General features: G+C 45.5%; 4 protein-coding genes across 6 annotated transcripts; all 4 read left to right on the forward strand.

The window, feature by feature from the left end:
• Positions 1-11444: 11444 nt before the first annotated feature.
• LOC116331962 lies at positions 11445-16455 on the forward strand. Of its 3 annotated transcripts, none has more exons than XM_039609032.1 (9): positions 11445-11581; positions 12430-12738; positions 12831-13005; positions 13099-13155; positions 13251-13396; positions 13523-13603; positions 13704-13888; positions 15521-15739; positions 15830-16455. In XM_039609032.1, exons 2-9 carry the CDS (start codon positions 12440-12442, stop codon positions 16165-16167), a joined length of 1500 nt encoding a protein of 499 aa, XP_039464966.1. In that variant the 5' UTR covers positions 11445-11581; positions 12430-12439; the 3' UTR covers positions 16168-16455. The 3 variants fall into 3 exon arrangements, with proteins under 3 accessions (XP_039464966.1, XP_039464965.1, XP_039464967.1); XM_039609031.1 differs by lacking the exon at positions 11445-11581 and adding an exon at positions 12099-12319; XM_039609033.1 differs by lacking the exons at positions 11445-11581; positions 15521-15739 and having other exon boundaries at positions 12408-12738.
• A 1485-nt stretch (positions 16456-17940) lies between these two features.
• On the forward strand, positions 17941-22923 carry LOC116331958 (CST complex subunit CTC1-like). Its single transcript, XM_039603548.1, has 13 exons — positions 17941-18221; positions 18452-18536; positions 18916-19076; positions 19606-19835; positions 19912-20041; positions 20124-20426; positions 20507-20629; positions 20716-20945; positions 21198-21342; positions 21416-21618; positions 21692-21861; positions 21942-22032; positions 22917-22923. The coding sequence occupies exons 1-13, from the start codon at positions 18171-18173 to the stop codon at positions 22921-22923; spliced, it is 1929 nt and encodes a 642-aa protein (XP_039459482.1). The 5' UTR covers positions 17941-18170.
• A 137-nt stretch (positions 22924-23060) lies between these two features.
• On the forward strand, positions 23061-31016 carry LOC120438649 (CST complex subunit CTC1-like). Its single transcript, XM_039609100.1, has 12 exons — positions 23061-23392; positions 23480-23569; positions 24897-25034; positions 26480-26526; positions 26681-26766; positions 26938-27073; positions 27308-27376; positions 27455-27617; positions 27821-27876; positions 27983-28139; positions 29764-29884; positions 29956-31016. Exons 1-12 carry the CDS (start codon positions 23198-23200, stop codon positions 30045-30047), a joined length of 1350 nt encoding a protein of 449 aa, XP_039465034.1. The 5' UTR covers positions 23061-23197; the 3' UTR covers positions 30048-31016.
• A 9650-nt stretch (positions 31017-40666) lies between these two features.
• On the forward strand, positions 40667-42571 carry LOC120438628. The gene is made up of 2 exons (XM_039609052.1): positions 40667-42116; positions 42194-42571. Exon 1 carries the CDS (start codon positions 40689-40691, stop codon positions 41946-41948), a length of 1260 nt encoding a protein of 419 aa, XP_039464986.1. The 5' UTR covers positions 40667-40688; the 3' UTR covers positions 41949-42116; positions 42194-42571.
• Positions 42572-70779: the final 28208 nt, after the last annotated feature.

Raw genomic sequence — 70779 nt, forward strand, 5'->3', positions numbered from 1 at the left:
TCTCCAGTTGCTCTTCCTGGTTGCATTCAGGAAAGTCATATCTGAGCTGCTGTTTCCACAGGTCATCCAGTTTGGCCACGGATATTCGATTTGATTTGATAGTTACTATTTTGCTCCTTGCAGCTCTGCGATTGCCATCCCGCAGCGGTCCATTCACTGTCCAGCCAAGGCTTGTTTTTACTGCATAGGGTCCGTCGTCTATGCTGTGAATGACTTCCTCTGGCTCCATAGCCCTTGGTACATTAGTTCCGATTAGCAGACCTATTTCTGCATTGATGTAGGGTATTCGCACCCGCTTTAGATGAGGCCATTTGTCCACGTCTGCCTGCAGTGGAATGTTCCTTTTATCAGCTGGGATTGCCTTCTGAGAAAACACTTCCTGCAGCTCAATGAAGTTGCATTTTTCTAGGCTGCTAACCTCTAGGCCTGTAACAAGATGGCTGCTGACCGTTTTCTGTTGCCCCATGGTTGTCAACAGTATGTCCATTTTCTTTCCACTGAGATTGAGCTCATTCATTAGCTTTTTGGTACAAAACGTTGCAGTGCTGCCTGGGTCTAAGAAAGCATATGTGATAGCCGCCTTGTCGCCTTTCTTTGCCTTAACTTGGACTGGAACAATAGCAAGGATGCTATCTGCGTCCCCGGCCCCAGTACCAGAACATAGTGTATTAGCTGTCTCTACAAACCCACTGCTCACAGACTGCTTCTCATCATGTTCTGGTGACTCCTCCTTTGGTGCAGGCTTATCCTTGCTCCTGATGTGCAACACAGTTGGATGAGTCAATGAACAGAGCTCACAGTTCAATTTCTCCTCACAAGACCTACTCATATGGCCCTGCTTTAAGCAGCTGAAGCAAAGTCCCTTCTCTCGAAGAAATTCTAGTTTCTCTTTGTGTAGAGATTTCCTCAGTCTCTTGCATTGTGCCATGGTATGTTCACTGTGGCAAAACAAACATGGCTTGTTGAATGCGGAGGTAGGATTAGTGAGTCCCTTTTTTCCTCCCTTTGCCTCTGCATCGATGCTGCCCGAGTGGTTCACAGGTGTGGCTGTTGTTGTAAAAATGGTCTTGCCACTCTTCCTCACTAAAGTGACATTTGGTGGAGACTTGGTTGGTGCCTTATTGCTGTCTTTTATATCTCCAAACACTGGGTGTAATGCTACCTTAGCCTGCGTGTTAATAAACTTGACCAGGTCCATAAACTTAGGCCGCCGAGCTTCTGTCTCCTCTATTTCAAAGGCAACACTCCTCCACCTTCCCCTGAGTTTGTACGGTAACTTATTCACAATGGCACGCATGTTGGCAACGTTATCCAACTCCTCCATGTACTCCATGTCTGACATTGCATTGCCACAACTGGTGAGGAATAGTGCCAATGCGCTGAGGGCTTCACCATCCTCTGTCTTTATTGGAGGCCAGCCTAGAGCCTTATTTATGTATGCCACCGAAATCCTGTATTCGTTGCCAAAGTGCTCTTTCAGAAGCCTTTTTGCTTCACAGTAGCCTTTTTCTGGATCCATATGCAGACAACTGCGTATTAGCTCCCTGGGCTGTCCGGAAGTGTATTGCTCCAAGAAGTAAAGACGATCCTTTCTGCTTTCTGTTTTACACTCTACTCCATGCTCAAAGGCTCTGATAAACAGTCTATATTCCAATGGATCCCCACTGAAGATGGAAATGTTCTGAGGAGGTAGAGTAGAAAGTCTTTGTTGCGTTGCAAGGACTTCTGCAATGTCGTTTTGTCGTTGCATAACAGCTAACAACGTCTGTGAAGCTTCTACACCCGCTGAGTGAGAAGAACTGTTGCCTGAAGAACAGTGGCTGTTCTTTCTGATAGCTGGCTGATTTACCTGTACAGAGTTAGCTGATTGAGGCTGGATGATGGGCATCCTGTTTTGCTCACCACCACAATCCTCAGTAGTCGCTCTGGGATGATCAGTCTGTACCACAGCTGGCTGCATCTGGATGGAAGATACTTTGTCATCTCTATGTGACACATCTGAGCCCTCAAACCTCTGCAAAATCTTAAGCTTAGCATCAGCTGCTGCTAAAGCAGTTCGCAATTCAAGCTCTTCCTTCTCAGCCTTAAGTTTAGCTTCTTGCTCCTCCAAAGCTCGCCGTTCCTTTAAAGCTGCTGCCTGTGCCAAGAGTGCAGCCTTCTCCAATTCCGCCTTCAAGCGAGCTGAAGATGCTGAAGATTGACCAGTGCTGCCTTTGGACATTCTAGACTTCCTAGATGCTGCTACTGATATGCTGTCAGTGGGCTGAACACTCTCATCAACCATTTTTGCTTCCTTTGTACGTTGATGGACTTCCTTTATCCAAGCATCCACGTTGTCAGCAAAGCTTCTCATTGCATCTGCTTTGGGCTCAAACCAATGCTGCTGATCATTATCCATGTCTTCTCCTGACACAGCTTGCTGAAATAGCCCCTTTACAGTTGTATTCAGTTCACAAAACTCTCCAAAGATGTGATTAAATTCTGTAGCCAACTTGGTTTTAACTATTTCCACATTGCCATCATCCTCCATTAACTGCAGCATCTCATTCTTTTTCTCTGTTAGCTGACCCAACTTAGCTTTTCTTGAGCCTATTTTCCTTTGTAATGCATCCTCCATTGCCTTAGCTGTAGGCTTCACCTGTCGCTTTTCCACTGTTGCTGAATCTTTATCATCTTCCATGATTCTCCGATTAGCTTGTTCCACTTAGCTGGGAGCTCAATACAGCTAACTGCACCAATAGGCTCCGGAAACACACAAAGGGTAGCTGTTCACATGTAGTTAGCTAGTCGTTAGCGGGTCGTTCGCTGCTAATTAGCATAACACTGTTGCCAATATTTCACGTTTCACTCCCCAATCTCCTCCTTATCCACGACTAACTGCACTTACTTTCTGTGCTGAAGGGCTGACTGGTGAATCCTCTCCTCGTATTTCATGTCCCTGTGTTGCAGTTAAATTTCCAATCCAAAGACTGCGGCCGCGAGGAGTCAGTTTTCTTACGAATATTACCGCGGAAGCACTAGCTGGTAGTCGGGCCGTACGCGTGTCCTTGTGCAGTTGAACATAATCCACAAAGTCCGCTTGTAGTTGAAAAACAAACAGGCAAACATTTATTTCCACAGTCTTGAAACACAGTAATCCGTTTGAATGTTCAGTTACACTGCAAACACGGTAAGAAAACTGTTTGACTCCACAGCTAGTTAGAGCCCCGTTACTCCACACTCTCCGTCGTGAATGCTCCCCCCGTGCCCAGTTATCATGTATTAAAGGAACAGTACGTAAAAATTAAATAAGGAAAGAAAATACAATTTAACTGTAAATATTACGCTAAACAAAATTATAAAGTAAAACTGAAATTACTCATTATCTTACACTTATCCTTATCCAAAATAATTCAAATTATTAACAAATATACACTCTGTGCAATCTGAGTAAAGTAAGAGATGATTAAACCTTTATCTTATACAGAGGAGATAGAAGCCACTGACATCAAGACAAGAAAGCTCCTTACCATGCATGGAGGGTTTCACCCCAAGTCTAGCACCCTGAGGTTGTACGCTAAGCGGAAGGAAGGGGGCCGGGGACTGATGAGTGTCAGCACCACAGTCCAGGATGAGACAAGAAACATCCACGAATACATCACGAAGATGGCCCCAACTGACAGTGTGCTCAGTGAATACCTCAGGCAGCAGAAACCCAAGAAAGAGGAGGAAGGCGAGGAACCATCATGGAAGGACAGGCCCCTGCACGGTATGTACCACCGGCAGATAGAGGAGGTGGCTGATATACAGAAATCCTACCAGTGGCTGGACAAAGCTGGACTGAAAGACAGCACAGAGGCACTAATCATGGCAGCACAAGAACAAGCTCTGAGTACAAGATCCATAGAGGCTGGGGTCTATCACACCAGGCAAGACCCCAGGTGCAGGCTGTGTAAAGATGCCCTGAGACAATCCAGCACATAACAGCAGGGTGCAAGATGCTAGCAGGCAAGGCATACATGGGCGCCATAACCAAGTGGCCGGCATAGTGTACAGGAACATCTGTGCCGAGTATAACCTGGAAGTCCCGAGGTCAAAATGGGAGATGCCCCCAAGGGTGATGGAGAATGACCGAGCTAAGATCCTGTGGGACTTCCAGATGCAGACGGACAAAATGGTGGTGGCTAACCAACCCGGACATAGTGGTGGTAGACAAACAGAAGAAGACGGCTGTAGTGATCGATGTAGCGGTTCGAATGACAGCAATATCAGGAAGAAGGAACACGAGAAGCTGGAGAAATACCAAGGGCTCAGAGAAGAGCTCGAGAGGATGTGGAGGGTGAAGGTGACGGTGGTCCCCGTGGTAATCGGAGCACTAGGTGCGGTGACTCCCAAGCTAGGCGAGTAGCTCCAGCAGATCCCGGGAACAACATCGGAGATCTCTGTCCAGAAGAGCGCAGTCCTGGGAACAGCTAAGATACTGCTTGAGGACCCTCAAGCTCCCAGGCCTCTGGTAGAGGACCCGAGCTTGAAGGATAAACCGCCCGCAGGGGCGTGCTGGGTGTTTTTTATATATATATATATATATATATATATATATATATATATATAGATAGATAGATAGATAGATAGATAGATAGATAGATACAGTGAAATAATATATGTATATATTATTTCACTGGACGCTAAATCAGGCCTTGGACAGAATAGACTGGTCAGATTTATTTAATGTTCTCCCAAAGTATGTATTTGGAAATCATTTCCTCAGATGGGTTCAACTTTTGTAACAATACTTTTTAAACGTGTCACATTGGAGCGTTCCACTCATCAGGGGTGCCCGTTATCTCCAGTGTTATTTATTCTGACTATGGAGCCTCTGGTGATGACAATTAGAACTAGAGAGCGAAAATGTCAGAAGAAATCTTAAGTGTGCCTATGCTGCTGCCAGTGAGTGTAGTTTGCCATTCATACGACTTCAGGGAGTAAAACACACTAGAGCAGCTCTTCTCCACCATGAACTATGGTGTGTGGGTGCATGTGGAAGACACTTTTAAAGAGTTCGTACAGATTTTAAATGCACATCATTGGTCAATTAAACTTCAATATGAGAGTAGCCACTTAAAAATCTATTTTTTAGATCCCACAGTATTTTTTGAAGTGATAGAGGCCATAACAGAAAGCTGGCCAGAGGGTGATTTCTTGCACAGAACAAGTTACCATCTGCCTCACACGTTCTGCAGCATAGATTTTGCATTTTCAAGCTCTCGGGAAAAAATCAGTTTGTGTGACATTTCAATGAGAGCAAAATTAGAGGGGAAGGTCAAATTGCCCTCTGAGAAACTGGTGTGTTACTCACTGCATAGATGCATGGCAACTAATCCACGTAAAGGAACGGTGTGACCAACTGCAGGCAAGCTCTCTTTGGATCAGTGGCGGTCCTAGCCTGTTCAGCGCCCTGGGCGAACACTCCCCCACCCCCCACACACACCCCCCACACACACCCACACACACCCACACACACCCCCCACACACGCACACACACAAAACATATTAAGGATTGTACATTAACATAAAATTGTTGTCCACACACACATATGAAGAGAGGGAGTATGCAAACAGCTACCAAACAGTCATCATGATTCTTCATACAATGAGAACAGGACAAATCAACAATTGACAATGACTAATTAATATTAAAATCTTTAACATAATGTATTGTTTGGAGTTTAGTCTGTTAGCTATCTTTACCATTTCTTGTTGGAGCAACTGTAACCCACATAATTTCCTTAGGGATTAATAAAGTATTCTGATTCTGGTTGTTTCAGGACACATGACCTGCCATTATCCAATGACACATCTGCTTACCTGTATCTTTTGCTCATTTCTCCTCCTCTTCTTTTCTATTTTTTCTAAACTGAGCACCTGACGGCTTTGAACTTTTCTTGTCCATCTTCCGTTGGTTTTTTTTTTTTTTTTTTTTTTTTTTGTCTGTCCCATTTGGTTCTTAAGCCGTCAGAATTGTTGTCTGAAGACCAACAAGGATACCAAATGGATTTATTTTGCCAAATGGATCATCATGGCATTGCCGTATTGGTCCATTTGATCAAACTTTGTTGTTATTATTTATTTTATTTTCAGTTGTTACAGATGGGACAGACATGACTGGGGGATAGGAAAGGGAGAAAGAAAGAGAGGAAGGAAAAGAAAAACAGAAGGGAAAAGGGACAGTGAGAAAGGGCACTTACAAAGACAAAGAGAAAGAAAAAAAAAAATCTCCTGGATCACCTGTTGAGAGAAAAGAAGAGAAGACAGCAAAAAAAAACCAAACAAAAACAAAGCAACATACTAAACACAACACCATCACGTTAATCTAGCTAAGTGTAAACAGCAGTAAATACTAAATATTGAAAGTTGTTGTGCAGCACATGGGACAGACAGCGCACAATGTGCTTTGAAGTAGCAGCTAAGAAAGGTGTAGTTTATGTCTACGAACAGTGAATACCCGTGTGCACACCTGTGTGGATCAACGCTCTTGTATACAAAAGGTTTTCCCATGTAACGGTCTGCTAGAGGGTGTGGAGGCCCATAGCCCCGTCCCCAGGGCATGAAGCAGGCATGGAGGAGATCCAGGCTCCAGACATCCAGAGGACCCAGAGTGCGAGAGCCCAAGGAGTACCACCGGAGGGGCATCCGTGCCACCTTCCTGGGAAGGGCTGAGGAGATCCCCAGGCGAGGGGGTCACCCAGTAGCCACGGAGCAGAAGCCAGAGGGGCTGCACCAGGCGTGCCCGCCCGGCTCTGCCAGCAGCCAGCTGTGCCAGAGTGAACCGAGTTGCAGGCCCGAGGCCGGAGGCCGAGGCCCCTTTGCCCCGGAAGAGGCCTGACCGGCGACAGGCATCGGGCGCGCCAAGTAGCCACGGGAGTGAGCGGTGCATACCTGGCGCCCAGCCCGGACACCAAGAACCACCAATGCACCAACCCCTGAGGGCATCAGCCACCAGCAGGGAGTGTGGTGAGGGGAGGTGAGGCCTCCACACTTGGAGGGCCTGGGAGTACCCAGGAGGTGGAGTCTAAGACCCGACCTGACATATAGACACCGACAAACAGGCACACACAGACATAAACATGCTTTCCCACCCTCATGCACACATATACAAACACTCAGCACTCACCCAACGTAGGGATAGACATACATAGACATGTACACACAATCATACTCCCCAAACATACTCTATGCCCTGGGTCCAGGTACCCTTGCCCCCAGAGGGGGAAGCGGCACCAGACCCAAGAGATGTGACCCTTTCCCCGGGGTGGAGGCAAGCAGACCGCCCCAGGCTCCGCAGCAGCAGGGAGGCCAATCGGACAGCCAACACCTCCTCCCAGCCCCCCGCCCCGATGGCTAGTAGAGAACGGGGGTGTGTGAAGACCCCATCTTCCGTTGGTTTTAATTTTGCACTCCAGTATGAACACCCATCCCCGCCGCCCCACCCTCTCCTCTCTGTGCTGCAAGCAGCAGGCGCAGCTCGCAAACGGAGGGCGCCCTCACTCCCACCATATGGGCGATTCCCACTATGCACTGGCTGCCGTAGGGGCAGCATGAGTATGAGCATTTTTTTATTTTTTTTTGCCGCACCCCATCACTATGCCGCCCCAGGCAACCGCCCGTGTCGCCCGTATCAAAAACCGCTACTGCTTTGGATTCAAAGAATCTCATGTGTGCCATTCAGAGTGGGGAGTGTGGACTTGTGCCTTGTTTCTCTCCTGTTCCCACCTGTGTTTTTCCCTGTGAAGAACTGGTAACCAGTGTGAAATATCAGGGATACTCGATCAGACCAGAGAGAGCAAACAAACCCAGCCCTCTCAGCTTATGGTTTAATCTTTGTTGGGGGAGAAAACTTTTTAAGCCCTAATTTTGACAGGGAGTAGAGACTCCTTTTCTGGATCTTCAGAGAGGATGAAGGAGGAAGAGGAGGAAGGAGAGATAGGTCTGTGTTTTATTGTAAGATAGAGACCTGGGAATATTCTGGGAATGGCAGCCTACTTAGGTGGGGAATACTTTCAATGCAAACCCAGGATGACAGCATGAGGTGAGGCAGAGGAGGAGCAGCTCGTGAAAGGCAGATGTGCAATGCTTTTGTGCTGTGTGAGCGACCATCGTTGAACATCTATAATCCAGTTTTATCCCTTTCTGTTAGGTGTGACTGCACTTAAAGAGGCCTGGAGGCCTTTTCAGAGGCGTCTCTCTTCATGCATGAGAGACAAAGGTGCCAACCTGCCTGCTGGCTTTGTTATCTTCACACCTCGGCTTGTATGATTAGGTAGAGGATGATTAGGGGTCCATGACCCTCTTGGGGACACTCCCATATGGCTTAAATGTGGGACTCTCCATCAGTAGCTCCTTACACTACGCTGAGCTGGATGACTGAGAACCTTCACAGACATACTTCCAGGTGGATGTAACCCTACGGAGAAACTACAGCGAGAGTAAAACGGCTAACTTTGGTGTTTTTACAAGTATCAGGCAGTGTTGGGACTAACGCGTTATTAAGTAACGCGTTACAGTAACTACGTTATTATTGTGGTAACGAGCACGGTAACTAGTTATTATGCCAAAACCAGGAACGCGTTACTCGTTACTGGGATTTAGATAGGCTCGTTACTCGTTACTTCGTGTGGTGGATATCGCGGAGCTTCCACAGATTCAATAACATTAGCAAGTGGTGGAGGCCAGCAGGTGGATGAAGGAAAAGGGAGGCAAGAGGAGAGACCCGAAGCTGCCGCCGGTCCGCGTGTCAGGTGAACTGAACTTCAGGTAAGAAGTTATGACCTGCAGTCTATCTGAGTCAGATATAAACCAAGTTTAGGTGGAGTTTATTTTCGGTATGCTGACATTTTCGTACTGCGTGCTAGCTAGCATGACGGAGTTTCTATACAGCTGGGTGGGTGCTATGTTACTGATGTTGAACTTTATTTTGTTCATACGGTTAATTATTAGAGTTGCCAACCGTCCAGTAAAAAACAGAATCGTCTGGTATTCAGAGAAAATATTACGCGTTTCGTACTGAGGTGAAAAGGAACACAGTTTGTCCCGGACTTCAGCTACAATGAAAAAGACACAAAGCTGAAGCTGCACAGCTGCCTCTTCTTCTCTCATTCTCTCCCGTTTCTACTTCAATCACGAAACTGATCAATGATCAGCTGATCGGCTTTTCTCTCTTGTTTGTTTATCGCCCACTTTGCGCCAGAAAGAGGAAACCAGCGGATGTCGCGTTAAACAACAGCAGCACGTTTAAGCTTGATCAGCTGTTGTTAGAATTTATTTAATATTAATTTCTAGTATCAGCTGATGTTTGCTGGAGCCACAGCTGTAAAGCTGCTGGTCATGATATCAGTTTGGTTATCTGGTGAGAGGAAACATGAAGATGAAACCAGGAGATGTCCTTACTGAATCATCAGAGCTGAACAGGTGATGGAGAAACAGGTTTACCTTTTAGGTGACATGAATGAGTTGAAGGAAGTTATGAACTGTTTCTGAGAGACAAATAACACCAGGATCCTTTTCTATGTAGCTGACAGCTGGTAACTGTGCAGGGGCGGGTCTAGCAAAGTGTTGCCAGGGGGCAGGTAGGGCATTAACAGGGAAAGGGGGGCACAAGGAAATAGTTTTCTTTATTATTCTCATTTAAAATGTCTCGCTTTAAAAAAAAATAATTATCTGAGTCTTACAACAAACAATTGATAGATTGATGCATATATACCATCAGAACAGTGTACATCACTGTCACAACAGTGTTTGTTTTCATTCAAAGGCTTTATGATTTTTCCTATAATGGTGGGCCGGTCTCTAGTCAAAATGCCCGGGACTATTTTTTTGTCCCAGTCCAGCTCTGTATGCAGCTCATCTGCAGTCTGGTGTTACCTACATCTTCCTATTCAGAAGGCAGAATTTCCAAGTTCTGAGTACAATCAAAAGCACCACGACTGCAGTTTTTGTGTTGGATGTAAAAAGCAGGCTAGAATCATGGCGGCGGTCAACGACAGTCCAGGCGTGGGATTTCTCTCGTGGAAATGTGCACATTATTTTTTCCTTTCTATTGGTAGGTGGCACAGTGCACTTGTGGCAAGTAAGCAAGCTAGAAGACTGGCAGTCTGGCTGGTATCCAGTTACGGAAGCAACACATTAACAAGAGAATTCTGAGTAAAACCAAAGTTACTTTCCCTAGTAACTAGTTACTTTCAAAGTAACGAGTAACTTGAAGTAACTGAGTTACTTTTTTAGAGAAGTAACTAGTAATGTAACTAAGTTACTAATTTAAAGTAACTTACCCAACACTGGTATCAGGTAATTTCATATGTGACTTTTCTATCAGCTAAACAAACTGTGCATGCACATTCACGCTAAAGTTAAATACAAAAGTTACTAAAGTTGTGGAGATCGTCGACAGCACCAAGTTCCTGGGCGTCCACCTGGAGAAAGACCTTGGATGGTCCATCAACACAAGCTTCCTGCACAAGAAAGCCCAACAGCGTCTCTTCTTTCTGAGAAGACTGAGAAAGGCCCAGCTTCCACCACCGATCCTGACCACCTTCTATAGAGGAACTATCGAGAGCATCCTAAGCGGCTGTATCACTGCCTGGTTTGGGAACTGTGCCATATCGGACCGCAAGACCCTACAGTGGATAGTGGGAACAGCAGAGAAGATCATCGGAGTCTCTCTCCCCTCTATTAAGGACATCTACACCACACGCTGCATCCGCAAAGCCACCAGCATTGTGGCTGATTGGACACACCCCTCTCACACACTCTTCACACTCCTGCCATCTGGAAAAAGGTACCAAAGCATTCGGGCACACACATCCAGACTGTGCAACAGCTTCTTCCCACAAGCCATCCGTCTCCTCAACAAAAACTGATAAACACACACACACACACACACACACACTCTATCACTCAGCTCAACTCAACTACCTCAAAGCATTGAGACTGGACTTACACATCAACCTATAAATGCTCTTTTTGCACAATATTTTTATGTTTACTGTTCCTGCACTACCTACTTACCAAGTATGTTTACGGTTTCCTTTGCACTACGTTAGATAGTTCGTTTTAGTTAGATAGTTAGTTTTTGTTAATTTATGTTGTAATTTATGTTGCATGTAGCACCTTGGCCCTGGAGGAACGCTGTTTCGCCTCACTGTGTACAAACTGTATATGGCTGAAGTGACAATAAAGCCGACTTGACTTGACTTGACTTAAAGCGCAGAGTCTCTGCTTTTAGAAACAATTGGATTAGTTTCAATTGACCGAACGGTTCAAAATTTACGGTAATTTAAAAACACGTTGCAAAAACCTGTCGCCGCTTGTTGGATTATGAGTTTCAGGCATTAAAATGCAATTCTACATCCGGACACTAGAGGGCGGAGAGCGCGACGGTGGTACCGAGCAGTGTTTTGGGCGCAGAAGAAGAATTTCACAGAAAGAACTTCCTTTTGGGAAGCTAACGCTAGCACAGCATGTGTGTCTTTTGTGTTCACGGTTTAAAGAAGATTATTGTTTTTTCGTCCACTTGTCACCCAGGCTGACAGCAGGGTCACTGCCTCAGGTTAGTAAACACGCATTACAATGAATGTGCACGGCACACCTCACAATACAGGATGTTGTTTGGTCATTCGCACATCTCGGTAAAGGATGCGGGTCAGTGTGTGTACATTGTGGGTTCAGGCTGCAGGTGGATCGATGCTAATGCTAGCTGACTTGGCTAAAGCAGAATACAGTGGAACCCCGACTTACGAAAAGTTCAAGCTACGAAGGCACTGAACGGCAATATTTCTGCCCGTGTTACGGCAAAATGCCCGCGTAACGAAATCCGCTGGCTCTGATTGGCTGAGCCTTCAATGCCACAATGCTCTCCGAATCATGTGACAACCCCTCGGCTTCCGTACTTGCGCTTCGCTGTTCCACTTGAACCTCAAGATACTAACCCCATTTTTGCCTCAGAGGGCCCGGTGGCGCCAGTGTCCGGCAGCCTCGCCTCTGTCAGTGCGCCCCAGGGTGGCTGTGGCTACAACGTAGCTTGCCATCACCAGTGTGTGAATGTGTGAATGACTGAATGTAGTGTAAAGCGCTTTGGGGTCCTTAGGGACTGAGTAAAGCGCTATACAAATACAGGCCATTTAGTGTTCCACTCAGAAAATCCGCGTGCCTTCAAGAAACTGGTTTCTATGAAGCTGAACAAACTGCTCGTGTGCGTGCATGTTTTATACATGTGCTAAATGTATTTGTGCAGAACATTGTGTGCTTTGGAGAAACAGCAGAGGATCAACAAAGGTTCAGTTTTAAAGTAGGTTTGGTGTTCAGTGTAGCGACATAGCTAGCTTTGCATCATACAGAGACGTGCTACTGGTGCTATAAAGTGATATGTAGAGCTTGTCTCTGTCTCTGTATTTGCAGTCCAAACAACATGGAGAAAAACGTTGTGTACTGCCTGCTGTGCAACGAGCCCCAGCTCTCCATTTCGACTCACCTGAGCAGAGTGTGCCTGAAAGACGGCACAGCACAGGAGAGGGAGCAAGAAGCTTCCAGAGCTACTGCCTCCCAGGAGCTGTTTTCCAAGGAAGGCCGACTATGGAGCATCTCGGAGCTGCAGGAGTTTTGCAAGGATGCAACATCTTGCATCAAACTCTGCAGTCGCCTTCAGAGTCGTGGCTTTATCTTCACAGACGCTCCCCAAACCTGGCCAACAGTGCTGCCAACACAGAGGTCTGATGAGCTTATTGCCACTCTGGCTCACACATACTGCATGACACATACGCACTTTCAACACCGTCTTACTGCCGTCACCTTTGCAACAGGTCTGATAAGAAGGAAGTCCTCATCGTGGCCAAAAAGGACATCGAGTATTTCCACCAAAAGCTTGCAGGCGGTGATTGCATCCCCAACGTTGCCATGACAACGTTCAGGCAGTACTGCGAGGCCATCCTGATGTTACAGCACGGACTGACATCAAGTGCTGTTCAGGATTTTTCTGTAAGCGCCACCAACAAAAACAGTTAATTCTAAGTGATAGTTGATGTAAGTGTGCATCACCCTAAGCTCCAACACTTTGTCCCACACACACAGGTGCAGGACTGGATGGAGCGAAGGGAAAGCTTGAGGATGACCATCCAGGAAGAAGAAGTAAGTCCTCTGTTCTCAGCAGCGACTCTCTTCCTGCTCTGTATGGACCCTGGGAGGTGATTTATAGTTATCATTGATGGCTCTTGTCTCTGCAGCTGTTGGAGTGCTACTTTAAGAACATCCGCCCAGTGTCCTTACGAAACCAAAGAGCTGGCAGTGATGATGGGGACAGGTTCTTCCTGGGAGAAGGTGGGGTCCCTCTGACCAACCCAGCATTAGATGTAGGGCGCCTGAGGGCCAGGTGAGTGCTGCACACCACTGGATCCATACTGGCAAAACTTTGCCAGTGTGGTCTCACCACTCAGCCACATGTGTTGCTGCGTTTGTTGGTAGATGTATAACTGCTTCACCTTTCTAATTTGGTTAGATACCTGCGCAGCGACACTGAGGATCCTGCAGCTGGGTCAGCGTCACACTCAGCAGGAGTAGAAACCCCGGGACAGGCCAGGTAAGCTTTTCTTTTTTATGTTACCCACTAGCACAAGAAAACCTTTCTTACAAGTTTCCACATCCAAACTATTGGTGGATTTCTCTCTCATTCTGTGTAGGTCCACTTCCACAAAGCGCCTACCTCTCAGAGAATGGGATGCCTTCCAGCGGACCTTCCCAGTAACACTAAATGGAGAGCCACCTTCAAAACGCCGGTGTGTACAGGCTGGTTTTCCACACTACCGAGCCCACTACCACAAGTGGAGGGAGCTTCAGCTTAAGCAGAGAGTTCAGCACATCCTCGGTAAGCCCCGGGCACTTCATGCTAATGGACGCTCTGCCTCCATTATTTACAGCTCTAATCAATGTTCCCTCTAAGCTGCGCACGTGCGCAATTGCGCACTGCTGGCACGGTCTCTGCGCACAGAAAATCTGCGTTGCGCACAAAAAAATCTAACCTGAATTGAAATTAAAATTAATACTTTAACAATTCTGCGTTGCAGTGTTAGTCAGTAAGTGACTGGCTGCTCTCATATTGTATTAGAACGATGCCACCTTATCCCATAGTCCAGCCAATAATGCGATTCACATTCGTATATACGCAGCTAATCAACGTCGTTGACAGGCTATGACAGCGTCCTTATGTGCCGACACCGGTCTTTTAGCTGGCAAAGCAGCGTGGCTGATGTGGAGTGAAGCCACGTTAATGACAACGTGTACAAACATTGGAGATGTGAGCAGGACAGACGGAACAACTGACGGAAAAAGTGTGGACTTTATACCAGTTTTTAAATTGTGTTGATAGGCCACGTAAAACCAGAGTTATGATAAAAATATTTTCAATGTTTGATTTTCTTCCTGAATACTATCGTTGTTTATATTTACTGCGGGAAGAAACGGTAATAACGGCGTTTTATAAGGAAAACGCTCGAAAGCCTGTGAGCAAAAACAAACTCCACCCCCCACCCTTTCCTATTCGTCCAAAAAAGTACCATGTCGACCAATCAAAACGTGGCATCTAAGAAACGGGGGGAAGTTTTAGGAGTTTTGAGATGTGAGAGATTTGTGATGTTTAGCGCAAATCTTGTGTACTTAGTGTGTAGTGTAGTCAATAGTTTTGTTGTGTGTGTCAGAACAATGAGGCGACTGCTGAATGTTACAGGTGTTACAGGAGTGATACATCTCCTGCTGTCAGGCCTGCAGGTATCAGGCTGTTGTTCTCCTTTATCTCATAGTGGACAGAAATTATTTTTTGGAGTGGCACAAATAATTTGATGCAGAACAGCTGATTGTTCTGTAAATAGTTTGAAATGTTCATTTAAAAACGCCTTGGCTGCATTTAAAAAAAATAGCTGCAAAAAACTTTGTTGTTTGCCAAACTGAGTTACTTTTTTGAAGAAGTAACTATATAATTAATTGCCCAACATTGGTCATTATATACTGTATTTGGCAGACAGAGAGTTACAGGACTCTCTCAGACCACAGACTCATAATACAAGTCAGAGCTTTATGAAAGAAAAAAAAAGAAAGTTGTGTTTTCAAAATTGGAGTTCAAGTTATTTTTACTTCCAGTAGTGTTAACATGCTACACAGGTCATGAACAAGATTTTTTTTTACATTTTCATTGTAAGTGGGCTAAAGCAGTTAATTAAAAGTAGTCTAACATAAATGTGAATGCTGTAATTTGATTATTTTAATAAACCATGTAACTTGGATGGATTAGATGCTGGCGTGACCACAGTGCACACGTCTGATGTCGCTCACAGTGGTCCAAGGGACGCTCAGGGAGTTTGTGTGTTCGCTCAGACATATGAAAAATTAGAGGGAACATTGGCTCTAATATATACAAATAGCTCAGTAATACTTCACATCACAGAGGTTCAAATATATACATATGGTTTATTTGCATTATTCCTCACGTCTCGCTCTGGGACAGGGTGTGTCACAAGAGGCAACGCCCCTCAGCGTGCAAGAGTACAGATGGCATTAGATAAGGAGACCTGGTTCACCAACAAGCCCACTGTTGATGCCGTCCTACAGGCCTGGGTTGCTCCACAGCCCAGGATCCAGGACAGCCAGCCCCTCATGTCCTCAATTTCAGAGCAGAAATGGAAGGGCCTGGCTTTGAAGGACTTTGGGGAGGAAAAGGGCAAAGGTAAATGCACCTATCGTTTGGACCACACCCTCTTTTGACAGCAAGTCAACATTTCTAAAGAGCTTATGATGACTTGCTGTTTGCTCACAGGTGTGATCGCCCTGATGCCCTTCAACAAAGGAGACGTCGTCTGCGACTACCACGGGACGTGCATCACCAAAGCTGCAGGGAATCGGAGGCGGCAGTCGGGGTCTCTCTTCTTCTACAGGGACGAGTGCCACAGGGCTGATGCCACTGCGTCCCCCTGTGCCTGCCACCTGCACAAGGACTCCTATGGAAGGCACATCAACCATTGCCAAAGGAATCCAAACGTGAGGCCACAAAGGTTCACAATGAACTTCCCTGCTGGTCCTCGTGAGAGTGTGCTGTTCATCGCCCTGAGGGACATCGCGGTTGGAGAGGAACTCCTGTGGGACTATGGAGTCTAGAGATGGCACCGTGTTTTATGTCCTATCATACATTTGGATATCGGCCCATACCGACATGACTCTAATATAGTGTATTTCATATAAACATGGGCCATAAAAACTAAAAAACACCATCAATGGCCAGTCCAGCTGTGGCTCCATATATCTTTCTCAGAGGTGAAATGCAGGTTAACTCGGTCCATCCCTGATGGAGTCACCCATAAATCCTTCGACTGGACATTTGACTTGAGTTGTCTTTGTTTTTTGTTTTGTCTGACCTTTTCTGATTAAAAACATGTAAAAATGTGATCTCTCATGCACCATTTAAACATGATGCTTATGTCCCTGATAACTAAACCACTGTTGTTGTTTTTTACCAATAATAAAAACTATTATTAACACAATCAGAAATAAATCTCCCTCCCAGGCCTTTATATACCAAACCCTGTGGTGACAGCTGCAGTGGACACTTCAGGGCTCAAATTTTCTCTGATTGGCTCCAACCTTGACAGGCTCAGCCTGCTGCTGCCAACAACACTCACTAAGTTTCCCCACCGAGCACCTCAGGCCTCTGCAGTTACTGATGATCATCAACCCAAGTTGGAGATTTCCAATCAGAACACCCAAACACTTCATTTTAACCTGAACTCTTTACTTTCAGCCCAACACTAATGTGGCCCTAAGCTTAACTTCAGGTTCACACCACTGTGTAAACCCAGCTCCACTTGAACCCTCAAACACCAAACTAATGTTTTTATGGTCATTTTCATAAAAATATTGGAGACCACATTTAACGTAATTAACAAAAACATCCATGCCACATCATTAAAAACAGGCTTTGTTACAGGAATTATTTCAGATTTGACAAACTGAGGCTCTCCACCCACTGAGGGACAGGCAGTGAGTACTGTGAAACCTGGTGAACCTCCTACAGAACACTCATCATTTAGAGTCTGACGGGGGTTGACACTAAAATACTTTAAATGTTTAGCATCAAGATTAGACCCTTGGATCGCACATTTGATTTGCTTTGTAGGGTTCTAATATAATTAATGAGAGATTTGATGCTAACGATGCAGCTTTATTATCACTGGACGCTCGTCAGGCCTTGGACAGAATAGACTGGTCAGATTTATTTAACGTTCTCCCCAGATATGGATTTGATGAAGGCTTGTTGTACCTGCCGTATGAAAGAGGGGGTTACAATTCCTTAATCTTAAATTGCATTACTGGTCTGCACAGATGCGCTCATCCATGCTCTATTTTTCCACATAGACACCCCCAGCCTGGATAAAAACTGAACAAAAAACTGTGACAAACCTTCAATTAAATCTGTATTTATACTCTGCAACCCCCCAAAAATGTTTTTTTAAAACGTTTCCACTTGACAGAAATGTGTTTTTGTTTGAGATTTCCGAGGATCGCACAGTGTCATCCTCATGAAAAGGAAACACCTTGTGGCGTCAGGTGAGCTGCAAAAGCTGCTGTCAGTCACATGACCCTGAGCCTCAGCAGGACCCTTTCATAATAAAAGAAAGTTCCTCACAGACACCTGCACTAAACAGGCTGAGAACACGCTGGGCTGGAGTCGCGTGATCGTTTTGTAGTTCAAACACAGTTGTTACCTTTCCTGAGTCCTTATCACATCTCCTAAACACATTCCTCCACCTCAGAACGTTTCTATCAAGGAAAAGTGGTTAGGAAAGGAGGTAGGAGACCACTGAGTGTATGTGGACGTGAAGGGCTTTTATTGTGAAATGTACGGTAGGGAAAAGCTGTTCCGCACATGCGCGGTAGAGATCCTGCGTGGGCAGAGACTAGTCCGTTTAATAAGTTTGATGATTTGTTTAAAATACAGAACAAAAGTAAACAAAGTTGGACAGCAGAGCATCATGGCGGCTTTATGAACGTAAGAGGCGGGAACACGGAGGGCGACGGTCAGAGGGAGGAGGACCGGAAGCTGTTTGAAAGCCGTGAGCGGGAGTTTGTCAGCAGGGGGAGAAACCGGCACCCGGAGCGAAGACATGGACCCCCTGCAGGAGCTCCTGGACCGGGTCAAGCCCAGCACCGAGGCGGTGAGTCCCAGTCTGTCCCTGTTTGCCGAACTGAGCGATAAATAACAGTCTACGTACATGCAGAGCCCTGCGGACGTAATGCCTGCGTAATGACGTAAGGCAGAGCAGCAGCCAATCACTGTTCCGAGAATCCTATAGCAGAAATCCATAGAGAAAAGAGTGAATATAAGGATGTGAGACTGTTTTACATTTATTATTGTGACCTCCGACCTGCTGCTTTGTTTCTTTAGGAGTCCCTGTGGTTAAAGAACATCTTCACCTTCATCTCTGAACACCTGAGTCCTGTGGTGTGTAGCTCCGCCCCCTCGCAGACAGGTGAGTTTCTGTTTGTTCGAAACAGCTGGCTGATAAATCAGCTGTACTTTAAATCCTTAATGATGATGTTCACTTATGAAACCAAATACTATTTAAACCATTATTTAAAAAGTGAAAGCAGGGCTCACCTGCCCTCACAGGTGTCATCAGTCCAGTCCAGTGTGTAGATGTGAGTGTGGTTCAAAGGTCAGAGCCATGAAGGTGACCGACTGTCAGTGAAGAACAGGGAGGACTAAGAGTCTGAGGATGAAGAGCAGCAGCTTCCTCAGGTGGTCCCACCTGCTGACACACAAGCTCTGGTGTCCACTTCAGGTGTTCTCAGTGGGCGGGGCTTCAGTTGTTTACGTTTGTGTTTACCTTTTAAACTTTGTTTTCCCAGGTAACCACAATCAGCAGAGAGCCTGGGCCAGGGAGGCGGAGCTCGCCGTGCCAGGTCAGAGGGCGCTGCCGAGAGTCAACCTGCTGCTGATTGGCTGTCTGAGAGAAGGCCGTGACGGAGAGTACAGGCTGACGGACGCCAGCGGCAGCGTCATGTGTGAGGTGAGTCAGAGGGGGAGGAGCCTAACCTTAACCCAACAGGAAGAGGAAAGCACAGCAGTGGAGTACCTACAGGTAACAGGAGGGTGACGGCGTTCACACCAAAACCCTGAACGTAAGGAACATTTCCTGACGTTGTCATCGTCCATCAGCTGGTTAGTTCTCAGGACTCTGAGCTTCTCTTCACAGCAGCATCACTAAACGGGATCTGGTCAGAACTGATGGGTAATGAGGTCAGAGTACAACAAACTGCAGGTTTTCATGTGCAACGTAAATTAAATCTGGTTCCTCTTCAGCTTATTCTCTGTGCAGTGACACAAGTGCTGATAGAGTCTGGTCATCACACACTTCTGATCTGTGGTAATGTTTACATCAGCATAAAACAAGTAAACAAGCTCAACAGCTGACTTTCAAACATTTCTGTAAATCAGAAACATCAGGACTTATTAAATGTGTCTTTATATGGATTCACTGAGCACATCGACATCGACTCCGCCACTCTCTCACCTGTGTGTCTCTCTCTCTCATCCAGTGCCTGTCTCTCTCGCCCCTGTGGCTCAATCGTCCCGTTTTCCTCCCTCACTGGAACTACATCCCCCACAATGCATCGGGCCAGGAAGAAGCTGCAGGCTTCTTGGAGCTGATTGGCTCCCCTGTCCTGTTGTGTCCTGGTGCTGAGCAGGGTTTGGCTGCTGCTCCTGCAAGGGTGGAGCTAAGCGGAGTGGTGGGAGTCGGAGAGGCCGGCAGGCTGCTGAGGCACAGGTGGGTCACATGACCTCTGAACTGCAGTGGAGTTTCTGAGCAGTGTGTGTGTGACAGATGTGTGTGTGTGCTCCAGGGTCAAAGGTCAGCGGCTGAGCATGTTCGGAGAGGTGGGCTCAGTCTGCCCTCTGCTGGCTGTGGCAGGAACGACCTTCTTTTGCTTCACGCTAACGGATGAGTCGCGCTCGCTGCCCGTGCTCGTACAGGTACCAGCTCTCTGAGGATGATGATGGTGAGGAGGGACGGCCTGATGAAGCTCAGTGTGTGTGTGTGTGTGTGTGTGTGCAGGACAGCAGCCGGCTCAGCTGGATTCAGCGTGTGTGTGTCGGGCAGAGCGTGTGTGTGACAGCTCTACGTGTGTGTGCGCTACGAGGCTGGAGAGGAAACAACATCCTGTGTGTGACGAAGCGCTCCGAGCTGCACGCCGACTACACGCACACACAGGAACACACACAGGAACACACACACTCTGAGTCCCTGCTGCTGATGTCACAGCCTGCTGAGGACGACTGTGAGGAGGCGGAGCATGAGGAGGTGGAGATGGACCAATCAGCTGAGAGGATAAAGCAATCCAAAGTCATCAGCTACCAGGTGAGAGCGCTCTGAGCTCTGATTGGCTACCACATGTTTGTACTTGTGTGCTGATTACTAAGCCTCCTCTGCTGTGATAGGGCATGGTGACTGAAGTTGTGAGTGAGGGGGCGGGGCTCTACGTGCTGGATGGGAAGGTGGGTCTGTGCATGGCCTATCAGCCGGCGGCGAAGAGGAAGCTGAGGGCGGGAGACAGAGTGGAGGTGAGTCACATGACGTGACATCATCATGTCCGTTTGTGTTCGTGGCAGCCACGACTAATAAAGTTTGATGGTTCGTCCTCCTGCAGTTGCATCACGCCCACTTCCTGTACCGGCCCTGCCCAGACTTCCCTCCCAGCATGCTTTGCACCTGCCTGCGCTCCAGCCTGAGGGTGACGGCCTTCAGCAGGGCGGGAGGGTCGCCACCCGACAACCGCTGCCCGGGAGATGGGGCGTTACCACGGTTACTGCTGCAGAGAAACATAGATGTGTCCGATTACCTGTGGACGTGTCACCTAAGCTCGCAGCTGGCACACAGGTGAGGCTCCACCCACCACCACCTGTGCACAGTCAGAGACAGCAGAGCCTAACCTTTGTCCTCCTGTCCTCCTCTGACTCTGGGTTGTTTCCTGCTCCTGGTCCCGGTCTTGGTCCCCACTCTCGTCCTGCTCCTGGTCCCGGTCTTGGTCCTCACTCTCGTCTTGCTCCTGGTCCCGGTCTTGGTCCTCACTCTTGTCTTGCTCCTGGTCCCGGTCTTGGTCCTCACTCTTGTCCTGGTCTTGGTCCTCAGTCTGGTCCAAGGTGTGTGGAGCCAGCAGTGTGTGTGCTTGCTGTCCTGGAGGCTGATGGAGACTCTGAGCAGAGCTGGAGGACGAGGACGCAGAGACATCTACTCTGAGATGCTGGACGAGCCTCACACCTGTCCTGTGACTCAGGTAGGTCCCACTCTCACCTGTCTTCCTTACAGGTGAGTGTGGAGCATGCTCAGTGTGCTCTGTGTCCCTGCAGTACAGCGTGTCCTCGGCGGTCTGTCAGTACCTCGGTGTGTCGGAGCTCCTGGAGTCCCTGCAGTCTGACTGCTGGTCTTCGGCCCCTCTGAGCTCTCTGCTGCCCCCTGATGGCTCAAACCTGACCTCCTCCCAGATCAAGGGGTTCCTGTCCTGGTCTTGCAGGACTCTGTCCTCCGAGCCTCGGGGTGGAGACGCTGTCAGGTAAGGTGACAGCAGCTCCCCACATGAAGTCATGTGATTACGTACCAATGGTTTTTGCTGGTTTGTGTGTCAGGCAGCGCCCCCTGCTGCTGGGCGGCGTGCTGGAGCTTCCGTCACAGACGTCTGAGTTCAAACACTCGATGCAGCTCAGAGACGCCACAGGAGCTGCAGCCTGCGTGCTGACGGAGAGCAGCGAGGAGGAGGAGGGAGCGCAGAGGGCGGTCTTTAACAGCGCCTGGATTGGTACAATGCACGCACACAGACACACACACAGTGACACACAGCTTTATTCTTTAATGTGTGTGTGTGTGTGTGTGCTGCAGGTTGTCTGGTGGGTGTGGTGCAGTTCACCATGGTGACAGAGAGATTCCTCCAATCAGATTTCCCTTCCTACCAACACCTGGACCAGGACAGGTTCATCACACACAGAGGGCGTTTATCAATATGCGTACTTGTGCGTACTTGCGTTCTCGTGTACTCGTGATACGTCATCAGTCGGAGACCAAGTACTGTTCCAATTCGAAGTACGCATCACGCCGAGAACGCGAAAAAGTCCCGGATGTGTTCTCGATCCGTCCGTTTTATCGAGCATGCATCGGTGTAGACTTGGGACAGCTATATATCCCAGAATGCATTGCGTCCAAAACTCAACAGCGGACTCCCGGCACATCGCCCCCCCCTCCCCCCGCTCGCGGACTTCTCACTACTCAGGTTAAAGAAACTCCAGCAGCTGTCTATAGTATTGAGTGTCCACTAGAATAGAAATAAAAGCGTTCTAACATCTCACCTGCTTGTTTTTATTAAGGTATGTACACGTATGTACATGTACACTATTTTTATTAATAGAGGTTTCACTACTGAGGTTAAAAATGATATATAAGTCACGTAGATCACTTCTAAATGTTAATGTTTGGTTTATTTCAGTGTTTTATTTGTTCCTGAGTAAACCGGTTTGGCTGTGATTAAAGTTAAGCTTCATAACATGTTACTCACAGTTAAATTAAGAGGGGACGACAGTAAAAACTCCGGACCTGTGACATCATCACGTACGCTGGTGTTCCGACTGTACAAATCACGAGTCCGTGCTCGCATACTTGAGAATTGAGAAACGGCCAACGAGTCCGTGCTCGCGTTCTCGGCGGGTACATACTCACCGAGCACGCGAGTACGTACTCGCGTACTTGGGCATTGATAAACGGCCAGACACTGCAGGTACACACACACACACACAACCTGCAGCATGCTGACTGCTCATTGGTCCATTCTCTGTGATGTAAGAGGGTGTCTGATTGGTTCAGGATGTGAGCTTCCTTCCTGGTTGTAAACATTATGAGTTAAATAAAGCTGGGTTCAATTCACAGGGTTTACCTGCAGTTCTCTCTGGACCACCTGCACATCCTGAGTCCATCTGTTGCTATGGAGACACACCTGAGACACAAGGGGGAGGAGCCAGGAGGGAGGGGACGTCACTGCCAGGAAGCAGACAGTAGAAGAAGAAGGAGAAGAGACTGCTGGGAGTAAGAGGAAGAGAAGAGAAGAAGAAGAAGCAGATTCCGGCAACCCCTGGTCCTGTGTCTCCATGGTGATCAGGGTGGAGCAGAAGGAGGGTGTGTCCTGGAGGAATACAGGGGCGGGGGCAGAGGATCAGGAGGCAGGGCTGAGACTGTGCTTCTCAGTGAAAGCTGCTGTGATTGGTCCAGTGGTCAGCTGGAGGCGGGACCCAAAGAATGAACCAATGACAGAGAAAGAAAGTGAACAAAAGCAGGAGAGAAAGGTGAGAGACGCACCTGTGTGGGTTTACCTGAGGTCACCTGGATACACAGTTACGTGTGTGTGTGTGTGTGTGTGTGTGTGTGTGCAGGTGGTGCTGGTGTTCTCAGGTGTGTGTACGCGGTGGTTTCCTGTCCTCCAGCCTGGATGTTTCTACAGACTCATCGCCGCTAACACTCAGGTATCAACCCAGCTTTGATGATGTCACTAAAGGGCGTGGCCAGAGGTTTCCCTCATCGGTCTCTGCTCTCTGATATTAGTACACATGAACGTTTTTCAGCTTTAACTGTACTTCTTCACTAGGGATGGGTATCGTTTAGGTTTTATCCGATACCGGTGCCAAACCGGTACTTTTGAAACGGTGCCGGTGCTTAAACGGTGCTCAAACCGGTGCTTAAAGAATGGAGAACACAAAATTGGTCCAAAAACCTCTCATGTTCAGCTGTTTTTTTTGTAAAAAGATAACAATGTTAGCCTTTTCTGCAGCTATAGGGCATATATGGCATCACTCTTGGCTGGAAGCAGTGCTTAAACAATGGAAAAAACACAAACTTTGTCCAAAAACCTCTCATGTTTAACTGTTTTCCACTTTTTCTTTGGGCTACCTTTTTGGCCAGGGTGAAGGGAGTATCTGCCATCAAACAAGAAGACAGCTGCATGTAACTACGACGGTGTTTGCTAGTTCACCTTACATGCATTAATGTAATAATGTGGTTAATGTGGTGAAGCTACTCACGCAGAGAAGAACGGCTGCTGCTGCCATCATCATCCGTCATCATTTCTGCTACGCTGACAGGGCTAGGGGCCAGGACTCTCTATTGGGGGGATGTTGCTAACTCCGGGTCCGATAACAGGCACCACACCCGCAGTAGATGTGCAGTGTGAGGTCTCGCAGCAAGCTATCAAACACGGCTTATTTCTCGGCTTTAAAAAAACCGCTATGCGTCGCCAGGTGTTTCATCAGATTTGAGGTGTTACCTCCTTTGACAGTATCACAGTATCAGCTTAAAGCACTTGTTGCAGGCTGCTGAGTTTGCATCTTTTGCTGTGAAGTACAGCCAGACTTTTGATCGCTTCGCCTTGGGCATTTTTAATCTGTAGCTCTGCTCTAAAAGAACGTACGTACCTGGCCCCGCCTACTATCCTCGGAAACGTAAAATGATTGGCTAGAATTGGCTCAGGGGAAAAAAAAAGCACCGAAATAAAGCACCGAAATGTGCGCTGCTTTTCGGTCTGGTTACTACCGTTTATGTCAGCACCGGTGCCATCATGGCACCGGACACCGGTACCCATCCCTATTCTTCACACACTGAGGTTAATTATGGAGTTCCACAGGGTTCAATGCTAGGACCAGTTCTGTTTACATTATACATGCTTGCTTTTGGCAGTATCATCAAAACACATAGCTTACATTTTTACTGCTATGCAGATGACACCGAACATTCCTGTTTGTGAGTTGATATGACCTAAATCCTTGCAGCTGATTGGCCCATGTGTCTGTCAATCAGGATCCCAGTGTTTTGATTGGCTGTGGAGTTTCTGGGCGCAGTGGGGTGGATCTCCACGCTGAGTCAACCCTACAAGTCAGACGTGGTTGGAGATTCCACACTCTGACACGCCCACTGCTGCTGCCCACCTGCAGACAGGTAACACACACACACACACACACACACACACACACGGTTTGTTCCCCGTCTTCCTCCAGGACCCTTAAACTTTTTTTATAGAGATTGACAAACCATGTGACTTTCACGCATTGCATTGTGGGTACAAGTGGCAACAAAATCAAAATACTGCATGAAGCGTTAGCATTTCCAACACCAGTAATCATCATTTCTGTGGTTTTAATCCGTACTTGCATTTTATTTGCCCCAAAAACAGTTGTGTGCAAAACGACGGAGAACACAGCAGATCTGTACAACGACAGAGTTGACGTAAAGGAAAAAAAAAAAAAGTATGAGGAAAAAATCAAAGGGGTGAAAGGGTCAGACCCATACGAGCATACAGAGTGGAGTAAGGACGTTAGCGTGCTGCCCAACTTTCATCACACACATATTTGTTATTATATGGTCCTAAGTTTTAGTGCATACACTCACAAGATGTTTAGTAACTTCAGATCCCTGCAACAAGCCCAGGTCCAGTTTACTTTGGTGATTTGGACTATTCCATTTCACAGCTGTAGCTGGGGCTGCAGAGTAGGCCCGCCACTAATCAGAAGGTCGGTGGTTTGATTCCAGGCTGCCTCCTGGCTGTCCAAATATCCTTATATTAACCCCTATACTAACCCCATGTCTGCCGACTGGTGGTGGTCAGAGGGCCCGGTGGCGCCAGTGTCCGGCAGCCTCGCCTCTGTCAGTGTGGCCCAGGGTAGCTGTGGCTACAATGTAGCTGCCATCACCAGTGTGTGAATGACTGAATGTAGTGTAAAGCGCTTTGGGGTCCTTAGGGACTGAGTAAAGCACTATACAAATGCCATTTACCGTTTATTTAGCTGTTGTTAAATATTTTTATCTCCTGTACAGTCCAACACAATCTATTTGTCGTTTCAGGTTGTAGTATTACACAACATTTTCAGATCTAATAGAAATAAAATGAGTGTTTCGTAATTCATTCAATTTATTGTCTTTATTTATAACTGGCATTATTGTTTCATTCTTTTATAGAATCTTACAAGAAAGAGGCAAAACTGTAAAAATCCATCAGCTTTATTAGCTGCTTCGTGAAAAACAAATCAATACAAAAACAAACAAAAAAACCCCCACTGGAACTCAACTTACTGGAAAACAGTTATTCATCCTTTGATTGCTTCAAAACCTGGGCACATATATAAAAATTTCTCTTCCACGACGTCATCCGATAAAAAACTATCTCTTTACCTGTCGGCTTCCTGTGGCTGTCATGCGACCGGCTATTGCAGTTAATAATACAACAGCTTCTTGCCATTTTTTGTGTTTCTTTTTATTTACTGTGTGACTGTTTCCATGTGAAAGCCTGCGTGCGCTAGCACCGCTTGCCACTCGTTCCCAGAATCCTTTGCGGTTTTACCCCTGAATGACGTCACATTTTCCATCTCTCTTCTCTGTGTTTTCAGGCCGTCCCACCCACAGTCTTGTCTGTCTCAGAGGTCTTAGACTGCAGGTAAACTGCTCATCCCTCACTGAGTCGCCCCCTGTGGCCATCTGAGGAACTGCAGCTCCAGCCTGCTTTAAACTCTTACTGGTGTGTGTGTGTGTGTGTGTGTGTGTGTGTGTGTGTGTGTGTGTGTGTGTGTGTGTGTGTGTCTGTGTTTCAGCTCAGAGCTGGTGTGTTTTCAGGGTGTGGTGTCTGAAAGGATCAGTGTGAACAACAGGACTGCCCACTCTGGACACACACACTCAGGTAAACACACAGGTGGTTTGTGTATCAGGCTTTTTCTGCTGTGACGTTTTAACATGGGGGTCTATGGGGGCTGACTCACTGCTGCCTCTGCTGGACACTAGAGGAACTGCAGGCGTCAGTGCTTCAGGTGTGAGTCTCAGGTCTGACTGTTAGCTTAATGTGTGTGTGCAGGTGTGCGTCTCACTCTTTGTGACCAAGCTGGGAGGAGTCTGCAGGTGTACCTGGACTTAAGCCACACCCCCTACCCACCTGGCCTGTTGCCGGGTAACACTCTGCTGTTGTCTGGTTTCCAGAGGAGGCTGTCCAGGTGAGACACACATAGACAGGCTTATAAATGTTTGGACTCTTTATTTGGACTCATTTCCAACCAGTGTAACCCAACAATAAAATTATGAATTATCTTGCATAAATAGGCTGCTGATCTTCTTTACTCATTTCAGGTGTTACCAGCAAAATAGTTGTTTGATCATCTGGGAATGTTCAATACAAAGTTATGCCGATGGTTACGTACCTGTGTGGTTTACCTGTGTGTGTGTTTCAGGACAGGAAGTGTGTACTGCACGTACTTACCTGTCAGCTCCATAACTGTGGTCTCCCTGGGAGACACCAGGTAAGTTTACAGGGCAGGTAAAGTCTGGTTCACGTGTTTGTCGTGCTGTTGTTTATTTGTTTGTTTTGTTTCTATCAGCTCGGCCCAGCCTCCTCCTCCTGCTCCCATCATGCACCTGGGTGAGTGGGCTCTGAGCAGCAAGCAGAGGTGCACTGTGGGACAGGTCAAAGGTCACGTGGTGTGTTTCCTGTTCCTGCAACTGCAGTGGAGCTGCTCGCTGTGTGGCAGCGTGTACACACAGGTACTGCATAAAATACACACAGTGTGTACAGGATGTGTTTAGTTGTAGTTTCTCGGGTGCAGTGAAAGTACTCAGAGTGCTTCATGTGTTGTTAGCGTGTTGGTGGTGTGTTAGTGTTAGTGCACGTAAGTAAAGTGTAGTTTTGGAGTAAACTGCTCACGATTTCAGGTGTGTGTGTTTACCTGTTGCTCTCTCTCTCTCAGGGCTGCAGCAGCTCTCAGTGTCACTCGACCTCGTCAGTGTTTCAGTCCAAAGCAAAGTAAGAGCAGCTTCCTGTTGAGCTCACCTGCTGATACATGTTAATCACCTGGATGAGTCAGGTGACAGTCACATGATCAAACCATGTCGCTCTGCTCTTCGATCAGGCTGGTGATTGATGACGGGACAGGTGAGGCTCACGTCTGGTTCTCAGCTGCTCTGGTTCGTGCTCTGCTGGGATTGGCTGACGGTCAGTGGGAGGGGCTTCAGAGAGCACTCAGGGTCAGAGGTCACATCAGAGTCTTCCCTCGTGGGCAGAGCCAGGTCAGTACCACCTGTCAGGTCAAAGGAGTTTGCAAAGAAAAGCGTCTGGACTTCTTTGAGTTGCTTGAAGACGTTTCACCTCTCATCCGAGAAGCTTCTTCAGTTCTAAGGTCAAATGGCCGAGAGTCCCAGATTTAAACCCAGTGGGAGTATCCCCCCAAGGAGGGACAAAGGACCCCCTGGTGATCCTCTAATCACATGCACCAAGGTGTGAAAGTGGGTGTGGGACCTAATCAGCCAGGGTTTCAGGTGAGCTCATTGTGAAACCTGGCCCCACCCTATCATGTGAATTCCTGAGGTCAGATGGCCCAGGATGTGAGTGGGCGTTAAGGCGTCTGGGGAGGGAACTCAAAACTGGATTATAGATGGCAGACAGTTGGTGTCGTAAACCACCGCCTCTGTTCAAAGATGGTCGCTCACAGTGGACATAGATGGCCTCTTTCACCTGTCAGGTGTATATATTTACCTGTCACAGGTGAGTCACGTGCTCATCGTCGTCTTTAAACTTTATTTTGTCTTTAAAATTTAAGATCGGGTCATGTTTTTATTTCTGAGGCTTTAACTGTGAAAGGGCACATCCTGTTTGCATCCTGGTAACAGCTCCGTCTGCTCACACTTTACTGCTGAACTGGTTTGGGGGCGTGGCCACTTCCACCTTTAAAAGTCTATAGGTGTGACGGACCCACGCTGGGCTCACGTGAACAGGAGGGAGGGGCCTTACAGTTCACTGCAACACCACACCTCCCACACGGAGGGTGGAGACCACAGGGGAGGGGCAGCACAGCGAGAGGCATTTAGGACTCGGGTCACACCAGGAGAACCCACAGGGACCCTCCACCCACAGGTGGAGCTGTGTTAACTGAATATTAATTTTTGTCCTTTACTGCAGAAAATAATTATAATCATAAGAAAGTGAGATTAGTATCAAACAGTAACAGTTTATAAAAACACAAACGTGGAGTCTAAACTGAGACGTCCTGTTTAAAATAACAAGAACACGTTTTAACTCCATAAACTGTGACGCGAGACTCTTTATGATTAATGAGCACTTATTTCCATTTATGGTTTTAACTCATTCATGTTATTTGTTATTTACTTTGCAAAGCTCAGTTTGTAGAATCAAGTTCAAACTGAGAGTTTTCTTCATATTTACAGTCGGTGTAAAAACGTCAGAAGGTTTGAGTGAAAAGAGAGAAACAGACGTTTGTGAGGATTCACATTGTGGATATCTGAGGTTATCAGAGTGTCAGGAAGTGAAACCTGAAGAAAGTCAAAGAGCCGCCCAGTACAGAACAAGCCTGTCAGAGCAAAGACTTCAAAGACTCTATAGGCTGCACAGGGACACACTGTGAGCTCACAGAGCTCCACGTCTGCAGAGCAGACACCTTCAGCCACACTGCTGAGGACGACCGGGACAAAGACCCTGCAGACTGAAACGTCCTGTGGTCAGAGGAGGTGAAACGAGAAGAAGATGCAGCTACAACCCAAAGAACAGCGTCCACACAGTGAAGCACGGTGGGGACGCTGTGGGGGGACACCACAGAGAGAAACAGACGTCCTGCAGGACGTTTCCACAGGGCCGAGCCGTGAGTCTGCAGTCACATAACCTCTGTCTCTGTCTCAGGTGTGTGACGGGGACGCTGACGACTTCCTCCTCCACTTCCTGTTGTGTCTGTGCAGCAGTGATGTCATGATTCGGCCGCTCAACCTCACCTGCAGGAAACGCACCAACCAGAGACCAGAAGGTAACCCCACCCTCACCACCCTGACCAACCTGACTGCAACCTTCAGAGTCGTGTGTGTGTTTGTGTTTCAGAGGTGAGGAGGTTCACTCGAGGAGACAGAGAGTTCCTGACCAGACTGGCTCCTCCCCTTCAGCTCACCTGTCTGCACCTCCACCCTGACTGAGCTCCACCTGCTTCGTTCTGATTTTATCTGTTCTACGTGTTCGTACAAATAAAACTTTATTGCTCCTCCTCCTGTCACACGGTATCTCACCTTCACTGAACCTAACGCTGGTGATCAGGGTCAGAGGTCACACGAAGCTCTCTGGGTTTAACCTCACATGAAAGGGGCGGAGCTGTCATCATCACAAAGGGGTGTTTAACAGGTCATGTGACCCTTCTACAGGAAGTGATCCCTGTGAGTGGCGCCCACATCAGAGACGTTCTCAGATGGTGATTCATAAAACCTGCACCAGTAAAATCTGAAAGTGGAAGGATGATGAGTGAAACTGGTTAATCTGGTGTTTGTGGCACAGAGCGGGATAATAAAGGTTTGACCTCCACTGTGTGACACGTGTACCTGAACAGGTGTGCTGTGTGACACGTGTGGCTCTGGGTCAGGTGTAACTCCCACAGCCTGTAGTTCAGATTCTCTGTGTTTGTGAAGTAAAACTAAACACTGTGAACGTGTTTCAGTTTCTTTACAGACGTCAGACGGTGAAAGCTTCAGCCTGACCAGGAAAGAATCAGTCTGCTTTAAATCACACTTACTTTAAAATTCATTTCTCCTCACCTTCATGTGTTTTGTATTATTGGATCTTATACTGAAAGAGTTCATCCATCGACACATTTTAATCCTGCAACATTTCACCGTGTTAGTTTGTCATAAATTGGACTATTTTAGGTTAAATGATTTCAGTTCATCTTTCCAATAAAGCTGGCAGCCCTGAAACAACTGTTCTCTCTGAGGGTGTTTTGCATGTAAATAAAAGTGAAATCATTAAATGTAAGTTCTGTGAACAGAGCCGTCCAGTGGAGCTCCTCAGGGCTCTGTGCTTTCACCACTTTGTTTTCTATGCTAATGAGTGTCAGAGCACGTCAGCATTAGTCCTTTAACATGGTCACAGCCACTGATGAATCTGTTCAAATGTGGGGTTTTTAATCCAGGTTTACATCACATTTAAACAGCCTCCATGAAACGGGCCTTGTTGGATTTGTATTGTGATTGTCATTTATGCTTAGAAATATCTACCCATATATGCTTAGAGTTTTATAATCAGTTGTAGAGTGGTAGAGGTTTTGATCCTTAATAGTCTGCAAACTTTGTTTGCATTCCAGAGCAAGTGGCTTTCACACCCACATTTTGGGAGCATGGGAGAGGTCGTACCTTGTCTTATTGTTTTATGGACGTTTATGTTTTAAGGATAAACGTGTTTTAGTGTAAAAATGTGTTTTTAGTCTAAGTGCCTTTTGTTTAGATGGACAGCTTTGAGGAGTCTTCATGGGGTCACATCTTGACCCCCCCCCCCCCACACACACACACACACACACGGTATTCTTTGTTCACATGTATACCTATGTAAAACGTTATATGTTAATGAACCTATGCATATTCATGTAACCACAATAAAAGAAGTGTTATGGGGAACCTGGCTGAGAGTCTGACGGAGGTCAAGTGGGTGGAACAACACTTGGCTCCAGACAGGCATCCTCATGCATGAGTAACACATGCATTAGATTAGCATTGCCGAGATTAGCTGCTTCATTTGGTTCGGCCTAAAGTTAAAGTTAGGTTAAAGTTCTCTCACTGATCGAGTGTTTATATGATAAGATGCATGTTTAATGCAGAAACTTGGAATTACAAGTTAGTAAGAAGGTTTTTAACAAAGGTTTAATTTAAGCCTGAAGTTCAGGTGGAAGAAATTTCACGTTTGATGAAGGAAGATCAAGGTTTATCAAGGCTAACAAGGAAATAGGTCAAAATAAGGTAAGGTGATAAAATATGATTGATATATATAATCAATAAATAAGGTGAAAATATCAGATAAAAGGTTTCTTTGGTTATAAGGAATAAGTAGGTCAAAGGTCAGATTAAACAGGATCAGCAAAATTTAAACAAGGACAAAGAAATAATACATCAAACAACGAAAAAATTAAAAGTGAGTTAATGAGAAATTAAACGTTTAAATCAGGTTAAGAGTTAAATTTTAACCCTTTGTTAGTTAAACTAAATAAAATAAGCAGAATAAACGATTGGAGGAAAAAGCAAAGATGTTGTGATCAAAGCTCTTTTAAAATAGTTTGTACGAAATAAAGAAAAACACGTTTCAGTAAATTGTATGTTGACTCCCATCACCCTCTGGAACACAAACTTGGAGTAATTAGGACCCTACACCACCGGGCAGAACATGTTCCCTCTAAGCCTGAAGGGAAAAAAGAAGGAACACACACACGTAAAGGAAGCACTCAAAACATGCGGTTATCCTAACTGGGCGTTCATAAAGTCAGCAAAGAGGCACAGAAAAGAAGATCAGACACCAGCGAGGGAGGATAAGAAAGACAGACGCAACAACGTTGTCCTCCCCTATGTAGCCGGTGTATCAGAGAAACTCAGGAGAGTTTTCTCCAAGCACGACATCCCAGTGTACTTCAGACCCAGCAACACACTCAGACACAAACTGGTTCACCCGAAAGACAAAACTCCAAAACACAGACTGAACAACGTGGTGTATGCTGTACAGTGCAGCGAGGAATGCCCAGACCTCTACATTGGAGAGACCAAACAGCCACTTCACAAGCGCATGGCACAACATAGAAGAGCCACCTCCACAGGACAAGACTCAGCAGTCCATCTGCATCTTAAGGATAAAGGTCACTCTTTCGAGGATGCCAATGTTCACATATTGGACAGAGAGGACAGATGGTTTGAAAGAGGAGTGAAAGAGGCCATCTATGTCCACTGTGAGCGACCATCTTTGAACAGAGGCGGTGGTTTACGACACCAACTGTCTGCCATCTATAATCCAGTTTTGAGTTCCCTCCCCAGACGCCTTAATGCCCACTCACATCCTGGGCCATCTGACCTCAGGAAATCACATGATAGGGTGGGGCCAGGTTTCACAATGAGCTCACCCGAAACCCTGGCTGATTAGGTCCCACACCCGCTTTCACACCTTGGCGCATGTGATTAGAGGATCACCAGGGGGTCCTTTGTCCCTCCTTGGGGGGATACTCCCACTGGGTTTAAATCTGGGACTCTCGGCCATTTGACCTTAGAACTGAAGAAGCTTCTCGGATGAGAGGTGAAACGTCTTCAAGCAACTCAAAGAAGTCCAGACGCTTTTCTTTGCAAACTCCTTTGAATATCAAACATATGTAAAATCAATTGTTATATCAATGGACTGGTTTTTCAATACAACACAATAAAATATAGATTAAAATATGGAAAACAAATAGAAAAAAAAATGACCACCCAGATCTTTAATTAAGGTAAAGGTTGGCATTTAGAAATACCAAGTGCCTCAGCTTTGAGGAGCAGATACGGTTTCTTCTGTCAGTAACTATCTGCCCTGTTTTGGAGAAGATGCTCTCAGAGGGGACTGATGTTGCCACAATGCACAGTCTCCATGTCATCACCTGGGTAAGACGTGGGTAAATTGAAGACTTGGTCTCCCACCGGTTCAGTGGGTCTACACCTCTGGCAAAGGGGCTCATCAATGTAGTATCACTTCCAGTATTGCATCTGCTGAGGGATTCCCTCTGGCAGTGTCTCTACTTGCTCATTCTTCAAAGAACCTTGAAACAGCAGATGCTTGTTGCTCCTTTTGTTCACCCTCTTCTACGTCTTCTCCCTCTTGGTCCACTGGCAGTGGAGTTGGTTGGCTGGATCTTGCTGCTGAAGTTATTCTCTGAAAAGCTTCATCCACTGCTCTGTTGTCATTAAAGACCAGCTTCTTGAATCTTGAATCAAGAATGGTGCTTTCAGAGAGAACAGCGTTATATTCCATTCTGTGGAACTTTCTGTCCGTGGATGCACAGAGAGCATCCACCAACTCTTTCACTTTTCCTGTAGTTACTCTGGTTTGGTGCGCAGCTGTCACTCTCTGCAGACTCTTGCACAGAATTAACATTTTGGAGGCTGTGACATAGCTGAAAAAGAGTAAATAACAATGTTTCAAAATTATGCTTTTTACATTTTTTTAAACAACAACAACTACTACTACTACTACTACTACTACTACTACTACTACTACTACTACTGATAATAATAATAATAATAATAATAATAATGATAAAAATACTAATAATAATGATAATGCAATAACATTTTCACACTCACCTGTCTGCACTGATCTCCACAGTGACCTGCTCAAATGTCTCCAGAACAGTGCGTGCCTCCTGTAGTAACTATCATTCCTCGTGGCTCAGAGGGTCAACCAGTGCACTGATAACTGCTGGGGTAGAGATGACTGCATCCTTGGACTCCAGAATCCGTTTTAGCATATGAAAGGTGGAGTTCCACCTTGTGATACATTCTTGCTTGAGCTTCAGCTCAGGCATGTGTAACCCACATCAGATTTGTGGGTTGTGCTGCTGCATAATGTTAGAGGTGTAATTTTCCCTCCCTGCCACTAGGAGGCGAGTATGCCTTGAGATGACTTTCTGTTAGTTAACATTTCCTGTTGTGAAAGCCATTACTCACGAGGCAACCGCCAAATTAGCTGAAAGATCCTGGTAAGAAAAGCTAAAATAAAAGTTAAATTCGCAATTTATCTTCACATACTAGCTGTTAACAGATGGCTATTTATTAGGATCTGAAATCTGTGAAATACGGCCGTGGGAAGCTGCGTCAGCCTGGCGAGCTATCTCACCACGAGCTCCGATTGGTTTTTGACCAGGACTGGATCATTTGAGATCTGAACCCTGTGGGTTCAGTGGCGAGCCAATCCCAAGAGAGTGACTGTAGACGGACCAGAGTACGGTGTGGCCAGCCGTGGGATCCATCTTCAGCGAACCTCAGGACTATCACTACATCCCTTGACACAGATAAGACTGACACTTTAAAAATCTACCCGGTAGTGTTAGAACCAGTGGACAGAAACACACACACACAAGGAACTCTAATTTCTCTTTCCAAAGAGAAGTGGACTGAGCAACAGGAGCGGAAGCTCTTTAATTGAAACTCTTTGGAGAACTTCCTTAAAGAGGATATTTGGTTTTGATTTTATTTTGGGTCCTTTAATGTGCGTTTGTGCACTGTAGGAAGCCGGCTTTAGACAGGCAGGGTTTGTAAACTTACAACTTTTCAATACAGTCTCTATTTAAACCATATCTTATCTGTCCTTGTGTGGTTCCTTCTCTGCTGATCCTTTCAAGGCTCCATAGTCGTACTTAGAACCTTCTGATACTAGTCCAAAGTTGTCAAGACAATAATTTAATACCTATCTCATATTATTTAATTGTAATACCTGTTACAAAAGTGGCGAGCCAGCCAGGAGCCTAGTTAAGTGTCAGCAGTGAAACATATCTCATGTTTGGGGAATTGTATAAAAAAAAAAGTTGTTAAATGTTTTAGAGTCGTTGCCAAAGATGGAGTTCATAGCTAACTCAGGTATCAAAGTCCCAAATGCAGTGATTGTGAGTGGGTTGCTTGGATCGCCAGAAGATGAGGAGATTATAGACTTTCTGAAGAAATATGGTTCTTTTAGGCTTGTTCCAGTAACTGATGCTGAATCAGAGTTTTATAAAAACCTGATTATTGAGTATCAAGATGGTGCCGCCATTGAAACCTTATCTCCTCTTTTGCCTTACACACATGAACTCAAAGAGAACCCAAGTGTCAGGTATCTCGTTCAAGCTTTGGCTAGCATTTACACTACAAAGGTTGGCTGCAATGTTACCAAAACCTACCTCAATGAGATAAAGAAATTGGCAAAATTAAGTGGGAAAGACTACGAGGAAGTGCTGAGAGACATGATGTCAGAGATCAGTGAGGCAATTGGAACAGACAGCATTGATGAGGCACCTGTAGCCAAACCGTTCGACACATCTCTTGAAACAGTTGAAACCTCAGATCACCGGCTGTTCAGAAGTCCCTCCTTGATGGATTCCGGTCAAGATTGCCCCGAACCAAAGCCACCCACCATCCTGAGGCAAAACCTACTCATCAGGGAGAGTGACCTACACCCACCTGAAGTTCAAAAGGTCATCGTTGAACACATTGTAAGGAAAAGTGACTGTAACACATATCCACATTTTCCCATCAAGCTTCACCCATTTTCAGGCAAAACCCCAAGGCCCAGTAATGAGACCGACTACGACACATGGCGATCACATGCTGAGCTTCTCAGGAAAGATTCCACTCTGTCCAATCTTCAGAAGTCTCGAAAAATGGTTGAGAGCTTGCTTTCCCCTGCAGCAGATATTGTCAAAAGGCTAAGTCCTGAAGCTACCCCTGAAACTTACCTTCAACTGCTGGATGCAGCCTTTGGAACTGTTGAAGATGGCGAGGAACTTTTCGCCCAGTTTATGAACACTCTTCAGGACCCTGGTGAAAAGGCTTCGTCCTACCTCTGCCGCCTCCAGGCTGTTCTAAACCTTGCTGTTAAGAGGGGAGGAATTGCTGCTGAAGAAGCAGACAAACATATTCTCAAGCAATTCTGCCGCGGTTGTTGGGACAACATCTTGCTCTCTGACCTCAACCTAGAAGAAAAGAAAAGTCACCCTCCAGCATTTGCAGAGCTCCTGTTACAGATCCGTACTGAAGAGGATAGACATGCAGCCAAAGTCACACGCATGAAGAAGCACCTCGGCTCAAATCGACAGCGGGCCGTTACTAGCTCGCAAAGCACATGTGCCTGTAGCCAGCAAGTAGTGATCCCACCCGAGTCCAACACATTGGCGGAACTCAAACAGCAGGTCGCATCTCTTCAGAGCCAGCTTACCGCACTGATGTCAAAGAAACCCCAAAAGACCTCGAAACCCAAGGGGAGCGCTGAGCACACATCCAGCCGACCAGTACCACCTAAACTTAACCCTAGAGCACCAAGCTGGAAGCCATCCAACCCAAAACAGAACGCAAGGCCGAAGGCCTGGTATTGTTTCAAGTGTGGTCAGGATGGCCATATTTCCTCAACTTGCACTAACGAACCAAACCCCACTCTCGTTGATGAAAAAAGAAGTCAGCTAAGAGAAAAGCAGCGTCTTTGGGATGCAACAGACCATCTAACTCCCAATGAAAATTTTTAGATGAAGCCTCAGTTGTAGGGCAAACTGAGGCTGAAGCAGCTCACCAGCGCCCTGTTAATAAAGACGCTACACCTAAATTAAGTGCTGCTTTGAACCAGTGTAATGTCAGGAAACACCTTTCGAAGGTTTCCCCAAAACTGATAGGTACAAAGAGTACATGCCAAGTGATGATCCAAGATAAACAGTTTAACTGTCTGATGGACACAGGTTCACAAGTGACTACGGTTACCAAGTCCTTCTTTGATCAACATCTGTTTGAAACACAGATAGAGCCACTGTATGATCTATTGGAAGTTGAAGGTGCCAATGGGTTACCTGTACCTTATTTGGGCTACATTAAAATCACCATCACCTTTCCAGAACAATTCTTGGGGAAGGAGTGTGATGTCCCAACCTTGGCCTTAGTGGTCCCAGACAGTGGAACATCTGGCTTTCATGTACTGATTGGTACTAACACCCTTGATGTGGCATATAACATGCACAAAGAGAAAGGTCCAGTGATCCACCACACTTCAGCAGATGGCTACAAGACTGTGCTGAAAGTATTACAGCTGCGACATGAACAATGTCACGACAGTAACATTGGAGTGGTGAGGATGCATGGGAAAGAAACGAAGGTTGTTCTGGCTGGAGAAACTGTTGTATTAGAGGGAACCGTAGCAGTCAAGGGATTCCAGTCGGAGAAGTGTGCCATTGTGGAGTACCCTACATCATCTTTGCCTGGAGGACTTCTAGTAAAGACCTGCCTCCTCAACATACCAACCAGATCCCCATGCAGGCTACCAGTCGTGATTTCTAATGCGTCTGAGCACGACATCACTATTCCGGCCAAGAGCGTGATTGCTGAGCTCAATGCAATCCAGGCTATTCTACCGCACAAACAGAGTGCGACGGAGGGTCAGGAGCCAACCAAGCTACCTGGATCCAAGTCCCCTGATCAATCTAAGCTTGTCTTTGACTTTGGGGAATCTCAAATTTCTCCGGAGTGGAGAGACAGAATTGTGGAAAAGCTGAATGGCATGCCTGAAGTCTTTGCCATGAATGATATTGACTTTGGGAGGACAGATAAAGTAAAGCATCACATCAAGCTGTCTGACCAAACACCATTCAAGCACAGGGCCCGGCCAATCCACCCAAACGATGTGGAAGCTGTCAGAAAACATCTTCAAGAACTTCTTGATGCTGGAGTGATTCGTGAGAGCGAGTCTCCATTTTCATCTCCCATTGTTGTGGTCAGGAAGAAAAATGGTCAAGTTCGCCTCTGTATTGATTACAGGAAGTTGAACCTGCAGACAGTGAAGGACGCGTACGCACTCCCAAGGATGGACGACACTTTTGCAGCACTCTCTGGTTCCAGGTGGTTCAGTGTTCTCGACCTCAAGTCTGGTTATTACCAGATTGAGGTTGATGAAGCTGATAAGCCCAAGACTGCCTTTGTCTGCCCGCTTGGTTTCTGGGAGTTTAATCGCATGCCCCAAGGAGTGACGAATGCCCCAAGTACCTTCCAGAGGCTGATGGAGAAGTGCATGGGTGACATGAACCTGAAGGAGGTTGTAGTTTTTCTGGATGACCTGATAGTCTTCTCGAGGACTTTAGAAGAACACGAAGCCAGACTCATCAAGGTCCTCAACCGGTTGAAGGAGTACGGGCTGAAGTTGTCTCCAGAAAAATGCAAGTTCTTCCAGTCTTCGGTTCGTTATCTGGGGCATGTGGTATCGGAGCGGGGAGTGGAAACAGACCCAGAGAAAATAGCAGCGTTAAAGACCTGGCCAGTTCCTCAACGCCTAAAAGAGCTGAGAGCCTTCCTGGGATTCTGCGGGTACTATAGGAAGTTCATCAAAGGCTATTCAAACATAGTAAAGCCTCTGAATGATCTGACATCGGGGTACCCACCTGTTCAGAAGCATTCCAAGTCAAAAGACAAGAGTGGGCAGTACTACCACCCAAAAGAACCATTTCTGGACCGTTGGACACCTGCCTGCCAGCAGGCCTTTGAAATGATTATAGAAAAACTAACAACATCCCCAGTTCTAGCCTTTGCAGATCCCACGTTGCCCTACATCCTACACACGGATGCAAGCTCCACCGGCCTCGGAGCGGCCTTGTATCAGGAGCAGGGGGCAGCTGCGTGTTGTGGCTCACACGCTAGCAGAGGGCTATCACGTAGTGAATCCCGCTACCCGGCTCACAAGCTCGAGTTCCTGGCATTGAAGTGGTCTGTGACGGAGAAGTTCAGTGACTATCTGTATGGCAATCAGTTTACGGTGGTCACTGACAGCAATCCTCTCACTTACATACTTACTTCTGCCAAACTCGATGCAACCAGCTATAGGTGGCTGGCTGCACTCTCCACCTTCTCTTTTAAGCTCCAGTACCGCCCTGGGAAACAAAATGGAGATGCTGACGCATTGTCGCGACGCCCTCACGGCAATCTGCGTGACGACCTACCATCTCAGAAAGAGTGGGACAGGATACATCGTTTCACTCAACATCACCTATCTGACCCAGGAGACATTGAAGTGGTTAATCCAGAGGTCGTTCAAGCCATTTGTGAGAGACAACTTATCTATTGCGCCGACAATGCAATGGACTGTGATGGTAGTATCTCCCTGGTTGAAAGCCTGGCCATTTCTGCAGATGCGGTGCCTGACAGTTTTGGACATGAGGACGGGCTTGGAGGACTACCCATCATCCCAAACCTTTCAGAAGAGGACCTCAGAGACAAGCAACGAGCTGATCAGTGCATTAAGCATGTCATTTCCCAGATTGAGCATGGAGTGAAACCACCACCCAGTCTAAGGACTGAGCTTCCAGATCTGCCTCTCTTGTTGAGAGAATTGAACAAGTTTGAGCTCCGAAATGGCATCCTCTATAGAACACGCCTAGAAGAGGGACACCCACAACATCAGTTAGTCTTGCCTGAAGAACTTCGAGACGTGGTTCTGAGAAGCCTGCACGACGACATGGGTCACACGGGAAAGGAACGCACCGTGGATCTTGTCAGAGCCAGATTCTACTGGCCAAGAATGGCTTCGGACATTGAGAAGAAAATAAGAACGTGTACCAGGTGTGTGTGCAGGAAAGCTCTACCTGAGAGAGCTGCACCTCTGGTGAATATAACGACGACGCCGACCACTCGAATTAGTATGCATGGACTTTTTGTCTGTCGAACCGGACAGAAGCAACACAAAGGACATCCTCGTGATCACTGATCACTTCACCAAGTATGCTGTAGCTGGACCGACACAAAATCAAAAGGCTCGAACAGTTGCAAAGTGGTTGTGGGACAATTTCATCATCCATTATGGATTCCCAGAGAAACTGCACAGTGACCAAGGTCCTGATTTTGAGTCGCGGTTGATCAAGGAACTCTGTCAGATTGCGGGCATCCGTAAAACGCGAACAACACCATACCACCCAAGGGGCAACCCGTGGAACGCTTCAACCGCACTCTATTAGACATGCTTGGCACTCTGGGAAGTCAAGAAAATCCCACTGGAAGGACTTTGTAAAGCCGTTGGTCCACGCGTACAACTGTACCAAGAGTGAGGTGACTGGGTTCACACCATATGAACTAATGTTTGGACGCCAGCCAAGGTTGCCTGTCGACCTTGCATTTGGGTTGCCAGTGAAAGAACAGCGACACAAGTCACATTCCCAATACGTACAGGACCTTAAATCTCGTCTTGAGCAGAGCTACGAAGTTGCCACAAGGATTGCTGCCAAGGTAGCTGAGAGGAATAAGATTCGGTTTGATAAGCGAGTGAGTCCTTCTGCTTTAGGCGTTGGTGACAGAGTGCTCGTCAGAAACGTGCGTATTCGAGGAAAGCACAAGCTCGCTGATAAGTGGGAGTCCACAGTCCATGTGGTAGTAAAGAAAGCTGGAGACCTCCCAGTCTATACAGTTAGACCAGAGAACGGCGAGGGTCCCAAGCGCACGCTGCATCGCGACCTCTTACTCCCATGCGGATTTCTTGCTGCACCAACGGAGGAGCGTGCTCACCCCAAACGAGCTAGAAAGCCTAGGACACGTCAGAATACTCCCAACAGCACAACGGAGCTTGACCAGTCTTCAGATGAGGAGGACATTGTTCCCATTGCTTGGTTCGAAATACAACCACTCTCTGAGACGACTGGGGGTGCTGCAACGCAAAATGCCCCAAGAGACCTAGGTTCTAGTCACGGCAAGAATAACCTGACATCAGTCTCCGCCGAGTCAACGGATGTTCCAGAAGTTGCCAATGTTATGCCTGATGTCACATCAATTTACCATGAAACAGATCAATGTGGCGATGAGCAGACTCCAGATGATGGTCAGACCTCACCTCCTGCTGCGGACGTACCAGCACCTGAACTCCATGAATCTGTGGGGGAAGCCAAGATGGATGATAGTGCATCCACTGAATCTGAGGGACACAGGATGCCGCTGGGTAGCAGTTCAGGGGAAGAGGAGTTGCTTAACGAGGTCAAGGACTTAAGTGAGGGCCAACCTAAAGAAATCCCAGTCCTCCCGGACAGGTTGGAGGATGTGATGAATGATCCTGGAACTGGAGGACAGGAGGAGAGTGGTGAAGTAGAGGAACGTGCTGACACTGATATCCATGTCAGGAGGTCTGAGCGGGATCGTCAACCACCAATGAGGCTCGACTACACTGAATTGGGGAAACCAATTGTCACCGTGGTAAAGTCTTTCTTCCAAGGGTTGACCGATGTGTGGAATGACATGGTAAATGAAGGTGAAGCACCTGCTTCTTCTCTTGCCTTTCCCCCCAAGAAACATTTGTGTGAACCTTGTCATGCACAGGGACGTGCAAGAGTTCAGGAGGGGAGAGTGTAACCCACATCAGATTTGTGGGTTGTGCTGCTGCATAATGTTAGAGGTGTAATTTTCCCTCCCTGCCACTAGGAGGCGAGTATGCCTTGAGATGACTTTCTGTTAGTTAACATTTCCTGTTGTGAAAGCCATTACTCACGAGGCAACCGCCAAATTAGCTGAAAGATCCTGGTAAGAAAAGCTAAAATAAAAGTTAAATTCGCAATTTATCTTCACATACTAGCTGTTAACAGATGGCTATTTATTAGGATCTGAAATCTGTGAAATACGGCCGTGGGAAGCTGCGTCAGCCTGGCGAGCTATCTCACCACGAGCTCCGATTGGTTTTTGACCAGGACTGGATCATTTGAGATCTGAACCCTGTGGGTTCAGTGGCGAGCCAATCCCAAGAGAGTGACTGTAGACGGACCAGAGTACGGTGTGGCCAGCCGTGGGATCCATCTTCAGCGAACCTCAGGACTATCACTACATCCCTTGACACAGATAAGACTGACACTTTAAAAATCTACCCGGGTAGTGTTAGAACCAGTGGACAGAAACACACACACACAAGGAACTCTAATTTCTCTTTCCAAAGAGAAGTGGACTGAGCAACAGGAGCGGAAGCTCTTTAATTGAAACTCTTTGGAGAACTTCCTTAAAGAGGATATTTGGTTTTGATTTTATTTTGGGTCCTTTAATGTGCGTTTGTGCACTGTAGGAAGCCGGCTTTAGACAGGCAGGGTTTGTAAACTTACAACTTTTCAATACAGTCTCTATTTAAACCATATCTTATCTGTCCTTGTGTGGTTCCTTCTCTGCTGATCCTTTCAAGGCTCCATAGTCGTACTTAGAACCTTCTGATACTAGTCCAAAGTTGTCAAGACAATAATTTAATACCTATCTCATATTATTTAATTGTAATACCTGTTACACATGCCTATCTATTGTTGGGTAGATTTGAGCTTGTGTATGGCTGTTGCGCTCATGTGGAAAAATTCCATCATCACCTTTGTCCACAGCTGGCTTCATCACCTTCAAAGCATCTCTTACAACCAGGTTAATTGTGTGTGCAAAACATGGGTGGTGGGTCCATTTCAGGATTTTAATTGTTAGCTGCATTGTCAGTCACTTTGTTTTCCACATCCCACTCTTTTGCCACTTGGAGCAGCTCTTCTGTTCTCAGAAGTGTGTCTGTCACTGAACTCAAAACAATCCAGAAGACAGTGGGATGTCCAGCTGTCAGTTGTTAACCCTAGAACACTATCGCTATAAATAGTAACACGATCACTAGTGCCGGGTGATTTTTACCCGATATAATATAACCAATGAAAAGTAATCAAATATATCAAAATATGACAACACATGACAAATTAGAGTGGTCGTCTTTTACTTTCAACTGTGCCATGTCTAACAAAATGAAAAATAAACCTCCTAAAACAAAATAATGACTCTGGAAAGCTGGTCTTTGGTCCACCCATTCCTGGGACATTTGAGACTTCCATGGTGAAGGCACATGCTCCTCGACACGTTTACAGCTGGAGGAGGGAGAAATCATGTAAATGTATTTTCTCGGGTATAAATCACCCGGCGATAGTGTTCTAGGGTTAAACAGACTGCTGTGGCTTTTTTTTAACCCTCTCTTGCAGTGATGCACGTTCTATGTTCTCTGTCATATAGGCCTGGGATTATTTTTGGGAGGAGTGTTTTCCTGCTTGGAATTGCATACGTAAAATTCAGTGCATGAATAAACTTCCTGAATCCTTTATCATCTACAACTGAAAATGGTTGGAAATCAAGTGCAATCATTTTTGCCTGTTCTTCATCAACTGAGTTCTGCCTTGCTGGGGTCACAGACTTCTGCATAAATTGTCTCATAGAGCTCTGTTTTGGTTTAGGTGGTTGTGGTGGTATACTGCATGATGCCGTAGATACTGCTGTAGATGCAGCAGCAGCAGCAGTTGCAGACACACTGGCACATTTATTAATATCACACTCAACTGACTGTGTTTCATCTTCCCATTGCACTGATGGGTGGACAGTTCTCAGGTGCCTGTGCAGGTTGTTTGTGGAGCCGGCTCTATATTTTTTTCTTGCAGACTCTACACTCTGCCTTTGTGTTGTCAATAAAATTGAAATGGTTCTAGATTTTTCTTCTTTTCTTGGTGTTGCTCATTTTCTTTACTATACCTTTCTAATGTGTCGATGTTGTCCCCTGGCTCTATTTCTCTGTCTCCCTCCTGCTCTGTTCGCGTGCTACTGCTGCTGTGAGTGTAACTACCGCCCCTCCCAACTCAATGTGTTAGTGCCAAACACAAGGCACAAACACATATTGATCAGTCATGTGTGGCGCGAAGAAAAAAAAGTGAGAGAGAGAGGGTGAGAGAAAGAAAAGAAAAAATACGGCTCCCGTCGTTCAGCTCTAAGAGCCTTTTCGTTCGCGACTGACCCATCACTATTACATACTGAAAGTTAATTCAGTGTTCAGGCTGCAGTTGAGAGGTGAGTTTGATGACATGTATGAAAAAGTGACAGAAATACAACAAGACAAGATCTGCTTTGGCTCTCGGAGGAGGCGGACGCACTTTTCTCCTCTCCCATATCTTCCCTGCTTAGTTCTGGAACACTCTCTCACAGTCTGTGTCTAAAACCTAAAAGAGAATTATGGATTTGATCAACTGGTCTCTAAATGCTATTGACACCCTTTTCTCAACGAGAAGTCTGGGCTCGGGAGAGCCCGAGTGCCCTGGAGGGACTTTCCCTGCCGGATACACGATGGACGGGTGGCAGAAATGGAGGATCGTGTGCCTGGCGGGACTGTCGATCGAGGACGCTGAAGATATCTACCTATTCGGAACCATGATAACAGGGTTCTTGCTGATCGGAGCTGGCCTGGCCCTGGCTTATCGGAGAATTAAGAAAGCGGAACCGGCTGTTCAAACCCCCACAAGGCTGCCCGCTGGGATTGAATCGATGGGACGAGGTGTGACTTCTCAGGAAGGGCTCACGGAAGGCAGCATGGTTAAGAGCTTGGAGGCGCTAGCGGCTGCAGTGAATACTCAGAATAACATCTCTGAGCGGATATTGGGATACATCAGGGAAGAATCCGCTCAGAACAACACCTATGGGCGGAAGCTGGACTACATCACGGATCAGTTGGCTGCGGTCGTGAGGTCTCAGGATCTGCTCTATGAGCAAAAGGGTGACAAGATCACGGAATCGACGGTTAATAAAATCATGGAGTCAAAGGAGTTTGCAAAGAAAAGCGTCTGGACTTCTTTAAGTTGCTTGAAGATGCCAAGGTGTGAAAGCGGGTGTGGGTTTACGACACCAACTGTCTGCCATCTATAATCCAGTTTTGAGTTCCCTCCCCAGACGCCTTAACGCCCACTCACATCCTGGGCCATCTGACCTCAGGAATTCACATGACAAGGTGGGGCCAGGTTTCACAATGAGCTCACCCGAAACCCTGGCTGATTAGGTCCCACACCCGCTTTCACACCTTGGCGCATGTGATTAGAGGATCACCAGGGGGTCCTTTGTCCCTCCTTGGGGGGATACTCCCACTGGGTTTAAATCTGGGACTCTCTGCCATTTGACCTTAGAACTGAAGAAGCTTCTCGGATGAGAGGTGAAACGTCTTCAAGCAACTTAAAGAAGTCCAGACGCTTTTCTTTGCAAACTCCTTTGACTACAATGACCTGGATGACTGAGAACCTTCACAGACAATAACATCATGGAGAAACTCGCAGCTATCCAACGGGAGATTGAGAGACCAGTGTCGGAGTGTTAAAAACAGCTCGAAATTCTCATTAGTTGTTTGCAAAAAGAAAAATCACCATCATAATGCTACCCCTTCGGCGCTAGCTGTGGGCTCAAGGCTGGAGCTGAACAAAAACTCCCTGATAACGACTGTGTTGAGTCTGTTCCTTCCCATTCCATACAAGGCCACCTGGGTTGGCTGGAAGACTGTTTACTTAGCCTGGCAGGGCGAAGGACACTGTCTCAGCTGAACTACTGTATGGACACACACACACATACATATACTGATAAGCACTCACTGACGCATCACCCTCCCTACCCAATGCCACCTCCAACGCTTACCTCCCCTCTGATGTGGACATCAGGTCAGTTGGAGGCGCAGTCGAAGATTGCAGCGGTCCCAGATCAGATGTACACACTGGAACTCTTTCCCATGTTGCTTGTCTGTGTTTATTGTGCTATGGTGTGTTGATATCTGTGCATTCTTGTATTATCCTTTTGTGTTACATATTTCGATGTTTTTTTTCCTTGCTACCTGTCCTGACCTGTCTCCCCAATGTGATGTTTGTATTGAATGTACGGTCGGCAAGGTTTGTCATCTCGGTTGTGGGCAAAAGACTTGCAACTGACAAATAAAGGCTATCTGATCACCATCATCTCATCAAAATATAAAAGAAAGACTGGAAAAAATCACAAGGATAAATTTCCTTCTCGCCCCTGCGGGCGGTCTATCCTTCAAGCTCGGGTCCTCTATCAGAGGCCTGGGAGCTTGGGGTTCCTGTGCAGTATCTTAGCTGTTCCTAGGACTGCGCTCGTCTGGACAGAGATCTGTGGTGTTGTTCCTGGGATCTGCTGGACCCACTCGCCTAGCTTGGGAGTAACTGCACCTAGTGCTCCGATTACTACTGGGACCACTGTTACCTTCACCCTCCACATCTTCTCGAGCTCTTCTCTGAGCCCTTCGTACTTCTCAAGCTCCTCGTGTTCCTTCTTCCTGATGTTACTGTCATTCGAAATCGCTACATCTATCACTACGGCCGTCTTCTTCTGTTTGTCTTCCACCACTATGTCTGGTTGGTGTCACACTCTGGCGGAAGCAGACTGTATGGAGTGATGAAGATGACCCAAAATGCAGACACGAATGAACGTAAAACAAAACTTGAATGTTAACAGAAAGTGAGCCGTTTATTAAGGCTGGTAAAACATTTAAAAACAAAAGGCAGAGGCAAAGCTAAACAATAACCTAAACTGGGGAATCTGAGGATAAACATAAAAAAAACCAAAACATGAAACCTGATGTGGATCCAAAGAAACCTGGAACATGGACACGTGGCACAAAGGACAACAGATGACCTGACATTGAACAAAGGACAGAAGACTTAAGTGCACAGAGAGATAATGAGGGGGTGGGGAACAGGTGGGAACACAGCTGGGACAAATCAGACCTAACGAGACAAGGGGAAGCAAAACTAGACACACTGCACATAGGACAGGGACTTTCACAATAAAACAGGAAACAGCATGGATGCAGACATGATAACACAAACTTGACAACATGGACAAGAAGACAAGTAACATGACAGACTAACACAGAAGACCTAAGTGAAACTAAACTAAACTTAAGGCAACCAAAAGATAATCAAATTACTCAACATAAAGGGATAACCTAAAAACTCAAAACATAAACAGAAAACATTGGGTCAGAGACCAAGGAACGTGACAGTTGGTTAGCGACCACCATTTTGTCTGTCTGTATCTGGAAGTCCAACAGGATCTTAGCTCGGGCATTCTCCACCACCCTAGGGGGCGTCTCCCATTTTGACCTCGGGACTTCCAGGCCATATTTGGTGGTCTGTGAATGGTCTGAGATACTTGGGTATACAAATTATCTCCGACTATACCAATATGGTCAAAGCAAACATGGGACCAATGTTTGAAAAAGAAAAACAGATTTTGATAGATGGCCCAGAATGCATCTTACATTATAGGGTAAAATCAGCTGTATCAAGATGATGACTGCACCATGACAATTGGCTGTGTGTAGGCAGAAAAGGACCCAAATGCAGACTCTCGGGAACAAGCACAGGAAGACACAGACACTAATACAAAAGGGATAACGAGGGAAGTGAGGACACACGGGGAACACAGCTAACACAAATGTCAAGAGATTTACTCTAAAGACACTTCTTCAGCTAAGAGTCTAAGGGTAGAAACACACACAGACGCTGTGGTTTTCACTTGTATACAAGGGCGGTCACAGAACGCTCACACCAGAGTGGGGGCCCTGTGATGCGCGCTCTGTTCTTGCACTTGTCTTTATTTATATACAAAAATAATACAACAGTGAATACGTCTATTCATAGGCAGAGGAAAGTTAGTGCGTAGGGAGTGAAGATAAGAGTGGTTCAGGTGTATGCATGTGTGTTGTGGGATACAGAAAGACGCGGCCTCTCTTCTCGTTAGGGAGCGTCAGATAAGAGTGTCCAGCTCTCCTCTTCCTGCTTGTTCAGCTATTATCGCTGTGAGAAAGAATTTATAAAACAGTCTTGTAGTGGACAACAGTCTAAGTCATCAAAAGGTCAACATACAGTATTCTATCATATGCAAACTTATATCATTAAAAGCTTATACTGACTACTAAGTACAATTTTCCATTGACATTCCCTCCTGTTGTCAGTATAACTTTGAAGTGAGATATCAGTATGTAACATCTTGTTGTACAGTTTCTATCACACCATCATTAATCACACAAAGTCTTCATGTTCCAACAGGTCGGAGTCATCATCATCATCATCATTTGTCACGGCTATGTATGCAGCAACAGTGGAAACAATTATACGGTTAATCATGAGTTTTAGACATGGCAGTATACATGTTACAAAGACACAAAATAAAAGTAAGAATACAAAAAGGGATAAATAGAATAAATAAGAATAAGAATACAAAGGAATTGCAAGTATTTCAAGTATTTCAAGTATTGAAGTCTATTGCACCGTTGGTTTTTAACAAAAAGTATTACACAGTGAAAAGGGAGTAGTAGTCTTTTTAGCAGTCACTTGTATTATTTACATAGGCCTGATTTTGGGCCTGCTGGATCTGTCTCAAGGCGTTCAGGGCGTCAGTCATGTTTGATGAGTGTACATTGTCTGATGTGTGTGTGTGTGTCATTTCTCACTCAATCAACAAGTGCACGTCTGTTCAGGTGTGTGTTTCTCTTCATTCTGAGTCAGTGTGTGTAGATGTGTATGTTTGTGTATGTTGGCGTGTTTATCACCTTCCTGTTCTGGTGTCTTGGGTAAACCACGGCCTGAAGCGTGCCCTGGGGTCCTGCCCTCCTCCTTTTCAGTCCGGTTGCGACCATTGCTGCTGCTGCTCATAGTTCAGTTTGTCCTGGTCCTGGCCCCAATTGGGGCAGTCCTTTCTCCAGTGTCCATGCTCACCGCAGGTGAAACCTGCATCTTCTTCTGTGTTTTGTCCATTCTGAGGTGCCTTTTTGACCTCAGTTGCTCCTCCTGTCTCTGGCACGCCCTTTCTTCTGCTGCCCGATCATCCGTGTTGGTCCGTCACTGTCCTGTACAGTGTTAATGCAGAGTTATCAAGGTCAGCATTCTTTTGCTCGGCCTTACTTTTCATTCGGGCTTAATGGGCGTCTCGTCACAGCTCTGTCAGCTGAAGCTGTCTGGAAATCTCCCCCGTGTAGTGAAACGGGCCTTGGATTTAACGCTCTCCGTCTCTGCTGCATGAGATCGCTTTCCTGTAGCACTGTTGACATTTTTAGATTGTTGTTATGGGTCCAGCTGCTGCAGCATTTGGTCAGGGTCAGGGTCAGAGATGGTAGAGGGGAGAGCAGGAGTCCAGGTCAGCTTCGCTTTCAGGACCGGCAAAGCAGCCTGTAATTAAACATAAAGAGAAAAAACAAAACAAAACAAAAACAGACGAACAGGAAAATGATGTTGTATTGGCTGTGTTATTCAGAGAGGGGAGAAACACCGGGCCAAGCCCTGTGTCAGCCTTCTCTCCCCCTTTTTTGTTTTTCCTCACAATATAATCAACTCATAACCCACCAAGTTGACAGGACAACACAGGTAGATATTAAAATTCGTAAGATCACGTTTAAAAGCACAAAAAAGGAATTTTCCTTCCTTCAGTAATCACTTGTATGATTCAATCAGCAGAAAACATCTCACAATTTGACTCTTAACCACTAAATTTGTTGTTTCATCACTGGTTGGTCATACCAGTCTTTCTTTTTGAAGTTGTTGTCCTGCAACCCAGAGAGTTTATTTGTTAGTAGTGGATAAACTTCAGCATTTGATAACAAAACTATTAAGTTTTCCCTGTTTTAACACTAATGAGGGATATAGGCACATGTATAGTGTGTGCTGTAGTGTAAGCTGTTCTTCATTGCATGTATGTGTATTAGTAGCTTGCAAGCAGGGCCTCTGGGCCTGTCTCACCCAAAAGAGCATTTTCTCAACAGTTGCCTTTCTCTCACGTGTGTTAAGAAAGGCAAATGTGCTTGTAGCAGTTGTGAGATTATTATGCTGTTATATATTACATTATACCTGTAATCAAAATGAGTGAATCATGATACTGCTGTAGGCCACATCACACTTCTGAGTTAAAAGAATGTGAAAATCATTAGATTTATTAGATAGGTTTGTATTATCCTATGCTGCTGATTTATTGTGAGTGAGTTACACTGTTTCATGACATTTCATACTGCCGAGTTATGAAGAGAATATTGTATTCAGAGAGTAGGGGCCTCTCTCTTTTTTTTTTTTGTGATAGTAAAAAGAACAGAGCACATGCCACGGGAGCGTCACCCCCACCTTTGGTGGAGGCAGAAAAACAGGGAGCCAAGGTCATAACTCAGGCTCACTAAGAGTCAGAAAGAATGTGAATACTTAGTTTTGTGGCTGTGGTGCATTCTGTATAGCTTCTTTTCTTTGTTTAGTAGCTTTCTGCCTTCACCTGAGGGTGTGCCCTAAGCATGTGACTTCAGGTCTCCATAATTGGAGTTTATTTAAAGATAAATAAAATGATTTCATATATTGCTCGCAGATCATGCATTAGACGGTATGTTGCAGTATTAGCCTGCTTCAACACTTAAGCAAAACATCACTCTTTGTTTTATTTTTATTATTATTATTATTATTATTATTATTATTATTATTATTATTATTATTATTATTATAATAAATTCTCCTTTCTCAAAAACAGAAAATGAAATTGTAGTTGTTCTTGGTTGAGAAACTGTCATGAAACGCTGTGTAGCAGGCAGGAGATGAGGACTCAAAGTGCAGACTCACAGACTCAGGGGATGAACTCAAAATCACAGCTTTATTGGCTGGACGCAGAGAAACGAGCATACAAAGTAAACTAAGCTAAACTGGGAAACAATGAACTAAAACTCACAGGGAGACACCGGGAGATCCACACAGCAAGAGGGTTGAAGAGACATTAACGACGCGACAGTGAGCACAGGAAAACACAGGGCTTAAATATGCTGAGGCAGTAATCAAGGGATGAGAGACAGGAGGGAAACACACCTGGGGAAAATCACAACTGACGAGGCAGGGGAAACGTAAACTGAACATACTCACGTAAGACAAGGACCTTCAGAATAAAGCAGGAAACTAACAGGCACAGGACCAGACAAGACACCATGGACAGACAGAGGGACATACGGGCAGAGAAGACTAAGCACCAGCAAAACTAAACATGAGGGCAAGATAACAAAGCCTAACCAGAAACAATAACCACCATCATCACCATCATCATCGTGCTACAGAATCAGAACATAATTATAATCAAAACAGTATCACAAAGAAACAGCATATAACTAATAATCCCGAGAATAGCCATACACATAAGAATTAATCCTCACCAAGAATAAGACATATTCATAATCACAATCGCAGCACCAGAGGATAAGGAACAATCCATAATGCAGAAAATAAACCAAAACATAAGAAACTCAAAATGCTGGGTCGAACCGACCCAGGACCGTGACAGTACCCCCACAAGGGCTGGCCCCAGACAGCCCAACACAAAAAAACAAAACGACCAAAAACAGAAAACAACCCGACCAGGGCGGGCGGCGGGGCCCAGGAAGGAGGGCTCAAGCAAAACAAAACAGGAGCACCAGGAGTCCAAAACAACACTTGCACAAAAACACCGGCACACAAAGAACAGTTCAACAGCAAGTCAGGGGCCGACCATGCAGATGGCAACAGTGGCAACAGAGAAACAGTTCAGGGGGCCGACCCGGAGGTCGCCGGCACAAAAGTTCATAAGTCAAACGGTCAGGGGGCCGACCAGGTGGGTGGCACAGGTGACAGAGCCGGTCCGGAGGCCGGCCGTGCGGAAAGCAACGGCGGCGACGATGTAGAAACAGTTCAGGGGGCCGACCGTGCGGACGGCTACGGTGGCGACATGGAAACAGTTCAGGGGGCCGACCGTGCGGACGGCTACGGCGGCGACGCAGGAGAAGGAGACGACAGAGCCGGTCCGGAGGCAGCCCACGACGGCGATGGCGTCCGGCAAGAGGCCCAGAAAGTGGCCGACGAGGTCGAGGTGCTGGACGGACCTTGGACAGTGGTGTAACAACCGCTGGACTAGTCCAGGCGGCTGAGGCCGAAGGCGCGGAGGCCGCTGCAGGCGTGGATGACGAAGGCGCGGAGGCCGCTGCAGGCGTGGATGACGAAGGCGCGGAGGCCGCTGCAGGCGTGGATGACGGCGCGGAGGCCGCTGCAGGCGTGGATGATGGCGGCGCGGAGGCCGCTGCAGGCGTGGATGACGGCGCGGAGGCCGCTGCAGGCGTGGATGACGGCGGCGCGGAGGCCGCTGCAGGCGTGGATGACGAAGGTGGCTGGACGGATTCACCAGAACCCCAGCGAGAGGCGAGGAAGTGCTGGCCGGGCTCACCAGAACCCCCAGCGGAGACGAGGAAGTGCTGGCCGGGCTCACCAGAACCCCCAGCGGAAGCGAGGAAGGGCTGGCGGGCTCACCAGAACCCCAGCGGAAACGAGGAAGGGCTGGCCGGGCTCACCAGAACCCCCAGCGGAGACGAGGAAGGGCTGGCCGGGCTCACCAGAACCCCAGCAGCGGAGACGAGGAAGGGCTGGCCGGGCTCACCAGAACCCCAGCGGAGACGAGGAAGGGCTGGCCGGGCTCACCAGAACCCCCAGCGGAGACGAGGCAGGTGGCAGCGTGGGAGCAGCGGGAACGCTGGATGGGCTCCTCCGAGCTTCCAGCAGGAGTTGATGTAGGGCCAGAGGGTATGGGGATCCCTGGCTGAATATGTAGATGACCAGGTGAGTGGGTGTGTAATAAACCAGGGGATTGAATTGGCACGGGGGACCGAACTGATGTCTGCAGTAACGGATGTGGTGAAAGTGGAGTAGGTGGTGGAGTTGATGACGGCGCTAAGGGAGACTGTACAGGCGACACTGGGGACAGCTGAGCAGCAGGAGTCTGAACTGGGGACTGCAGTGACGGTTGTGGTGGAGGTGTAACGGTGGAGAAGTGGCGGAATTGGCTGCGGGCCGGGCGGCTAATGGCTCAGCTACAGAGTGCATTAATGGCAGGGCAATCGGTTGAATGAGTGACTGAGTAGCAGCCTGAATGGCTGAGTGTAGTAATGGTTGAGGTGGAAGAGAAACAGGTGGTAGTGTGGATGATGGAGTCAGCGGGCACACACGAGACAGAGCTTCAGGCTGGGCAGCTAAGAGAGCTTCAGGCTGGGCAGCTAAGAGAGCTTCAGGCTGGGCAGCTAAGAGAGCTTCAGGCTGGGCAGCTAAGAGAGCTTCAGGCTGGGCAGCTAAGAGAGCTTCAGGCTGGGCAGCTAAGAGAGCTTCAGGCTGGGCAGCTAAGAGAGCTTCAGGCTGGGCAGCTAAGAGAGCTTCAGGCTGGGCAGCTAAGAGAGCTTCAGGCTGGGCAGCTAAGAGAGCTTCAGGCTGGGCAGCTAAGAGAGCTTCAGGCTGGGCAGCTAAGAGAGCTTCAGGCTGGGCAGCTAGAGTAGTCTCAGGAAAAACAGTCTTTGAAGTGCTTATTACCTGCTCTGAGTAAGCCAAGAAACAGTCGATAGTCACAGGCTGAGTGGATTCAGTCGTTTCCAGGGGTCCAGAGCCAGCTGAAATTACAGACTCAGCTTCTAGGGAAGCCTCGGAGAGAGTAGCCATCTCAGGAATTGCCATAGAATGTGTCTGTGTGGGCACAAACCTAGAGCTTTTTTTTGCAGTGCTCATTATTTTGTCTTCTGGCTCCACAGAAACACACACGTTTTTAACCCTCGGGGACCTGGAAAATACAGCTTTTGGAAAAACAGTCTCTGGATTAATGATCTCTGACTTAACATAATCTGAGCCAGCAGACACTGAGTTAATCAGTCCAGGCTCAGATGGAACAGAATTACCACAGTCCTTTGCATTGTTATGGCTAGTAGGAGCATGAGGAGAACAGTCTCCTAGAATGTCCAAATGGGAAATCTTTGTTTCCAAAGAAGCAGTCTTTTTCTTCTCAGCCATAATATAGTCAGACCTTGAGCCTTCTGGCCCAGTAAACTGTTCAGTATCACTTACACTCACCAAAGGCGTTTGCAATGGCGAGGTCCTGGGTTCTGGCGGTGGCACTTTTCGCTGCCTGTGCTGCCGCCGCTTCCCCCTGGAAATGGGAGCGGAGATATTGGCGGTTGTCAGTAATGGCGGAGAGGTCGAATCCGACTCCCCCTCCTCTGACCACATCGCTGCGAGGAAAGAGGCAGGTGAGCAGTAGTCAGAGCTGGACGTGGAGAGTGAAGAATTCCGCGGCCGTGGCGTGGAAACCCCCCTCCGCTTTAATGGCCGCTGCTGCGTTGCAGAGAGCTCCATCTGATGCTGCAGCGGTGGTGGCTTCTGCACGGAATACCGGGTGCGGGCGAAAATGCCTAACTCTCGGGCTTGCAGTACCTCCCGGGCCTCGCGTATCCCGTTTAGTGAGTCCATAAATCCTCTGAGTTGACCAAAGTGGGGGTTATTCTCGAGGATGGCTTCAATGGCTTTGATTCCCACAGTCATGGCCCGAACATCTTCGGTGTGGGAAATCCGGTGCACCAGACCTTGGATGCGGGCAAAATCAACTTCCCGGGCGGAGCCTGCTGAGTCCATGTTTGGTCGCGTCGTTCTGTCATGAAACGCTGTGTAGCAGGCAGGAGATGAGGACTCAAAGTGCAGACTCACAGACTCAGGGGATGAACTCAAAATCACAGCTTTATTGGCTGGACGCAGAGAAACGAGCATACAAAGTAAACTAAGCTAAACTGGGAAACAATGAACTAAAACTCACAGGGAGACACCGGAGATCCACACAGCAAGAGGGTTGAAGAGACATTAACGACGCGACAGTGAGCACAGGAAAACACAGGGCTTAAATACGCTGAGGCAGTAATCAAGGGATGAGAGACAGGAGGGAAACACACCTGGGGAAAATCACAACTGACGAGGCAGGGGAAACGTAAACTGAACATACTCACGTAAGACAAGGACCTTCAGAATAAAGCAGGAAACTAACAGGCACAGGACCAGACAAGACACCATGGACAGACAGAGGGACATACGGGCAGAGAAGACTAAGCACCAGCAAAACTAAACATGAGGGCAAGATAACAAAGCCTAACCAGAAACAATAACCACCATCATCACCATCATCATCGTGCTACAGAATCAGAACATAATTATAATCAAAACAGTATCACAAAGAAACAGCATATAACTAATAATCCCGAGAATAGCCATACACATAAGAATTAATCCCTCACCAAGAATAAGACATATTCATAATCACAATCGCAGCACCAGAGGATAAGGAACAATCCATAATGCAGAAAATAAACCAAAACATAAGAAACTCAAAATGCTGGGTCGAACCGACCCAGGACCGTGACAGTAACACAAAACCTCCCTTTTCCCCCTTTTTTTTTCAAAACAAGAAACTAAGTTTTAACTTTTCTGGCTTGTCACCTAAAACAAAACAGACAACCCAGCTCTCAGCTGGCTCTGAACAGAAGTTACAGTACTCATCACTCAAGCAACATTTCAAAAAACAAAAGAAACAAAAACAAAACTCAGCACACTGCACAGAGAACAACAACAATACACAACTGAAGATGTTGTTCTTGTTTGTTCTCCTTGAATTTTAGAATAAAGTTATTACATCTGCATTAGTAAATCATATGCCTAATCATTATGTGTCACTGTGATCCACAAGTATGATCACAAATTTAGTCATTTTTCAACCCAACAAAACAAAAAACAAAACAAAACAAAAACAAGTTACTGATGGCTTGAACGCTTTACACACGAGTCAGGATGCAAAAAGGCTGCTGCCAAAGACAAATCAGAAGCGTGAGGGAAAAAAAATAACAAAAAAAACTGAGCCCACAGACGGCTTCATGTTTGAGCTTTAATAGCGGTTTCCCTCCCTCTGATGTGTTCTTATGTAGCTCCTGCTCTAAAAAATGTGTAACCTGCTCATCAGCTTAGCAGTGACCATATATTTAATTCAGCTTCTCAATTGTGAAGCTTTAGCTGTTGTATAGAGGGTTTAGCTTGTTAGTTGTTAGTATAGGTGTGCTCTATATTTCAGCAATGTCTCATCTAGGATGACAGGTTTTCAAGCAGGTCAAGTGCCTCTATGCACTTAATTAGTTTAGATATTTTCTTTATCTCATATGTCATTATACTGAATTTGAGCAAACCTTAAGCTTGATGCGGACTACTTTTAACAATTATCCACCTCACATCATAGCTGACTGAGGTGCCTCTTCATATTAATATTATGTTAATGTTATTATCTTTTTATATAACAGCAATAGTATATTACAATATTTTATTTTGCATCCATCAAGGGATGGGGGTGATCTGCAGTTTCACCCCGTCCCAAGCTGGAGACATTTTCCTTTTCACACACTTTCCTTGGCTGAACAATGACAAAACCTTAATATACCTTATGCATCTCTCTATTTCATTTAATATGTGTTTGTGTGAGTTATGTATTTTCATGCAGTCTATCCATTCTAGGCACGGTCGTCCTGCCAACTATATTTCATTGTTAATACCAGTTTACAGGTTGTTATCCTTGCTTTTATCAATTTGAATACATTACAGTTGTTTTATTTAACTTTATTCCTCTTGCATTTATATGTATTCAGTTGGGTCTGTTTCCAGCCCTTTTTAAACTTATACTTGGATCTCTAATTTTACTTGGTGAGGGATTATTATGTTCTTCCTAATCTGAACTGCTTCTTTGTTTCTTACAGTCACGTGCAAAATGTCCCTCTTTTCCACACCTCCAGCATGCAGTATTAAAGTCACTGTTTGGTGTGTGTCTAAACCTGTCTCTACCCCCTGCTCCTGCCCTACGCATTCCTCTCCTCTCTTTTGGCCTCTGAAACCTCCCTGTAGCCTCCACTGAAAGCTGTGAGAACAGTGTCAGCGTCGAGGCAAAAACTGAGACCTTCTCTTTCTTTTTCACCACTGTCTGTGCATGGTTAGCATATTGAAACGCCTCATCTGCTGTGCCCGTATCTCATGTTACCCAATTCTTTTCTACATGAGACCTAATGGGTGGTAGTAATCCTTCAATGAAAGTGCGTTTAAATAGATTTTTATTTTCCTCTTTCTTTTTCTTATTTTCAGTTCTCCTTTCAGCTTCAGTTTCCCATGCTTGGAAAAGTTTATATTCTTCTTCACGTTTTAATTTCTTCTTTGGGTCTTTTGTTAATGTAATTTCTTGTTTCAGGACAGCTTTCAACTGGGTAACAGCTGAGGGATTGCATTACCCTTCCCAGCTGTGGTTTTTAGCTTTTTGTGGATTTCTCCACCTATTTGCACTTATTCTACCTGCTCCGGTTTGTTGTTTTTCTAAACATTCCTCATCAGGTGTTAATTTTGCTTGTTTATTCCCCATTGTCAAAGATTTTGCTGGGCTGTCACTGGCACGCTTGACTTCAGAGTGGTTGCTGATACGCCTTCTACTTCACTTCTAAAAATGAAGCGGTATCAGTTTTACGAGATAAAACTCAACCGTTCTCATTTGTCACCAGTACGTGAGCCTCAGCAAAGAAAACAAATAAAATAGAAGTAGTTCAGCAGCATATTGTGCTGTAAAATCAACTTACTTCCAAACACATACACACACATAGACATTTGCGCGCTTTTACTAATTCGGTTCCTTATGGCGATTCCTAACCTATTTTATTTGTCGGTTCATTAAGGCGATTCCTAACCAAAGTAGTGTTTCTCACCTCTCAGACGTCTCACTGGTGATTCGGATCGTCAGACTGAATCCCGCCGCCGTGGACCAGACTAAAAACACCGGCCTGGACCCGAATTCACACGTTCCAGGGCTTTCGGCCTCGTCTAAGAGGGCTGTGCACAGACTTCGGTGCTGGCTCCACGGCGTCAGGAAACAGTATGCCAGATCCTGGAACAGAGTCACAGATAACAGTTCTGATGTTTCTGCCCCGGCTACGAAGGACCAAAATAAATGTAAAGAGATTTACTCTAAAGACACTTCTTCAGCTAAGAGTCTAAGGGTAGAAACACACACAGACGCTGTGGTTTTCACTTGTATACAAGGGCGGTCACAGAACGCTCACACCAGAGTGGGGGCCCTGTGATGCGCGCTCTGTTCTTGCACTTGTCTTTATTTATATACAAAAATAATACAACAGTGAATACGTCTATTCATAGGCAGAGGAAAGTTAGTGCGTAGGGAGTGAAGATAAGAGTGGTTCAGGTGTATGCATGTGTGTTGTGGGATACAGAAAGACGCGGCCTCTCTTCTCGTTAGGGAGCGTCAGATAAGAGTGTCCAGCTCTCCTCTTCCTGCTTGTTCAGCTATTATCGCTGTGAGAAAGAATTTATAAAACAGTCTTGTAGTGGACAACAGTCTAAGTCATCAAAAGGTCAACATACAGTATTCTATCATATGCAAACTTATATCATTAAAAGCTTATACTGACTACTAAGTACAATTTTCCATTGACAACAAATTACCTAGATGCCACAGGAGAAGCACAACAAGACACGCCAAACATGGGAACATGACCTTCACAATAAAACTGGAAACTAGAATGAAGGAGTGGCAGACTAGATGGAACGAGGGAACATAAGGGAGAGAGTGCAGATGTGACAGCCTGGGGAAACATAGATGAACATGATGGAGTGAAACACAAGGAGGGGAAACAAGGCATCAGAACACACCTAAGCACAAAATACAGACACACAGAGGGCAAGGACACGAGGGGAAATGCAATAACTAAACCTAAACAGAACAACTCAGGTAATACGGAAAGATCCTTAGGAATAACAAAGTAGACTAAACAAAATACAAAATGACAAAAAACACAAGAAACTCAAACCAGTGGGTCACCGACCCAGGACCGTGGGAATAATATCTAATATCCCAATACACATTTAAGACTCATACTTTAAAGTACTGGATACTTTGAAATTTCCACTGTTTGAATAAAGTACAAGGACACTGTCCTGACATAGGCACTGCCTGTGATTGGTCCCAGTTAAAATGTAAAATGTTCTATATTTTGTAATGGAATAGACTCCCCAGGCTGCGTCAGAAGTACTAGCATATCATCTGCACATACAAGAAATTTATGCTGATTATTGCGCACAATAATCCCATGAACATTCATGTCATTTCTCAGCTTTTGTGCTAAAGGTTCTATGGCAATTACAAACAACCCAGGGCTGAGAGGGCAACCCTGTCTCGTGGATCTCTGTAAATAGAACGGGTCATATAGAAGTCCATTGAGCAGCAACAAATTCGGCCTTGGACGGGATTCTAATGGAACGTGAACTGGCCTCTCCGATCACCCCCATTTAGATGTTAGCTCAAAAACTTGACAATATATGGAACAGAATAGATAATCCTATTTTAAAGTTTTCAAAAATGGCATGGCAAAAGGTAAACAAGAGCTGTAATCTTTCCCATACTTCCAAAAATATGCACCCCTGTGGCACAACCCAAAAATTAAAATAGGTAAACAAACAATTTATTGGCCAGTTAATTGCAGAAAAAAGGCACAAGATTAATAAGTAATTTATATGAAGAGAACATGTCTTATACTGATCTTTGAGGAAAGTTTAATTTCGAAGGACCCGGCCATCTCTGGTGATATTTACAAATTACAGATTGTTTGAAAGATAAAATAAAGTTTTCTCAGAAGAAAAACCTTATAGAGAATTTCCTACTATTTCCACTTTTACTTACGAACAGTGTTGGTCAAGTTACTTGAAAAAAGTAATCAGTAACTAATTACTGATTACTTCCCCCCAAAAGCAATCCCGTTACTTTACTGATTACTTATTTTCAAAAGTAATTAATTACTTAGTTACTTTTTAAAAACACGATTTACAACCTGAATAGATAAAGCGATAGATCTTTCAGCCCAATTCTACTTTTTCTGCATAATCCATCATACAAAATGTAATCAAATGGAAAAGTCTCCTTTTAAAACTTTAAACTTTAAATCTTTTAACTTTATGCATCAAGCAAAAATTTAATTATATGCAACATTCTCTGACTGGAAGAAATTTGTTTAACATTTAAACCTATTTTCTGCACATTCCAGCACATAAAATAAAATATTTTTTTGTGTTTACACTCAGTCTTTCAAATAGATGCAAGTAAAACACAGCAGAAAATAAATAAAATCAAAGACTAGCGGTCCTGTTGCTCTATTTTCACCTGTAAAGCAGGAGTGGGTTAGGCGGAGGTTTACCCTGGTGCAGGTGTGCCGCAGCGGTCAGTGGAAGAATCCGCGAGTTTCTCTGTCACGGTAAAAAGAAGTTTTCTTCCCCCGCAGTGAACAGCGGACACTAATGTTTTTGTCACTTTTTACGGAATCAAACTCAAATTAAGGTCAGTACTTCCACGCTTTAAACGCTGCACGCTCATACTCTCTCCCGTACTCGATATATTATCCATTTTTGATCTGCACACAGCTGTTGCCACGAATTTCTTCTAAAAAGTAACTGAGTTAGTAACTGAGTTACAAGATTCTAAAAGTAATTACTTACTTGAAAAGTAACTATTGCGTTACTTTAAAAAAAAAAAATTTAACCCTCTGAGGTCCAGGTTATAATTGGCCATTTTTAACTACTTTTGATTTTCCCTCCACATTTCACCTTTAAAAACTGTTTATTTGCCTTGTTTGGTATCATTCTTTTCAGCACAACCTAACGTGTCTGAATTTAAAATCAGAAAAAAATCAAAAAATCTGGGTAGAGTAGAAGTTATATTTTTTTACTGTAACAACCACAAACATGTTTAATGAATCATATTTCATAAATTTAATTCAAATATAAATTGTTACTACTACAATTTATATCAGCCCATCTCTGCTGATTTGTATAATCAATTTGATTCCGATTCACAAGGCCCTGATTCGATTGGATTCAATTTTGTCTCAGACAGTATTTTAATTATTTTCATTTATCAGTACATATCCATAGTTTCATATCTATGTATAAAAACAAAGCTGACACTTGTGAGACTTCATCAGAGGTGTAAGCATCACACAAGGTGCCTTTGTCTCAAAGTAACTGAGGATAAAACACAGAGAAACATGAAGGAGATTTTCCTGGCCAGGCTTTTTATAGCAGATAACCCCCTTAAAAATATTCTGCAGTAGATCAAAAATGGAAGAAAACCATGAATCAACATATGAACATTACCTGATGCTGCTGAAGTGAAGGAGAGCAAAATTACAGAGGTTTTATTAGATAAGGAGCTAAGCGTCTTGCAATTTGGCATGATTTTAAAAAGTTTAAATTTCTTTGGTATTGAACAGCAAAAATTAGACTTTCTTGTCAGAGGTCATTTTTGGAAAAAAGAAAAAAACCCAGCAGCCAACAGTGCTGTACACAACACTAGACTGGTGGATAATAAGCAAGCGAATTATGCAGAAAACAGAGATTTGAGATGGGAAAATGCTCCCACACTGAGAGAGAGAAAGAGCTGTGCAGGAAGTGTGATTTTCTCGTGGTGGGAGCAAAGCAGCCAAAGTAAGAGGGGCGATGTTAATTAATGGCGATGTTTATCAAATGTGAAGCATAGTTTTACTCTTCTTTTGCTGCATGGTTCAGTGAATTTTGGTCAGAGAGTGACAAAACCTGCAGATTCAGAATCTGTGAGATGTCAGCTTTCAGCACCCTACAGCATGTCTTTGTATGTGCGGTCGGATGAACGAGGGGATCCCGGCTCTGTGTTTACATCTTAGTGAGGAATCTGTTTACCTGCTTTGATTTGCTGTTTAAGCTGTTTGGTGTTTGTTGAAATAGGTTTGTGAGCTTTAACCTGAGATTGTGGCATTTTTGTGCAAAATACATTTATAATTAAAAACCAATTCAGGATTTAATGAATCGATATTTAAGCTAAAATCGATTTTAATCAGAGGATTTTTTAAACCCACCCCTACATCTAACCTCAGCAAAAGGGGTTAAATGAAGAGTATGTGTGACCTTTGGATATGTTAGCACCCATCATCTAAGCAACATCGAAAAAACTAGTAGCTCAGTGTTCTAAGAAGTGCTCCAGCAAAAAGCAACTGCTATTGCAACTAGAGATTGATGAGGTACAACAGATATGCAATGGCAAGAGGAAGCCAGAACGTCAGGTCAGAGGAGAGATGTCATCATCCCCACACTCCAAGGCTGGGTTCCAAACCCTAAGAGCAACTGGTACACTGAATGCCAGAGCAGCTGACCCGAAGAAAAGGATCATGTGTAAGCTAGAAACCTGCAGCCTCCTTGGCCGATTACAAAGACTACATGAAGTACCCTCTCAAAGTCTTCTAGAAGATGTGAATGCTTCATTACGGACAATTCCTACTGCAACTATCACAGAAACCATCCGGCTGATTTATACCACAGCAAAAGTAATCCTTGAGATGCTTGGTTATAAGGAGCAGTGGTCTTCATGGAGAAGGAGACTAGAGGCTAACATCAAGGCAGGCAGCATGGACCAAAGTTAGCCAACTATCCGAACTGCAGAAGAACAAACAATAGACGTTCAAAGCTTGAATAGGAATCAGTTAAAAGTTGTTTGCATGTGAGCTTCTTCCTAAAAACACCACGTCTACCCATCCTCGGCACGTTGAAGTATTCATAGTCAGAAGGTAAAAGTTCAATAAAACAGCTGGACTCACCAGCTCTCAGCCAGGTTTCCATCACTAGCATAAGATCCAGGTCCCGGTTAGTGAAGAAATTCTTTAGAATAAAAGAATAAAAGTGTTGTTTGCTAAAGAATAGAATAGAAAAGAATAGAATAGAATAATCCTTTAATTGTCCCACAAGGGGAAATTTGGTTGTAATAGCAGCCAAAAAGACATATACAAACAAACAGTATACAGGACACAGAACAGAAACATACACAATTTTTCTTACATATTTACATTAAGGACAATGGTTACTATATACAGAGTACTGTACAGTTATTAAATTAAATAAAAATAACTACAGATAAGAGGCAAACCAGGTTGTAGTGTGAATCGGTTAATTAACTTATGGCAGTTACAGCGCAGATGTAAACATCTATGTTTGTTGGGAGCAGAGCAGAATGAGCATTAGCAAGACTTATTCGTAATGGTGTCAGAGGCTCAGCGGCCGAAATAGGAGCCCGACCAATCGGCCGTAGGTTCTGACGATTTACTCCACACGAGTGAAGGGGGGCAGACGGGGGGTTGTTGTAATAATCCCAACAACAGGTGTCAAGCAGGTGTAAGTCACGTCCAGAGAGGGCCAGTAGTTGACACGGTCGAATCCAGTCGCAGTAAGATGGGGTACTTTTCCAATATGTGTAAGAGTAGCCTTCATTCTCACCAATAAGCTACTGCGTTTCCCACGGTGTCTGCAACGTCTTCTCAATTGAGGTAGCACCGAAGCGCAACAGAAACAAGCTGAAACAGGAACGCCAGCCTGGAATGATGGGGAGAAAGTTCCCTGGTATCCATGATTACAATAAAAAAAAAAATTGAATAAGAAGATCTTATTGCCAAGAGCGTTTGGCGATCATATAGACGCAGAGAGTTAGTATCCTTCAAATCAGATAGAACAAGCAACACCAGTAAAAGCTGAGTCAGGGGGCAGGCCGTACACACTGGCGCCATCTTGGGTCTTAACAGTCCACTATCTCAGTGTTGTAGGGGGTGACTTCCTCCTGAAGTCTATGACCATCTCCTTTTTATTGCTGACGTTGATTTGGAGCGCGTTGGTCTCATACCAGCCAACAAAGTCACTGATGACCCCCCTGTATTCCTGATTATTCCCATCTGATACGCATCCAATGATGGCTGTATCATCTGAGAACTTCTGTAGGTGGCAATGTTCTGAATTATAACAGAAGTCCAAAGTATACAGGCTGAACAGGAAGGGTGAGAGAACCATGCCCTGTGGCGCCTCGTGCTCTAGATTACCACCCCAGACAACACAGTCATGGAGCCTCAGATACTGTGGTCTGTTGGTAAGGTAGTCGATGGTCCATGCAGTCAGCTGTTTGCCTAATCCGGCTCCCTCCAGCCTTCTCAGTAGTGCAGGCTAGATGGTGTTTAAAGCACTGGAGAAGTAAAAAAACAACAACATGATCCTCACAGTGCTCCCTGCCTGCTCTAGGTGAGAGAGGGATTGGTGTAACAGGTAGATGACAGCATCATCCACCTTGATTCCAGACCGGTAGGCGAATACCGTTGTGTGCGATTTTTGGCACTGGAACCACACAGGAAGTCTTCCACAGTTCAGGAACCCTCTCCAAACTCAGGCTTTGGTTGAAGATGTACAGGACCACCTGACAGTCCCTGAGAATTCTGGAGCAGATTCCATCCAGACGTGCTGTCTTCGTTGCCTTCGTCCCCTTGAGCTGACTTCTCACCTGATCAGCTGTGAAGTAGATGTGGGGCTGGGCTGGGTTGGGGGATGGGGCTGGCTCTGCTGTGGGTAGATGTGTGGATGGGGTTAAAGCAGGGTTGTGGTGTGAGGAGTGCTCAGGTAACAATGGCATTGCACCAGGACGGGGGGGGGCAGCATAGGAGGTGGGTTGATGGAACCTGGGGGGTGGGAGAGGTGATAAGGTGAGAGGTCAAATCTGTTGAAAAACAGTCGTTGCCCCATCCCCGGTCAGCAGACACTGTGGCTCCTCCATTGTCTGACAAGTGTCCAGAGATTTTTTTCATGTTCCTGCAGACTTCTCTCGCATTATTCTGTTGGAGTTGGTTTTCCATCTTTCTCCTGAAGCTCTCCTTGCCACTGTTAAGGTTCAGATATTGAGGGGAAATCCAAAAATAACCACAGATCCAGGCTGGTGCAATTAGACGACATTTTAATGAACACATGTGTGAGTTCAACAGCCCAATCGGTATTGAACTACTTTACAATAGTCAGACAAAGGTTTTATAGGGTTGGGGGTGATATTGCTCCCCCCTCTCAGACACAATACAGCATACGTCAATGCAAAACCACAAACGTTCAGTTAACTTTGACATAGTTTAAAACAGAACATCATCTTCGCGTCGAAGCCAGGTGCTTCCCCCAGCTCGTCTTCGCTGTCGCTTATCTCTGGGACATCTGGTGTACTTCCTGGAACAGACTACCACGTACGCCCCGACTTTGCAGCCATAGCAAAACATGATTAAACTCTTCCCTACTCAAAGGAGTCTATCTAATATGTGTGTGTGTATATGTCAGCTTCTGCTGCCCTCTGTTTCACCCTTCACTTCATCGGCTAAACCTCGTAACCTTTCCACCAGACCGAAGGCCAGCACAACTGAAACTATGTGTGTGTGTGTATGCCTGTCTGTGCGTGCACAGATGCTCTCTGCACCTTAGTTGACCTCAACTTAGGCAACCAGGCTAAGGCCATCCTGTGTGTACTGATCTTGACTTATATGTAAAATGTATAAAACAACTGTTTCAATCTAACACAACTACTTAAAGCTTAATCAACGATTAATCAAAGATAAATGCATAAAAGACACCCTACTCTTAACTTGCACTTAGACTCTGGTTTCAGTTTCGCTTCTGCAGGAGCATGCCTTGCAGACGTGTTTCCTGTCTCATTTTGGCACAGTGTATTTCCTGTCCCTGCAGTCTACACAGAAACATTTAAGATTATTATATAGGAGCATTGAAAAACATTTAAAATTATAGATTCAACTCCAGTTTAAAGTGGTTCTTCTTGGACCTGTAATAAAGACTAATATAATACCAATATATTTGAACATTTGAATGCATCTGAATGCAACCTCACTATTAATACTGAAATGGTAATGATGATTATAAAAATAGCAGCAAATAATAGCAGTAAAATATTTCTCCTCTGGACACCACCTCGGATCTTGTATCTAAGATCCTTTTGCACTCTCTTCAGTTTATCCTTGTCTCCAGACCTGAAAGCCCTCTTCTTCTCGTTCAGCAGGGCCTTCAGTTCTGGGGTCACCCACTGAACCTTCTTGATAGGCACAGCGTTCTCAACACAGAAGTTGATATAGTCCGTGATGCAGTGGGTGAGGACGTCAATGTCCTCACCGTGAGGCTTGCAGAGTTCCTGCCAGTCTGTGCATTCAAAACAGTCTCTCAGGGCCTCACTGCATTCCTCAGACCACACTCTTATCACCTTCTTCGTGGGGGGTTTCCTCTTCACTATGGGGGTGTAAGGGGGTGGAGAAAGACCAAGTTGTGGTCGGAGTGGCCAAGCGGGGGGAGAGGTGATGCGCTGTAAGTGTGCTTTGTGTTGGCAAACAATAGGCCCAGGGTTTTGCCATCCCTTGTATGGCAGTCAACATACTGGGAGAAGTTAGAGAGGGTGGCAGATAGTAAGGTATGATTAAAGTCCCCAGAGATAATAAGGAGGGACTGCGGATATGCAACACATTATCACTCCCAAAGCATAACATTTTACGCTAGGTGACAAACCGTCAGTATATTACATTTACGGGCACCCAACACGTCCCTATATTATGAGATCAGAAAACTGAGGAAACATGAGAACCGTTTGGCATTAATCTACACAAGTACTTTTGTTTTACTTAAATCGCTTTGGAAAACACTATCTAACATCGTTAAAGTGCTGGTTAAGTGGAGTGAGAACGGGCTGGAATGTGCTATCTGTAGCTGAGAGACCGTGGAGTGAATGTACTCAGAGGCTGCCGTAGCGTCGGCCGAGGGCAGGATGTAAACAGTCAACATAATAACATGTGAAAATTCCCTGGCCAGGTGGTATGGCCGGACACTAACCGCTAACAGTTCAATGTCTTTGGAACAGCACCGTTCCTACACAGTGATGTGTCCCGGGTTACACCATCTGTCATTGACATACATTGCTGGTCCCCCACCTCTCTTCTTACCACTCTCCATTGCGTTCCAGTCTGCTCTAACCAGTTGTTGGAAGCCATCCAGAGTTACGACGGAGTCCGGTGTGTGGTCCGTGAGCCATGTCTCAGTGAACAGCAGGAGGCTGCTCTGCTGGTACTCCCACTGCAGTTTGGTTAGGGCAGTTTGCTCTTCCATCTTGTTGGGTAAATATCTTACATTACCCATGAGAATGGATGGAATGCTCAGGTTGTACCGTCTCTTTCTTTTCCGGTACTTCACTCCAGCCCTGCATCCCCTCATCTGATGCCATAATTCCTTCAGAATCTTTGGTCGCTCCACCGGGAGTACCCTTCTGTTGCATAATGCTAATAGCTGCTCCCTGCTGTAAACAATGGGGTGGCTTACATTTTCTCCAGATGTGGTGGTGAAAAGTCCCAAAAGGAGTAGAAGACATGCTACTACACTCATGAAACTTTCTGGGTCCATGGCAGGTTGCAGTTCAAATAAAATACGACAATGAGAGTCGGGAAAAAATAGAAGAAATGGTTTATACAAAAAAAGATGACTAAATAAATCCACGAGATTTATTTAGTCAATACACGAGATTTATTTAGTCATCCTTGGTCACGAGACCAAGGATTTGAAAATCCTGAGTGACATCTTTCTCAAGTTATTGTACTTAAAAGATTTTTTTCAGAGAGAGAGAGAGACACACACAGAGAGACAGAGGTGACAGAAAGCCTAATCAGAAATGGTCTTAGTGGAAGAGTTGCAGTCAACAAGCATGTAAGCAGGGATAAATAAATAATCAGGTTCCATCTTATCTTAATTACCTTATAGTAACGTATCACACCCTTCACTGCCAGACTGCAGGTTTTCTTGTGGTTCCTACTGTATTTAAAAGTAGAATGATAGGCAGATCTTTCAGGTTTTAGGGTCCTCTTCTGTGGAGCCAGCTCCCAGCTGGGATTCGGGAGAACGACACCCTTACTACTTTTATGATTAGGCTTAAAACATACCTTTTTGTCAAAGCTTATAATTAGGGCTGCATCAGGTGATCAGGTGCTAAATAATAAGGTGTTGACTGATGGTTGAGGTTTTCTCTGTTTTATTGTAGGGTATTTAGCTTACAATATAAACTGTCTTGAGGTGACTGTTGTTGTGAATTGGTGCTATATAAATAAAACTGAATAGAATTGAATTGAAAATTTAACAAATCCAAATTTGAGACTTTCAAATTGTGTCTACAGGCATCTGTAAAACATGGTGTACGTTCTGTCATGGGAAGTTAGGCCAATTGGAGCGTACATGCTCTGATTCATGTAACTATTTTTAAATCCTGGTAGAACTGCATCTAAATAAGCTAGCACAATTATTTTTTTTCTTTGCATATGAAATGAGAGGAGTTGTACTTACACAACATGCATTCAAATTGTCACAGGTCGCTGTTTCCTGTCGCAAATGGCTTTGCAAAAATCGCGCAAAAAGCACTTGCAACAACAAAAATATTATAATAAAGAAACACACTTTGCCGATCTGATCAGCTGTTCATAGCACTTCCTACATTGGAGTAAACGTCAGCACGAACTATCAGATGTCCGCCATTACCTGCGACAACCAGAAGTGATGTCATTTTTTGTGGGAAACGTAGTTTTTCCCTACAGGGCCTTTCAAAGGTTTACTGGTGTATTTGAAAGTCATGTTTGACTTTATACCTTTCTGTATAGTATTGCTTAGAAATGAAATTGCACTGCTGGAAATAGCCTATTTTGATGCACATGCTGCTTTGTTGCAAATTGTGCACAATATTTATCTTCGTTTTTATGCAGTTTATAAGTATTAGTGTATCTCAAAAATGAAACTATGAAGACACTCAAAATAAATTTCCTGTGGTTGGAAACTATTATGTGCAACTTTTTTCCATTTACACTTTTGAGGGATATGCCGCTGAAATTTCTGTAACAAGAAATATGTGTAAAAAACATGTCTGTGAAGGTCCTCAGTCATCCAGGTCATCGTAGTCTAAAGAGCTTGGAAAGAAAAGCATCTGGACTTCTTTAAGTTGCTTGAAGACGTTTGCATTAGTAATAGTAATATTACTCTCTCTATATAGTATAGCAAGATTACTCCGGATACCAGTTGTATGCATGTATATACAATGTTATCACAAGTAGATCCCAAGTTTTATTGCACCTTCACAGTGGACCCATTGTAGACTTGAAGATCTCCAGACATCCTGCTTTAAGAGAGGTGATGGGTGGTTGGAACTTTTCTTAGAGTGGGAGGGTGTCAAGGATGAACTCGACTGAAGGCATAGGGATACGTGATGTGCTGTGGAATATTCTATGTTTGAGAGTGTCTGTGTGTATATAAGTGTAATGTTTGCATGCCTCAAACATTAATGATGACACCTTCAGTATTTCTCAGTTCCATTCTTTAATTCTCAGGCTTGCAGCGGCAACACAGTCTGCAGCGCTAACTTGTTCATTTACCGTTTTTCGTTGTCTCCCTTTTTCTATTTACCTTCCGCCTTACATTTGACCTTTCAAAATAAAATCTCTGTAAACATCACAATCACCTCCTTTTTTTTTCTTGAACAAACTAAGGTACTCAGCGAGGTGAATTATTAATCTGAACCTATGACAATGACACCTAATAAAATTACTGAACGTTCTTATTACTTGAGTTTTGTTACGGGTCCGAAATTGAGGACGAGAGTAAAACAATGATGGTCCAGAAGAGGTCGATCAAACAATTGATTTTTAATGAATACACGCAGCGTGGGGAGATGTAAACTGGAAACCATCAGTTGTAAATCCCCACCCATCAGTGCACACTGTAAAGTGTAAAAGATACAATTAGCTTTCTCCTGGTAAAAGGTCCTACATTATTTTCTCAACCTTTGGAAACATCCTATATCGAGTTAACCCCTTTCATTTTTCAAACTTAGGCCTGATTTCTTCGCCCCCTTTAACGGGTAGCGCAATTTACGAATTGTTGCAGGATTTCTATGTTATGTAAATTTCCTCTCATCCCTTTTATGCTTCCATTATAACCTATGTCTAACAAGCTTTTCATCTTCTTTGTAACATAAACAACTAGGTGTCTTTGTGCTCTGTTTTTCTCCTTTCTCTGGTTGGTTCCGTTCGGTCTGGGGCTTCCAGGATTCTCGCCCCCCTATGGTCGCTGTGGTCCTGAAATCTTCTCCTGTAAAAGATAGAAAACAAAAAGCCTCTCTCTGCTACACCTCACTAATCTACTGTGTTCATCCAATGTTCCTTTAATTATTCAAACTTGGTTCACAATATCATGTTCTGGGCTTTATCCTTTTTATTAACTTTACTTAATCTCAATACTCTTTATGTGTGTGAGCAACGCTTTTAGTTCTATTAAACACACCCAGGGTAAAATATACACCATCCCCATGTCAGCCTAACTCTCCGCTAGAAAGCACGCTTCAAAATTTCTATCAGGATTTACACCTCTTTTTGCTTCAAGCATATACCTAACATGCAAAATTACTGTTAATGCCAGTTACACAAGTTTCCATTATTTACAACATTTTGTTTCACCCGTCTCAGCCTCACATGTTTCCTGTTCACTTATTACATACTTATCTTTAACACCGTCTGCCTCACTAGTTGCTAAGCAGAAACAAAGCACCATGTGTTCCACCTTTGCCCTATAAACTAAATCTATGTCATATTTGTGTCTGTAAGCATGTT

The sequence above is a fragment of the Oreochromis aureus genome, linkage group 3 (genome assembly GCF_013358895.1).
Source record: "Oreochromis aureus strain Israel breed Guangdong linkage group 3, ZZ_aureus, whole genome shotgun sequence".
Taxonomy (NCBI): domain Eukaryota; kingdom Metazoa; phylum Chordata; class Actinopteri; order Cichliformes; family Cichlidae; genus Oreochromis; species Oreochromis aureus.

Excerpts from the sequence above, each read along its gene's own strand:
- LOC116331962 (XM_039609031.1), top strand. The coding sequence starts at position 12,252 with ATGTATTTGTGCAGAACATTGTGTGCTTTGGAGAAACAGCAGAGGATC. Across the intron at positions 12,320-12,429 it reads AACAAAGGTTCAGTTTTAAA|TCCAAACAACATGGAGAAAA; the intron begins GTAGGTTTGGTG and ends CTGTATTTGCAG. Across the intron at positions 13,397-13,522 it reads GTAGGGCGCCTGAGGGCCAG|ATACCTGCGCAGCGACACTG; the intron begins GTGAGTGCTGCA and ends TAATTTGGTTAG.
- LOC116331958 (XM_039603548.1), top strand. The coding sequence starts at position 18,171 with ATGGACCCCCTGCAGGAGCTCCTGGACCGGGTCAAGCCCAGCACCGAG. Across the intron at positions 19,077-19,605 it reads GCGGCAGCGTCATGTGTGAG|TGCCTGTCTCTCTCGCCCCT; the intron begins GTGAGTCAGAGG and ends TCTCTCATCCAG. Across the intron at positions 21,343-21,415 it reads ACACCTGTCCTGTGACTCAG|TACAGCGTGTCCTCGGCGGT; the intron begins GTAGGTCCCACT and ends GTGTCCCTGCAG.
- LOC120438649 (XM_039609100.1), top strand. The coding sequence starts at position 23,198 with ATGGTGATCAGGGTGGAGCAGAAGGAGGGTGTGTCCTGGAGGAATACA. Across the intron at positions 26,767-26,937 it reads CTCTGGACACACACACTCAG|GTGTGCGTCTCACTCTTTGT; the intron begins GTAAACACACAG and ends GTGTGTGTGCAG. Across the intron at positions 27,877-27,982 it reads GTGTTTCAGTCCAAAGCAAA|GCTGGTGATTGATGACGGGA; the intron begins GTAAGAGCAGCT and ends CTCTTCGATCAG.
- LOC120438628 (XM_039609052.1), top strand. The coding sequence starts at position 40,689 with ATGTTTGGACGCCAGCCAAGGTTGCCTGTCGACCTTGCATTTGGGTTG.